This window comes from Canis aureus, chromosome 5, assembly GCF_053574225.1.
Source record: "Canis aureus isolate CA01 chromosome 5, VMU_Caureus_v.1.0, whole genome shotgun sequence".
Taxonomy (NCBI): domain Eukaryota; kingdom Metazoa; phylum Chordata; class Mammalia; order Carnivora; family Canidae; genus Canis; species Canis aureus.
Window position 1 is genome coordinate 70,909,970 of NC_135615.1, and position 70,601 is coordinate 70,980,570.

General features: G+C 52.6%; 2 long non-coding RNA genes across 2 annotated transcripts; one reads left to right on the forward strand and one right to left on the reverse strand.

The window, feature by feature from the left end:
• Nucleotides 1-19,298: 19,298 nt before the first annotated feature.
• Nucleotides 19,299-35,430, reverse strand: LOC144314536 (uncharacterized). Its single transcript, XR_013380425.1, has 2 exons — nt 32,573-35,430; nt 19,299-20,496 (listed from the first exon to the last, which is right to left on the reverse strand). It is a non-coding gene; the product is annotated as an uncharacterized LOC144314536 (long non-coding RNA).
• Nucleotides 35,431-36,297: 867 nt separating this feature from the next.
• On the forward strand, nt 36,298-43,627 carry LOC144314537 (uncharacterized). Its single transcript, XR_013380426.1, has 4 exons — nt 36,298-36,826; nt 37,335-37,383; nt 41,015-41,404; nt 42,610-43,627. It is a non-coding gene; the product is annotated as an uncharacterized LOC144314537 (long non-coding RNA).
• The last annotated feature ends 26,974 nt before the right edge of the window (nt 43,628-70,601 follow it).

Here is a 70,601-nt window from a genome sequence, read left to right on the forward strand (position 1 = left end):
GACACGGGAACTAGAGGGACCCCATGGGAAAAAGCCATTTTTCCTCTTTGCTTCTTTTCCCACTTCCATTCCTGCTGGGACTTGCACCCCCTGCCTTACACATGCCTTGATGTATGTCCTGACCCTTGTGAAGGTCAAGGAGTTCATGGTTTCTGGAGGGTTTCTAGCACGTGAGACAATGCGCAGAGACAGAAAGGTTCTCCAAGACCACTGACTCCAAACGCCGTGATGCCAAGGTCCCTGGCTTCAGGGAGTGAGTGACTTGTGAAGGACATCTGGGCCCTGTCCTTGTTCTGACCAGTTCCAGGATGCCTGGGGGATACGTGCCCCAGACCACAATTGCCAATAAGAACCCCAGACCCCAAGCAAAGACAAGACTCCCTCCTGCCTTTCTGAGTCTCCTGGACGCATAGTCCGTCTAGATCTGCTGTCTCTCTATCTTCAGTAAACTCTGCTTTCACCTCCTTCTGGCTCACGTTTGATTTCCAACCTGTGTGAAGCCAAGGACCCTCTTGGCTGGTCCTGTAGGACCCCCTCTGGATCTCCAGACCCAGGCTGCCTGTATCACTTGAATATATACATACACAACTCTATACATGTACGTATACATGTGCCAATTTTCCAGACACTGGGAGGAGGACTCCAACTTCTTGCTTAAAAGAGAACAGTTGTTTATTTCCATGGCTAAAAATGTCTAAAAGCCACCATTCATCAGATTCTATTTAAAGTTGGGGAAACTGAGGCTCAGTAGGAAGGTGGTTGAGGACAGCAGGAGTGGGGATAAAGAGGCCCCACAGGGCCTTGTGCCTTGCATGGAGAATAGGCTGGTGGGGAGGGAGGCTCCCCCGCGGGCAGCCAGCAGCCCCAGGGCTCAGGCACAGGCTGGGAGAGTGTGGCCCAGATAGAGAGATGCACCAGGACTGGACGAGGTCCAAAGACCAGACATCAATGTGGTTGCAGTGTGCTGTGCATTGTGCTGTCCCAGCCACTGTGTTCTGGTCCCTGGTCTGGGGGTGGGGATGCACTGGTGAGCAAGGCAGGCAGGTCCCTAAACGGCAGAGGGCTGAAAAGAGCTCAGACACAGGGAAAGTCCCCAGCACCTCTTCCCTAATGGAAATTGGTGGGAAGAGCCTTTGCCCTGCTGCGGCCTTGCTGTGTGGCCAGAAGCAAGCCTTTGCCCTCTCAGGGTCTCTAAACGGGTGTGGGAAGCTCTTCTCAGGGGCTCTTTTCACTCTGACACCCAGGGAATCTGGTGTAGCAGGAATGATACCATTTTTTGAATGTACCTGTGCGTTTCTTAACTGCTTTCATGTGACTCTCTTCCTTTTCAGCCAGAGGCGTCCAGGGTTTTAGGAATGGGATTGAGGATCAGGAGCACAAAAGGGGAGAATTGATGTTCGCTTTTGACTGAATAGGATCCTGCAGTCCTTAGCCAGATAATAGTCTTGAAAGCCAGGCTTTGTGGAGAGAGGGGAAGACTTTGTAAGTCCCCAAAGTCCTCTTTGCATATCAAGAGCCCAGCCTGGCTGTCTGGGAGATCACAGGAGGAGTGCGGGGAGGATGGAGAGGAAGAGGGAAATTCTCTCCAGACAGGAGGAGGGGAGGCTCTGGCGCCCCAGGAGAGGCAAGCAGGGACTCTGGTGAGGAGGGACCAGGGTGAGGACACAGCCTGGGGCCCAAGGAGACACCCTGGGGCCCACCAGCTTCTGATGCAGAGAAGATCACAAATCCTAGAAACCCTGCATAGGGTCGTAGGACATCAGTGCTGATGGTTCACTTTGCCACTTATCCCACATGGAGAAGGAGGTGGGATGGGATGTAGGAACAGGACATTGGCAGGAGAGGGTGTCTGACCTAGGACATTGCTAGGCCCAACCACCTGCATGGATCACCAGGAAGTCCAGAATTCCAACATGCCTCTAGGATCCAGAGACTAGCAGAGGGGCACGCCTTGTGGCCAGGGACAATGGAGAGCCCCCTGGGCCACCTTAACGAAGGATGACTCGTCCAGCTCTGCAGACCAGTTCCATCACCAGCAGCACCAGTGTGGACTGTGGTCAGTGCCAAGAGAAGCAGAAAGAAGTGCTTTGAGAGGGTGCCAGTGTGGACCAGGTGGGCAGCACATAGACGGAGACCTCACCCTGCTGCTTCCAGGAAGCTTGGTCAGATTTTTCCACCAACCTCTACCCTGACTGTCATATTGGAGGTGGAGTGGGACAGGGGTGAACCTTGAAATACTGAGTATTCACCCCAAGGCAACTGAATTTACCCCAGAGAGACCATATTCAACCAGAGGGAGACAGACTCATGTTTAACTGGTAGTGGATTTGCCACCTGAGAACCCCCTGCCCCGCCTCTACCATCAGCAGGTGGGTGTACGAGCATAAGAGGGGATCATTGTGAGACCTATAAGAAAGCTATATTTAGGGGCGCCTGGGTGGCTCAGTGGTTGAACGTCTGCCTTTGGCTCAGGGTGTGATCCCGGGGTCTTGGGATGGAATCCCACATGGAGCTCCCCAGAGGGAGCCTGCTTCTCCCTCTGCCTGTGTCTCTGCATCTCTGTGTCTCTTATGGATAAATAAATACAATGTTTTAAAAAAAGAAGAAAGCTGTATTTACTTCTCCTTTGTGCATCTGAACAATAGTGTGCAGTTTTGAGCTGCCGAACCCACGAGAAGGGCCTGTCCATCTTTCCATTTGTCCTTCCCTCTCTTTGGTCAAGGTTTTGCTTTGCTGGTTACGTAGATGGAGGTTGGCAGTGGGAGCAGGTGGCTCACAGGTGATAACCTGCTCAGTCTTTTAGGAATCATCGTCACATGTGTTGTCTTACTTGATAGCGTTAAGGATGATCATCCTATTTTGGGGGCAAATGAAGCTCAGAGAGGTCAAGCACTTTGTTCAAGGTCACAAGGCAAACTCGTAACAGAGCTGGAATTTGAACTTGGATCTTCAGATTCCTAAAGTCATGTGCTTCTCACTTGCATGGGTGCTGCAGAGAGCACCACAACCATGTGATTGATGATGGTGATTACAAGGCCATGATCTACTTGGGGACCCTCCCAGCATGTGACAGGAGACTTCCATGGTGATTAGTTGGGGGCCGCATGGGAGCTGCCTGCTGGCTTCCAGGCATGTCACGGCAGTGGATTCCCAGCCATCATTCTTCCTACAGTGCATGAGGAGGCCCAGATGAAAAGCCTCAAATACGCCTGGCAAAATGATGTGCAAGAAAGAATCATGCATCTTACTCCAATTAAGATGTTGGAAGAGAAGAGAGTCTAATTGTCCCACAATTACCTTTATTTATCAAACTCAGAATGAAGTGTGATTATAAAGTGTCTCAGGAGAGGAGTGCGGAGTTGGGGATGGTCCAGACTCTGCCTGGCATCCCAGCCACTGCCGGAGGGAAGGCCAACCACGTGGGCACCTGGGGAGGGCCTCCCTGTGGATGGAGCCATCCGCGTAGATGAGCAGGGTGAGCTCTGGTTCCCTTCTGCCACTGGCTTGCAGGGGACTTTGAGTCTGTCACTTCCCCCAGCATCTGGGACAGGCCTCCAGCAGATTCTCCATAAGTGTTTGTTGAATCAATGGATGACGGATAAGGAAACAGGCTCGTGGGGGTTCAGTAACTTGACGAAGGACGCGCAGTTACCAATTCTCAGAGCCGGGGTCAGTGTGTCTGACGGAGTTGAGTTCAAGTGTTTTGAAGAATGCACAGGACCAAGGATAAACCGACGTCGTTGGTGCGTCACGGCATGGTCACACGCCCACAATGGACAGAGGACCACTTGGTTGCATCGGAATAAACGTTCAGAAATAAAAGAATGAATGCACTGATTACATGCCAGACACCGTTTTAGACATCAGTGGTGCAGATGTCCATGAGACATCGTCTCTAATTTTAAGAAGCGCTCAGTCTAGTGGGGAGACAGACATATGCAGTAAATGCAGGGATTCAGGATTCTGTGAGTGGTTTGGCCAGGGTGGGGGCCAGGAAGGAGTTCTTGGAGTGTTTGACATGTGGGATATTAAAGAATGTATCCCAGTGGGTTGGGGCAGATAAAGCCTGTGCACAGGCACGGGAGCGAGAAGCCTGGCTCTGGGGGGATGACCTGTCTGTGTCCAGTGGGTGCCAGAAGCTGCAAGAGGGGAGGTTGCGACCTTGGGCTGACCCCACCCCAGCCTGCTGAGCCAGCTGTCCACTGCCAGCCCTGAACTTGCAAGCTCCTGAGGTTCCTGGCCGCCGCCACACCCTGCCAGCTCCCCTGGCACGAGAAAAGAGGAAGCAATCTTAGTTTGCTCAGTTTCCTGTGGTCCGTCCGTGATGCCTGTGCTGGCTCCCAGGAGCAGTGCCTCAAGACAGCTCTGCACAGCAGGATGGATGGCGGGCCACAGGCTGCCCTTCCGACCTGGGCCTCATCTGTATCCATGTGGTGGCTGCTGCCTGGCCACAGCCCATGCATGTCCTGCCATGGCCACGCTGACAAGAACCCAGGAGGGCCTGGCATTTGTTGAAGACTTACCAGGGGCTACACAGAGTATGGAGCATTTCCATAATGATCTCCTCGCTCACTCCTCATTGCAGCCTTGGGGTGGCACTGCTATCCCCATTTTGTAGATGGGAAGGCTGGTGCTCAGGTGGCTTAGGAAGCAGGGCCAACGTTTGGACCAGGATTGTCTGAGTCCGCCGTGCGGCTACCTTCCAAACTCACCTGAGCCTCTTAACACACCAACATCTCTCTGGCAGGGTAAGACCCTGTGCAAAAGGGTCAGAGGGGCACCAGTCCTTCCAGCCACTTGACTAAAGGCAAGCGTTGGCCCTGACAGGTAGGCTCAGGGTACACAAAATAGGAATTGGGTGTGAGAGCCTAGAGGAAAGTGTTGGAAAAGTTCAGTTCTCCTCAAGGAGTTCTGACCTTGAAGGCCTTGGAGTGTGAATGCCCTTCAGAGGAAGACAGTACTATTGATGGTATTTTATATTTTAATATGCATATATATCATATATTCACCCATCCAACCCTCCATCTCCCTGTCTGTCCATCCATTCACCCATTCACCCATTTTCCCATCCATCCATATATCTCTGCATCCATCTATCCATCCCATCCTCCTATCCATCTATCCATACCCACCCATTCACTTATCCTCCCATCCATCCATCCATCCATCCATCCATCCATCCATCCATCTATCCCATTTCCCTGAACATTTTCCATCCACCTACTGATCCATCAGCCAGTTCACCTATCCATCCATCCACCTGCCCACCCATCTCTGTTTGTCCATCCATCCATCCTTCCATCCATCCATCCATCCATCCTTCCAGCCACCCTCTCCCTCAATACACACACGTTAATTCAGTGGTTCAATGAGAAATAGTGAGAATCCAGGATCTATCTATATTTTTGCTCTGTGGTACTCAGACTGTCAGGCTTTTGTCTCCTATCTCTGTTCCTCATGGCTGCAGGATCTCTGAGCATCTCATCCTCACACATCTGGGTTCAGAAGCCAGAAGAGAGAACATCCCCTTTCTGTGTTCTGTTAATGAGGAAAACTTTGCTGAGGGATCCCCAGGAGACTTCCCCTTATGTCTCTTGGGTTAGAATTGCATCACATGGCTATTCCCAAACAACTCCCTGGCAAGGGGAAAGGTTTCATCGCGATGGCCTTCAACTAAACAAGATGTGTCGCCAGGGGCTTGGATCTCCTCCTAGGCTGCTAGAGACTTGAAGGGAATGAGGATTCGTTTAGCAAGGAAGAAGGAAGGGGAAGAGGGAGGTGGCTGATGAGTAGGCAAATGTGTCAGCCACTCCATCCATCTTCCCATTCGCTCACTACCGCACAGCAATTCATCCATCCACATATCCTCCCATTTATCCATCCATGCATCCATTCATCTATCAAACATTTATTGATGCCCACTGAGAGCCAGGCCCTATGCTCCCTGTCTGGTGGGAACTTACAAGAAAAAGATCTCGTTAGGGAGAAATATGGAGTTTCCCATAATACCTCTGATAACTGTTTTATTTAGTCACAGTAAGAATAATATCTGGAGATCGTGCTGTGCATTGCAGTTTGCAAAGATCTCCCAGGACCACTCCTTCATTCCACACACGTTTATGAAGCATCTGCCACATGCCAGGCACAGCTTTTTAGTCTTACAAAGTGCTTTTTCCTACATTTGTCAGAAAGAGCCCTCCAAAGTCAGAGAACAAATGTTTTTGGGAGGCAAGAATGAGGCATTTCTCAGACCTTCCTCAGAGCCGGAGGTAAGGAGTCTCCTGGGGTCAGTTTGTTGATGGTAAAGGAGAAGGTGCTTTCCCAGATACAGGGCAGGGCCTTTCTAGAACCACACGGACTGAGCATCTTTTAGAACTGGCGAGAGGTGTTCAGAGCCAGGGTGAGGTTTCCCAGTCTACAGGTAAGGTGTCTTCTGGGGCAGGTATGACGGAATTGTACTTTGCTCAGTACAAAGTGGGCGTCTCCACTAGACCCTAGGGTGCAGGTCTTTCCTCCAAGAAGCCAGGCAGTGTCTCCCAGCCCTGGTTGGTGGATGTAACTTGGTCTTTGACACAAATGCCTCCGTTTTGGTCAGGCCCACTTGCCTCCCCGCCCTTCACCCCCCAATACACACAGAGCCTGCTACTGGCCTGTGCAATATCTCAGGACCTCCAAATGTACCTGGTTCCTACCAACACTCATCATCCCATGTTCTGCCTCCTGGGGCCCTCTCTACCCAGACCAAGGGTGGAGGGCTGTGCCCCTGTCATAGCAACTATTTTTACTCATGTGTCAGCTAGCAAATGGGCCTCAACTCCCAGGTGATCAAATTCTAGGCCTTCCAGATGGGAGGAAGTACCTTGAATATGTATGTATTCTTAAGGTCAGTAGGATAATGGTAGGACATATTAGGATAGTAGCAATGTCAGTTTTTCAGAACATTCTTGCCTTTTATGTCCTCTCAAATATTTGAGTTGAAGTTATTGGTTTATTTTTTATTTTTAAAGATTTTATTTATTTATTTGAGAGACAGAGAGAGGGCATGAGCAAGGGGAGAGGCAAAGGGAAAGGGAGAAGCAGGCTCCCTGCTCAGCGGGTAGGGGCTTGATCCCAGGACCCCGGGATCATGACCTGAGCGGAAGGCACATGCTTAACTGACTGAGCCACGCAGGTGCCCCTGAGGTTATAGGTTTAGAGTACATACCATAAATCAAGGGACGGGGGTTAGCTACATGTGTGGCTTGGAGTCCTCCCCACCAGAGCTGTGATTACTCCAGACCCAGAGTCTGCCCCACTCGGTCTCAGGGTCTTCCACACTCAGGGACTCAGAGTCCACAGCTCTCAAAGGTTACAGTCCTCCACTCTTGGAGGCTCACGAGGCAGGATGATAGAGATCGCTTGTACTGGCGATTGTGTGAGGTGATTGCGTATGCATCTCCTTCAGTGATGCTTTCAAAATCTGCTTTCAGTGACGTTGCATTGGGAACTGGTAATCAGCCATGGTGGGAGTATTCCAACCACCCTGGAAACTGGCAAACACTACCAATCAGCAGCTCCCCTCCTCTATCAAAAGCTCGTGGCTAAACATTCACCAGCACCCCACTCAGAGAGCTCCAGACTTGAGAGTAGGAAGCCCTCCAGATTTAGCCAAAGGCAGTGAGTTTTCTAGATCTTGTGATGAAAAGATTTGCTAGATTTTTGGATATCATATTTTCAGGAGCCCTAGGCGGTACATCTCATAGTCACGGAGGAGGTGTTTCCTATGGCTTAGGATGGAGTGTTCCAGAGCTAGTAGTAGAGTGATTGCTAGGGACAGGACAAATGTTTTCCAGAGTGTGTGGTGAGGTGTTTTTCTGTCCTCAAGAAGGAGTGTTTCAGGGTGCCTGTGTGGCTCAGTAGGTATTGATTTTGGCTCAAGTCAGGACCCCGAGGGCTTGAGATCAAGCCCCGCGTCGGGCTCCATGCTCAGCTTGAGATTCTCTGTCTCCCTTTGCCCCTCCCTCCCTACTTGCACATGGGCTCTCTCTCTCTCTCTCTCTCTCTCAAATAAATACATAAATCTTAAAAAAAAAGAAGGAATATTTTCCAGATCCAAAGATGGAGGGGTTTCCAGAGCCATGGACAGAAGCTCTCCCACTCCTAGGTATAGAATCTTCAAAAGCTGGAGATTGAGAATTTTCTTGAGCCAGAAACAGTTTTTCCCCCCAGTTCATAGTCACAGAGTTTTCCAGAGGCAGGCACAGAAAAAAAAGAGGGAGGACCTTCCCTCCATTCAGGGGAGCGAACAGCATCTCCTCCAGAAGCAGAGGATGCTGGTGTCTGGGCTGCCGCTATTTCAGGGTCTCCACAATCACATGGAGACCCCATCAAACTGCACTGTCCTTGGTTGCAGCTCCCAGACAGAGGGGAGCACAGCTTGGCAGCATTTCAGCCACATAAATCAACTTGAAAATGATTCATACTTCCCAGATGATCCAGCTCTAGGCCTCAAGGTCAGAGGGAAAGTTCATTGAGGTGTTTTACTATCGTGGAGAAAAAAAATCTCAAAGCAAGTTCTCTGGGTTGACCCTGCTGATGTAGAGGACCTTAGAGCCTCTTTTGTCAACTGGAGTGGTGACCTCTTCTCCTTCCATCATGTTGGTCACTTTTTGCTAACTTGCCTGCATGCCCTAAATATACAGTGGTGAACACACCTGGATATTGGAACGAATAAGGACCTTGGCTTGGTCAGAACCACGGTAGCAAGCAGCTTACTGAGAGGCTGTGCCTCAGTTTACTCACTGGGGGAAAGGCAACAATACAGTCCGTCCCATGTGTGAGGGACCCCACGTGGTACCTGGGAGTAGAGCCTTCCAAGAAGTAAGATATAATGCAGGCAGTGAGGAGAAATGAGTACTGGCCTGTCCAGAGGCTGACACTCCTTTGTGGGGTGCCCTGGGAGACCTCTTTCCTCCTCTGACCCTTGTTTCCACACCATAAAATCAAGGATGAAAAGAGATGATGACAGCTAATATCCACACCAGCTCTGACACGAGTTAACACTCTAGGAACTGAACCTTGACCTCAGAAAGCTGCCCCAAAGCTCGTCCTTTGAGCAGAGAGAGTGGAATAATTTCTCAGCGTCTGTATGGACATCCATCAACATCTCACTGGAGGGTTAGGAGAGCTTCCGCTGGTGCTGATATGATGACTCGGCCAAGGACCCAGGAACTGAGGACCCTCATGGCTAATCAGTCCTCCTCCCCTGAGATTTCTCAGGTACCTACACGCGCAAAGATGAGCAGCAAATGGAAAATTAAAATATTCCAGTGACAAGAGAGAAGGGAAATCTGCCTTCTGTCCCCAAAAAGGGCTCTCTGCCCAGAAGGGAAGGACAGCCGTTCTCATCACGTGAACGGAATCTGTTCCTGAAGATGTGCTGCAAAGCAAGACTTTGGAGACTCTATGGCTTTCCTGGCCCCTCCAGGCTCCCAACCAATTAACAGATATCTCAGAAACCCTGCTGGACACGGATAGGACAACCTTCCAAGGATTTCTGCCTAAAAGAAAGCATTTTAAATTGAGATCAATAAAAAAACTTATGTTTTAAATCATTTTAAAATCATCCAGTTATTTAACCCTGTATGAACGACCAGTGGATAGCTTGGCATGCATTGATACATGCCGTGGAGGATGTGAGAGGGGTTTTCCTTTTACACCACAATGAACACGTGCTGCAGTGTAAGTAACAGTAGGTGGGTAGGTTAAAGATGCTAGAGTCCATCTGAATTGGATCCGGGCTGGGAGTGCCCCCAGGTGTCTGGCAGAGGCAAGGAAAGTGTGTGGGAAAAAAATCAAGCAAAAATCCTGATTCAAGAAAAAAAAAAAAAAAATCCTGATCCTTAGGGGAGAAGAGTCAAGACTTGCTTGCAGCACCTGCTCCTTTCTCCCACCTGTACCTGGGTGCAGTGCAAATTTTTCTGGCAGTGAAGAACACATGCGTATTAATTATTTGTTTAGTATGTTAGGGGCACCATTCTTTTTTTCAGTAAGCCATTCAGATGTGAGAATCTAGCTAATAAGGGATAAAATTACAATTATTTAATTTCAATCAATATTTAATTTATTAAAGCTATAGATCTTAGAACCTAACTTTAGATTAAAAAAAGGATTTTATTTATTTATTCATGAGAGACAAAGAGAGAGAGAGAGAGAGAGGCAGAGACACAGGCAGAAGGAGAAGCAGGCTCCATGCAGGGAGCCTGACATGGGACTCGATCCCAGGGTCTCCAGGATCACACCCTGGGCTGAAGGCGGCGCTGAACCACTGAGCCACCCGGGGCTGCCATAATTTTAGATTTTACTTCCAACTTAGGAGTCTTGATATTTTATTTATGAACTTAGTAATTTTTATATAAAAGCAAATCACATTTACTTGTTTATTGATTCGTATTCAATTAACTCATACATTTGATAGATTAAATTCCCATAAACTTTTAACACCATTTACACATTTAATTAAATAAATTCCTTTAGATATGTCAGACTACAATTACAAATTCAATTTATCTGCTTCTAACACTTCAAACACCTGACAAGGGAGATTTATAAATATGATGAACAAATTATTCCTGTGCATTTCGATAACTACTGTAAATCAAATCAGACACAGAATTAGCTGCCTAGATTTTGTTTCAAACATAAAGAACAAGGAGAACATGCATAAAACAAAACAATGATTATAAAATTTCTTACCACAAATGTAAACAAAACTTATACAAAATTATGATTTCTTTATTGTCTTGTTTTATTAAAAGAAACATGTGTGAGTCAACCTATACATTCCCCTCTGCCCATCAAGGGGAACTATCTTACTATCTTGCATTAAAAACTCAGGTTACTTGGTAGAAGACTGAGAGTCATGACATGGGTGGAGTGGCTTTGATTGAGTCCTGAAGACTGAGCCATGGGAACACCAAAGCTGCTCAAGACCAACAGAAGCCCAATCATGAGGGGACTTGCCAGACATCTGATGGGTTGGCCTCTGTCTTAGGTAAGAATCTGTCACCTAGGTCATCAACACAGTCTAAACTTTTGCCTTTTGTGGGAGCCTGGCTGGCTCAGTCTGGGGAGCATGTGACTCTTGAGCTCAGGGTTGTGAGTTAGAGCCCCGTGTAGGGTGTGGAGATTATTTAACTTTAAACTCTTGCCCTTTGGCTGGAACTTCTTTAAGAGATTTTATTCATTTTTATTTGAGAGAGGGAGAGAGAGTGTGAGCAGGGGAGGAGCAGAGGGAGAGGGAGAAGGAGATAATCTTCAGCTCTGTGCTGAGGGCAGAGCCCGATAGGGGGTGCAGTCCCAGGACCCTGAGATCATGATCTGAGTTGAAACCAAGAGTTGGTTGCTCAACCAACTGAGCCACCCAGGCGCCTCTGGTAGGAACTTAACCAATAGTATATGTCTCAATTTTTTGCCTCTTAGATTTTTTTCTGGAAATGACCAGTCTCTTAAATCAATGAGGGGAATTCTTCATTCCCCTTAAATGACCCCGTTGTGTAATTTCTTCTGTCAAAATCTAGCATGCTCAAGTCCCTTGCCCATTTGTTCTACAAGGTTGTCTTTTCCTTATTCATTTGTAAGAGTTCTTTAGATATTCTGGATGTGAGGTCTTTGTCAGACATGTCTGTTGTAAATACATCTTCTTCCACTCAGGTAAGATCTAGAATCTGGATCTCTTCACTGAAACCCTATCCTCGATTGCATACTCAAGATCTCTTGAATGTCCAATGGACATGTCAAACTTTACACGGCAAAATGGATTTCTTAGTTTTGGACTCTAACTTCTCACTTTACTTCCTGTCCTGAAACTATCTCCAAATCAGAAGTGGGCACCATCATTCGTCCAGTTGCCTGGCCCCATTCGTTTGAACTCTTTTTGACATCATGAAAGAGAAATAGATACAGAAAGTTCATAAAAACTCAATGCACAATTTAACAAATAAACCCTCATGTAACTACCACATGAACCAGGAAAGAACACTGCCAACATTCAAAAATTTCTTGTAAATCTCTCTCTCTCTTTTTAAAGATTTTATTTATTTATTCATGAGAGACACAGAGAGAGGGAGAGGCACAGACCCAGGCAGAGGGAGAAGCAGGCTCCATGCAGGGAGCCCAACGTGGGACTCGATCCTAGGTCTCCAGGATCACACCCTGGGCTGAAGGCGGCGCTAAACCACTGAGCCACCCGAGGCTGCCCTCTTATAAATCTCTAAAAAAATGCATATTACAATATATATTAGAAAATTTTTAGAATATTATTACATATAATAATTGATATCTAAATATCTATGAAAATGTATTTTTTAAAATGTTGCCTATTTTTGAAACTTTTATTGATGGATTCACACTGTTTTTTGTTTGGTTTCTTCATGTTTCCTTTCAACATATGTGTGTAACACAGTGTTGTTGCTTGTAGCTGTAGCTCAAGCATTTTCATGGTTGTGTATTATTCCACTGTAATGTGCACACCATATTCTACCCCGAATATCCCGGTTGCTTCCAATTTTTAGCTGGTATGAACAATACTTCTAAAAGTATTCTTGTGAATTTTTATGATGCACAAATGCATGAATTTGTTTAAAGTATATAGCTAGAAATATAATTGCTGGTCACAGGGTAGATCTATTTTCAACTTTCCCAGAAAAAGTCAAACTCTTTCTCCAAAGTGGCTGCCACATTTTTTTTTTCTTGAGTCAGAATTGGTAAGCCATATTTTTCTAGGGTTTTGTCCATTACACTTAAAATTTCAAATTTATCGGGCATGAGATTTTTCATCACGTCTGCTTCTTTTTTGATGTCTGTAGTGTCCTCAGTGAGAGACCCCTCTTTCCTTTTATTTTTGATATTGTTTATTTGTGTCTGCTCTGTGTTATTCTCTGCCAATGGCCTCAGGACAAAAGTGGTTTCCGGGATCACTTTCCTCTCTGGGTTCTTATATTTCCTCCCAACCTGCCCTGGTCATTTCTTACAAACTTGTCCGTTCTTTATTGCTTTGAAGAAGCTTTTAAAATTTTATCTAGCATCTTTATTTATTTTTGATGGAATAGCTGGTCTTGAAAACCTAGCCTTCTGTTTCTGGAAGTCCATGGTCATTCAACATTCCTCTCTTTCCCTCCAGTCCAACACGCAGGCATCCAGCCATAGATCCCTTCAGCTCCACTTCTAAAACAGACCCCAGCCCCTGGCTGTCATCTTCTAACAGGGTATTTCTTGAGTGCTGTCTTGACCCAGTTTTGAGATCCTGGCTAAAAACGCTCAATTCCCCTCTGCCAGCACTTTGCTAAAATTACATCCCAACGTCTTCCCTTCTCAGACTCTGATGCCCCTGGGTTACAACACCCCCAAGCCAAACAGCTAGAGATCACCTCTCCTGCAGGCCCTGGAGTCATTCATAATCCCCCATCCACAGGAGGCCCGAAACCTCCTAACCCCCTAACCTCCCCTTTCTGGGAGTCATTATGCAGTGTCTTGCCATCATCACGATCTAGCAAATGTTGAAATTACTCCACCCCCTCACTGGCTTCAAGTCTCCGCGGTCTGTAGCCTGGGTCTCTCACGCGCCCAGCTCTCTCCCTGTTCTTCTGTGGGCCTGCTGGAGCCTGCTGGAGTCCAGCCGTCCAAGCTGTCCAGGCCGTGAATCCGATTCCTCCCTTCTACCACATAGGATGCTCTTGGCATTGAAGTCAGATTGAAGGGGCACCTGGGGGTGGTTGAGCATCTGCTTTTTTTTTTTTTTAAGATTTTATTTATTTATTCATGATGGACACACAGAGAGAGAGAGAGAGAGAGAGAGGCAGAGATACAGGCAGAGGGAGAAGCAGGCTCCCTGCAGGAAGCGCAATGCGGGACTCGATCCCAGGACCCCGGGATCATGACCTGAGCCAAAGGCAGATGTTCAACCACTGAGCCACCCAGGCGCCTCTAAATAGAATCTTTAAAAAAAAAAAAAAAAAAGAAGAAGAAGAAGAAGTCAGATTGAAGCCCAAAATCTTACCCATGGCTTCACATGCCCCATGTGGCTTTGTTCCCACCCTCCTCTTTGACACCACCCCCCTCCCTGTACCAAGCTGTGGCCACACTGGTCTCCTCCTCTTCCTTGACTGGGCATGTCTTAGGGTCTTCATGTTTACAGAAGTTTTTGGAATACTCTCTCCAGACCTTCTCATCACTTCTTCCTTCTCAGGCAGGGCCCAATTCCAGTGTCCCCTCAGGAGGCCTCCTGCACCATCCTCGCTCAGGCTGTGGCCTCTGACCCCACCCCTTCCACCACACTCACCACACCCACTTACTCTCCGCCGCATCATAGTATTGATTTATTTTCAAAGCACGTACATGTTCCTGAAATAATCCTACACATTGATGCGTCTGTCATCTTGTCCCCTCCTCTGGAATGTGTGGGTCCTGTTCAGTGTCACATTCCTAGTTGTCAGAACGACATCTGGCACATAGTAGGGACTCAGAAATCCTTGGCAAGTGTGTCTTTCAGTGTCCAGCCAGGAAAACAGAAACCACTCTAGGTACTGCAAACAGAGGGCACTTTCATTCAGGAATTGGTTACAAATATGTCAGAAGGGCCTGTGGGGTAAGTGGGGGGTACAGTCACCATCAATGCTGCTGGACTGTCGTTATTGTCATCAGTCAGGAGACAGAGGCTTGCACTCCCACTGAGGTTTCTTCCAGAAGCAGAGTGGCTTCCACCTCCTTCCTGTCACCTAATCTCACACGGGTATCATCCATTGTCAGAGCGCAACCGGAACCCAGCTCTGAGGGTGTCTGGAAATGTAGTTTTTAAACTCCTGGCCCTGGTTATTCCAGGAAGAATACAGAAGGGCAGGGGTGGGTCATGGCTGTGTGGCACAGTAAGGAAGACCTTCAAATGGCCAAATGCAAACCTCGTGGGACTTCCGTCGTGTCCCTCTTTTTCTGCCCTCTTCTACTTGTCTGGGTCTGTTGTCCCTATAGAGGCCTGGCAAGGACCCATTACTACTTCTGCCAATCTTGGGATTGTTCCCCAAGACTGCTGTTTGTAAGTGTTCCCAGGTACCTCACCATCAGATTCCCAGAGTCTTTCTGGGCTCAAAAGCCATGGGGAGAACAGCCTCCTCTGTGACTCTGGGTCCCCTGCATTGGGTCCCCAAAGCAGTTCTGCTTGTTGTACCCAGACCTCACCAAGCTGCTCGTGAAATCTGCTCTGGGCCTCTACACTTTGGCCATGGGAGCTCAGACTCAGCCCGGGTTGCTGAGCAGAACGGACACCACAGTGGCCACTCCACTAGTCCTACCTTCCCATCCCCCAAACACACCCATCCCTCTCCTCCTATTCCAGAGACAAGAAATGGAGAGTTGTCCAAGTCCAGGGGCATAGACACCTCCAGACCATCATTCTTCCAGGCTAGTCTCACTGGTCTCCAGATCCCCTCCAGAGCCAGGGATGAACAGCTCTTTGGCTCCATAGTCGGACCATTTCTCAGACTTGGGATTGGACAATCTGATGGAGCCCAGAAGGCAGTGCAGCACAAAATCAGGGAGGAAGGGTCCTCCAGAAACAGGCTGGAAAATTCCAGGACCAGGAGCCGAAAATCTTCAGGAGCCCTGGAGCTTTTCCTAGAGTCAACAATGTTGTGGTGCTATAAATACCCCCAAAATATTTTCCAGAGGCAGGGAGGTATGTCCAGAGCCAGATATAGCATTTCTTTTTTCTGATTCACAGTTAAGGTGTTTTCTAGAGCTAGAAATAGAACCTCCTGAAGATGGAGAACCAGCCATTCCTTGTGAGTCAAGAATGGCATCCTTTTCAGACTGAGGGCCTCTGCCCTCCCACATGGAGGAGGCTGTAGGGCCCTGTGCTGTGACAACCTCCCAAGGCACGACGTTAACACAATCACATCTGCCCCTGCGACTATTCTGTGGGTGTCCTCCTGGCCCTGCCCCCCAGATTCCCTGAACGTATGACCACTTCAAGACCCACCAACTCATGCCAAGGTCTCAGTAAAACTTACTCTTCAGGGTTTATTCTGTGGGTCCTCTACTCAGAGAGTGTGGGGGGTGGTGTCTCACTCTGCAAATGTGCCCAAGCCTCAAAATCAGCCTCCCAGGTGCTCCCCCCAAAGACCTTCAGGGTGGGGTATAACTTTTTTAGTCATATTAGTATTCTGAGGGGGGCTTTACACAAAACAGGGTAAGCGTGCATAAAACGCAAATGTGCAAGAGCTCTAGGATCTCTTTTGTTTTTTGTCCAGTAGAGGATCTACCTCTTCTCCTTTCAGTGATTATGTTGGCAATTGTCCCTGATGGCCCCAAGCTCCAAGCAAACCCTACCGAGTGGTCCTAGGGTCAAACTGATGTCATGCCAAGAACACAGATTTTGGACTCTGGTAACCTGTGTTTAATCCCATAAGGCTTCGCAGCCTTGGGTGAGTCACCCTCCCTCTGAACCTTTCCAATGGGAATAATAACACCCATCTTGGTGTCGTGAATGTCTAAAGCAGTGATGTATGTGACGACCTCAAGGGTGCCTGGGCTGGAGGAGTTCTCAGCCACCGTTCAACAGTGAGGCCGACCATAGCTGGGAAATTGTGGTGAATTTGGAGGTTGAGACACTGAAGAAATCTCCTGGTTGTCACACACCTGGGCTGTATGATTTGGCAATCATTTCCCTTCTCAGGCCCTCAGTGTCCTCGTCTGTGAAACCGACGATTGGATGAAAGGATTCGGAGGGCACCACCAGCTCTGAATTTCTGAAGATTCCTTCATTATAACACCCAGATCGATTCTCTTGACATTTAAGGAGCTGCCAGGATGTCTCACCTTTGTTCCTTGAGAGGGGACATCTGTAACCACCGTATGAGGGATTTAGATGAGGTTTGGATGGTGTTAATGTGGCATTATGACAAAAATCTAGGATTCTTGTCTCACTGTCCTATTTCATCTTGTGATTTCCCCCAAGAGAGTGTATAACAAGCACAGGTGACAAATAAGAAGTCAAAACACCACTTTGTGATGAGCTAAGCAAACGGCCTCTATCTGGGTGCAGAGCTGGGTCCTACTGGAGTCCTGGCTGGCCCTGCCTGTCCCTCTAACACTGTAATACTAATGCCATCACTGTAGCTGATTGATTGGATAGTGACTGTGTGCCAGGTCACAAACTATTTAATTCTCAGTAACAACTCCTTGATTGTCCTATAATGCCCGCCCCCCCCCAACCAGAAAACAGGCCCCATCAGTCTTCCGACATCCCATCCAAAAGACAGGCAGCTTTTCCTCTCTACTGGGGGGCTAGAGGAGGGAGGGGTGTGATGGGGGAGGGGGCCAGCCCCAACCTTCAGGCGTGGCTGCCAGGTGATTATGAGAGAGGAGAGAGAAGTGCATGGAGGTGGGAAGGAGGGATGTGGGCTGGAGTTAGGGGCTGGTCATGGGGTGGGGGGCGAGCAGCTCTGTGGACCTGGACTTGGGAGACACTCTGTGCCCTCTGCTGGGAATGCAGAGATGAATAACTGTGTGTGTGTGTGTGTGTGTGTGTGTGTGTGTGTGTGCGCAGGTGTGGAAACAGATCGACATCTTTTCAGGGCAGCAGGACTCTGAACACAGAAGTGGCATACACAAGATGTTGATGTTGTAAGGCAGGGGGAGTGATAATTCCGTCTGGATGCCAGGAAGGCCCTGACAGCTTCCCAGGTGAGGTGGTGACATCTATTCCAGCATCTTTATGTCCCCTCCTAAATGTGGTTCTTCACATCTCCACTCTAGAGGGCTTGGTCGCCCCCACCACCACCTCTCCCCAGTCCCTGTGATAACTGGTCTCCCAGCTCCCCCCAGCCCATCCTCCACACAGCAGCAGGAGTGAAGAGCTTCTTAACATTGCAAGCCTAATCCCAGTCCCTCCCCTCAAATCTCTCCAGCCACTCGGGAATATGGTCCAAGATCCCTTGGCATGACTTCCAAGCCCTGGGGAATCTCGTTCCCGCTTCTCTTTCCAGCTTTACCCCCAATTCATTCTCCTTCTCACCCCCCACCCCATTGAGTTTCCTGCCAGAGTCCCCCAAATCCCGCAAGGGCACCTTGCTTTCTCTTGCCTCCTCTCTTTGCACAGGCTGTTCCGGGGCCGGAATTCCCTTCCCCACCCTTCCTCATCTGCTAACTGCTTCAGGTCCCGCTGCAGCATCTCTTTCTCCCGGAAGCCTTCGGGACCTGGCAGGTCGGCACCGGGGCCCTTCGCCTGTGCCCCCACGGGCCCTGCGCCGGGCCCTCGTCCGGGGCTTGTGATTTTCCGCGGGGCCGTGTGCTCGCTCAGCCTGGGGCTCGGGGAGGGGTGGAGGCGCGCTCCTCTGGGGCTGCGGGATGGTGCTCCCGTCTGTCTGCAGGACCATGCACGGCTGTTCGTTCTGGCGCTGGAGGGCCGGGCTGTGGCACGGGGGTGAACGGGCGCCTCGGAGGAGTTGGGGTGCGTGGGGCTGAGCGGCGCGGGGTGGGGTCCCTGGGCCCCGCCGCAAGCTGGAAGGAGCTGGGACCCGGCGCTCCCCGCCGAGCCCAGAGCCTGCCCGCGCCCTCCTAGCAACAGCCGGTCCCGGCGGCCGGCCCAGCCAATGGCGGCCGCAGCTGGTGAGGTAATCCCCGGCTCTCGCAGCTGATTGGCCGGCCGGGCCGCGGTGGGCGCGGCGGCGGGGGCGCGGGGCCTGGCGGCCGCGTGGATGCTGAGCTGAGCCCCCGCCGCGGTGCCCCGCGCCCCGCATCCCTCCGCGCCCCGCATCCCGCCTGCGCTCGCTCTGTCTCTGCGCGTCCGTCCTGTCTCCGTTCGTCTCGGTCCTTCTGTCTGTGTCTGCCTCCTTAGTGGCTCGGCGACTCCTCCTCGACCCTCCGTCTCTGCGCCCCCGCCCCCGGGGGGGTCTCTGTCTCTCCGCATCTCTGCTGCCCGTCCGTGCCCCCCCCCCCCCCCCCCCCCCCCCCCCGCCAGCCTCGCCGGCCGGTGCTTCTCCAAACAAGGGCGCAGCGAGAGCTCCTTGACTTGCAGCCAGAAGGTGACTCACTGCTTCAAAGCGCAAGGCCGGCCTCCGAGGCACCTTCTTCTCGAGCCTGCTGGAAGGCTCTGGCTCCCGGGCCGGGGCCTGAGACCTTGGGGAGGCCGGCCGGGCCTTTCTCTGATGTGTCTCGCCAGACGTGTTTCTGGTGACTTGTCACCCAATTAAGGGAAGGCCGGACGTCCTGTGCTTTGGGGCAAGGACGTCGTGGATGACAGACTTACAGAGGGAACAGGCATCAACTTCAGTGATTACAGCAGACAGGTTTAGGGTAGACAACGGGAGGAGCTTCCAGAAAAGAGCAAATGGACTGGAGTGAGTGACTGCAAAGGGTAGTTGGATTTCTGCTCTTCCCTTCCATCTCTAGGTCCATCCAGCAGTACCTCTAAGTAGCAAGCAGGCTCTGCGCTGGCGTTGGCTCAGTCCCTTGGCCCCTAGGAGTCACAGCCCAGGCAGGGAGGCAGACGTACAAATCCTATCTTTTTGGGGATTCCAGAGGAGGGCAAAATTCTCTGTGCTTGCAGGCAGCTTGCTTCATGGAGGAGGTGACCTTTGAGCTAATGTGCTTGGAAGAATGGCCACTAGCTTGTTTGGCTCAGCCTAGGTGAGGCGGGATGTTAGGAGACGGATCTGAATGACCTGTAGGGTCGTTAGAGGGTCCAGGAAGGTGAAGACCTGGGTGGGGGGTTTGCCCTCCATCCCAGGGCAATGGGGAGCCCACCAGGGATCTGAAGTGGGGAGGCACGGGCAGATGGGGGTCTCATGCAGTCTCACTGGTTCTTGTTTGTCTTGCGGAGCCCTGGGTCCCAGCTCAGCGGCAGCCCACAGGAGGTGCTCTGGCATTCCTTGGAGTGGGTGGGGTGGGGGTGGGGTTTCTGAGAGTGAAATGGTGAGGCTGGCTTCCATGTGGGGTGGGGGGGGATGGGAAAGATGGATGAGTTGAAGAGATGAGAAGGACAGGGATGGGCCTGGCTGGTTCACTAAGGCTGTGGGGGGAGGGAGAAGGAGGTGCCTGGGATAAAGCCTGTGTTTTTGGCTTGAGCAGCTGAAGATGGGGGGAGATGGGGCAGGTTTCAAGGGGAAAGTGGCTAAATCAGAGGTGGATCTGCTGAACCTGAGGTGGTGGTGGGATATTGGGGTCGGGGGGCTATCGGTGGGGAAGGTCTGGGCTGGGGTGACCAGCATAAAGGTGGCTACTGAGGCCACTTAAGGATTAGAATGTTTAAGAGCAATTTTGTCAGGTAAGGAGATCCTTTAGAGCCCTAGGGACACTTGGTTAGGGGTCAGGGACCCTGGGTCGTGATCCAGACTCTGACACCGGCTTGTTGTGTGACTTTGGGTAAGTCACTTTTCCTTGCTGGGCTGCTGTCTTCTGATCTGTCAGCAGAGTGTCTCAGAGGTGCTGAGAGGCTTGGGCCACTTCTCTTTTCAAGGCTTCTGGCTATGGTTAAAAAAAAAAAAAATTAAGATGTGCCCAAAATGGGGTAACAGAAATGGTGGTTATTTGCTTGGTTCACATTTACCAATTATCATGATGAACAAAGGTACAAGGATTGGATGTCTGATCTCATTTGTGTATAAAAGTCTAGATCTGAGTCCTGTTGGGAGGTTAGAACCCCTACTTATGGTCTTGCAGGTTGCCTGGAGTCATTGCACTTTTTGGTGGGAAAGTTGCCTGGCTGGGGGGCGGGGGGCAGAGAGGGGCTGAGCCAAGGCCTAGTCTGAGCAGCCCCCTCTTGCCCTAAGCCTGGGCCTCCATGCCCCTCCCCCAGTTCCTGCCGGGCCCCCAGTTCTGTCTTTTCCTCCAGGGAGCTGTTCGAGGCCATGCGGATCCCTGGCCTGTGGGCTTGCAGGGTTGCTGTTCCAGCACTGCCACTTCCTCTCCTTGTTCATCTCTCAGTTCCTCAAAGATGAGAGCATTCGACTGAGAGGGGCCCTGGCTCTGCCTTGAACTTGCCCTTGGGCAGGTTACTTCCTTGCGGAGACCTCAGAGTCTCAGCCTCTCTTTGTCCTCAGGCGGTAGCCTGGCGACTGGCCCAAGGTATGCACTTAATAAATGTTGGCTTAATTGAATTAAATTGCAAAGTAGTTCATTTGGCTGGAGCATGGCTTGGGGGAAGGGTGGCGAGAGAGCACATGCCTTTGGGGCCTTCTACATAAGACAGAGCCTGCACATGTGCTCTGGAAAAGGTACCTCAGCAGATATTTACAAGTCTGCATCCTATAGCATTTGGCCCAAGGCCCCCGCATCCAGAACAAAAAAGTAAGTGGACACAGAACAGGATTCCTTCCCCCACGCACTACAGAGTCTTTTTTGGCAAGAATTAATCACGAGTACATTCTGCTTAGCCCAGTGGTCAAGGGCAAGAATGTTGAGGTGGGCAACCTGGTTCAAATCCGGCTCCATCCCTTTCTGTTTGTCCCTCAAGGAGTGGAGCTGTGTATCACTCCAGCGAAAACTGGAAGTGATACTGTGACGCACCTTGGGGGTTACTTAGTGAATCACTAGATTTATAGTATTTCGGATGGTGCCTGGCACATGTGTGTGCCCAGGAACGTTAGCTGTCATTGTTAGCCACCATCTAGTTCTTGACCCCCTCCCTGAACTGATGATGGCTCTTAGCCGTTGGGGCGAGTGGCAGGCATTTAGTGTTCCTCCCTGAGCTCTCGGGCAGCGGTTCTCAATTTTGGTTCCATATTTGAATCACCTGTCGGGGCGGGGGGTGCCTTCAAACTCCCAGGGCTGAGCTACACCTTTGAGCAATGACGTCGGGACCCCTGGGGGTGCGGTGCCAGCCTTGGCTCCTTCTCAGATCAATGCTGATGGGCAGCCAGGGTTGAGAAGGAGAACGGGGGTCCTCAGGGCCTGGACCCCGGGCCAGCAGCATCAAACATCACCTTGGGAACTTGTTAGAATGCACCTTCTCAGGCCCCACCCCAGTGCCACTGGGGAATCAGAAACTCTGGGGGTGGACCCAACAGTCTGTGTTTTAATACGCCCTCCTGGGGATTCAGGGGCAGCTCAGGTTTGAGAACCACTGATCTGGAGGCTGAAAAGTAAAATCAGTTGGTTTTGAAAGTCACTGTAGTAAGTTGCGTCCTATCCCCAGTTGGGCCGGAATAGGGACCCATCCCTACCCGCTAGTAACCACACGCCCCTTGTTATGGACACCCTGCTGCTTTATAGGGGTTCTTGTATTCTTGTATTTAGAACTTGTTACCCGTTACTTCACTTCCATTTTCCGGATGAGGAACGTGAGGCTCACAGTGAAGGGGCTGCCCAGAGGCCCCCAGAGCCAGGTTCTTCCCAGCTTCGGCCTTGTGTGAACAGGGTTTGAGGTCCCTTTCAAAACCTTGAGCCCTGGCTCTTGTCAGCTGAGGGCCCAACGGCTCCTCTGTAGTCTAGGAGTTGTGAGATCATTGGCCCTCAAATTATCCCTGGAAATATCTGAGCATTGCAGATTCCAAGGTGGGAATGTGAGGGGGATGTTGCCCGTAGAGCACTTGGCACAAGCCAAGCACATAGCACTCACATACACGGCCGCCCTCATTAGGAGTCACACGTGCTCACTGATAAATAGAGATGACAGGGTCCTATTTTATATTTCTTCTTCGTTGTCATTTTTTATTTCTATTTTTTAATTTTGGTAAAATGCACATGCCTTAATTTTTTAAAAGATTTTATTTATTCTAGAGAGAGAGAGAAAGCGTGAGGGCGGGGCAGAGGGAGAGGGAGAGGCAGACTCCCCGCTGAGCGTGGAGCCTGACGCGGAGCTCAGTCTCAAGACCCTGACATCATGACCTGAGCCGAAATCAAGAGTTGGATGCTTAATCATTGGAGCCACCCAGGGGCCCCACATGCCTTATTTTCAATACTTCAAGGTGTTCCATCTTGTCAGCTTCCACATCAAGACAGAGCTGCAGGCTCAGCTGAAATGCTAGCCCTGCTGGGTGACTAGCTAGGGCACATGGAAGGGCAGGGGAGGGCGTGGAGTGGGGCCGCCCTGGGTCCGGCTCTCAGTAATCCTCACATGTCTGAGGCCACCGGCAAAGCCTTCCTCCCCCTGGGCCTCAGTTTTCCCCTCCTTAAAATGGAAAGCACGGTACAGAATGTACATTTCTCTTCAGACCTGAGGGGTTATTATTCCTTTCAAAGGGAGCCAGTAGCTGTGCTAACATTAATAATTCAAGCCTGCACATGCCCAGCCTGAGACAGGCTCCCCAACACTGGATGCCTGGGCCAGACTCATTTCTTCCCTTTTTATCACCAAGCTGAGTGGCGGGGAGGAGAGGCGCAGAAGGGCAGCCACCTGTGTGACTCCCGGTCTGTCCCCACCTCTCCCTGACTCCTGTGAGCTGGTGGGGGAGTCTGGGGGAAGGCCTGAGCATGCTCTGCTCTCTCTGGGCCTCACTGTGTCTGCCTGCAGAGGGGCTGTGTTCTGGTTGGTTCTTTGATGCTAGGTGGCCTCAGTGGGCTGGCTCTGCCTGTCGGGGTGGCCTGTGGTTGCCCAGTGCTACGGGGGGCAGGAGGTTAAGTCTGTCTACTTCAGGGGCTGGGTTCTAGCAAACCCATCTGGCTGTAGGTTTAAAGCCCCTCCTCCAGGCTGCCTTATCTGTCCCTGGCTTTCTATCTCATGAGAGCCTAAGCCAGATTCCTCTCCCTGGGTCACCTGGGTGACCCACAGGTGGCATAGCATCCAGGCCCAGGGTCCCTAGGGCCTCACCCAACTTAAACCTTTAAGAAATTATTTTTTTTCAAAGATTTTATTTTTATTTATTCATGAGAGACATAGAGAGAGAGAGGCAGAGACACAGGCAGAGGGAGAAGCAGGCTTCATGCAGGGAGCCCGACGTGGGACTCAATCCTGGGACTCCAGGATCATGCCCTGGGCTGCAGGCGGTGCTAAACCCCTGTGCCACCAGGGCTGCCCCTAAAAAAAAATTATTGATGTATAGTTGACACACAGTGTTTTATTAGTTTCAGGGGTATAACATGGTGATTCTACAATCCTCTACATTTCACAGTGTTCCCCGGTCAGTGTGCTCGCCATGTACCACGCGACGTTATTACAGTGTGATTGACTATATTCCCTATGCTGTACTTTTTCATTTCTGCGACTTATTTATTTTGTAACTGAAAGTTCATACCTCTTAATCCCCTTCACCTGTTTTTTCCACTCCTGCCACCCCTCTCCCCACGCAACCACCAGTCTGTTCTCCGATTTATGAGTCTATTTCTGTTTTATTTGTTTGCTTATTTGTGTTTTGGATTCCACATATAAATGAAATCATATGGTATTAGTCTTTCTCTTTCTGATTTCTCTCTCTTTTTTTAAGATTTTATTTATTTATTCATGAGAGACACACAGAGAGTCAGAGACACAGGCAGAGGGAGAAGTAGGCTCCCTGCGGGGAGCCCAATATGGGACTCGATCCCTGCACCTGGGATCACGACCTGAGCCAAAGGCAGATGCTCAACCACTGAGCCACCCAGGTGTCCCTCTGTCTGATTTATTTCGCTTAGCGGGATCCCTGGGTGGCGCAGCGGTTTGGCGCCTGCCTTTGGCCCAGGGCGCGATCCTGGAGACCTGGGATCGAATCCCACGTCGGGCTCCCGGTGCATGGAGCCGGCTTCTCCCGCTGCCTGTGTCTCTGCCTCTCTCTCTCTCTCCCTGTGTGACTATCATAAATAAATAAAAATTAAAAAAAAAGAAATATTTCGCTTAGCATAAATCCCCTATCTGTGTTGCAAATGGCAGGATCTCATTCCTTTTTATGGCTGAGTAGTATTCCATTGTGTACGTTCACTGCGTCTTTATCCATTCGTCTGTTAGTGGCCTCATCCAACTTTTTTCCTTCCTCTCCCTTCACTCTGACACTGGCCATGCTGCTTCCAGACTACACAACCACACTCCTGTTGCAGGGCCCTTGCACATTCTGTTCCTCAACCCTAGTTGTTCTTCCCTCAGATGAAGGCATGACCTCACTTACTCACTTCAGGTCTTAACTCAAGTATCACCTTCTTGGCTTTTTAAAATCGAAATGCCTCCAACAGCCCTCAGCACTTCATATTCTCCCTCCCCTGCATTATTTTTCTCCTTAGCACTTACCGCCAGCACACGATTTATTTCGGTCACCTTGTTTATTATGTCTCTCCCACTACAACAACCACTCTGTGTGACCAAGGATATTTGTTTGTTCTTTATGCTGCAATATCCCCAATACATGGTGCAGGGCTTGCACATAGTAGGTGCTCAGTAAATATTGGTTGAATGAATGGAGGGAGCCAACATACCTGCAGGAATCTCACAGTAGGTTCCAAACTCACCAGGGGAACTGTGGTGTCACTTTTTGAGCCCCCTCACATCCCAACCATGCTCAGCTCTGTGACTGAGTAGACATAATATAGTGAATACTCAAGAGTTTGGGCTCTTTCAGTGCCTAATTTAAATTCTGATTGGGGTACCCTTTAAGCTGGGTTTCATAGCCTATCTATGCCTCAGTCTCCCCATCTCTAAAGTGGGGATTATAAGGTTGACTCCCTTATAGAGATATTATGAAGATCAAGGGATAATACAGTGCTGAGCACAGTGCCTGGCATGAAATAAGTGCTCCATCAGTGTTAGCTGATGTTTATTAGCTTTGTGACTTGGGGACGTGACCACTTGCCCTGCCTGCTTCTCAGGATGGGTATGGAGGGACATCAGGGAGCCAGGGGACATGGCCTTGTCTTGTGAGCTCTGATGCCCGGGACAGAACAAAGGGGCTGGGGGCTGGAGATCTCAGCCTTGGCCAGAGAACTCAAAGGGCAGTGGCAGCAGGATGGGGGGTGCAGGGGGACAGTTCCTAGCCAGGCCTGCTTCAGCAGGGATGCTGCTGCATGATCCCAGATGATGGGGTGTTTCTAAAGGCAGAGACCCGTGTTCAGGTAGACAATTGTCTGGCTGGTGACCTGGCTTTTTAACTTCCAAAGACTGAATCACTGGTTAATGAGACCAGAAAGGATCACTGCTTCACTTCTCTCCTGCTCTGTAAACTGCAGAGGGCCTCTGGTTGGGATCCACCGGGAGCAGGCTGGGGAGGAATGGGGCCCTGGGGTGGTCCCTGAGACCCTGACTAGAGGGACGAGGGATGTCCTTGCACCTTCCTCCACCAGGTTTGTGTATGGTGTACGTGTGAAAGAATTTGTGAGAACGTGGGTACATGTGTGTCTGTGTGTGAATGTGTGTTAGAACGTTTGCTGCCAGCCACTGTCCATCTCCCTCCCTCCCTCCCTCCCTCTCTCTCTCTCCCTCTCCCATCTCCCTCCCTCTCTCTTTCTCACACACACACACACACACACACACACACACGCATGCATGCGTGTGAATGTGTGCGAGGGGCCGTTGCGTGCAGTCCAGAGGCCAGCCCAGCTGTCAGCAGGCTCAAGGGGCATCTATTCTCCTTCACAATGCTTGCTCTCAGGCTTCATGCTGGAAATGTCAGTGCTGCGCTGTGCACCAGGCCTGCTCTGGGCAGGGAAAGCTTCCTGTCTCAGAAGACCCTGCTCTGAAAGGCGTGGACAATGCCAGGCCAGGAGTCCTGGCAGAAGACCGAGGGCTCCGTACAGGGTCTGGGGTATGAGCCCAGGGAAGATCCAGGCCTGGTGGGCTGGAGGTTCATTCCCAAGGGGACAGAGAGGCGGCGCTCATACAAATGAGAACAACCACTGGCATTTATTACATGCTGACTGTGCCCCAGACATCTCACGGGCACCACTTCATTTTTCAGATGAAACGTACCCAAGATCACACGGCAGGAAATGGCAGACGAGGCTGGGAGAGGATGCTTGGCTTACCGTGCATCATCCGACACGCTAATGGCAGAGCTAGCATCGAACCCGGGTCTCTCTGATCCCAGAACCTATGCTCTTCACCACCACTACCCTCCCCAGGCTCTTGAGTGAGCCAGACATCCTGGGGCTGTGTGAGAGGGGAGGATTTTGGGTGGCCCGGGGAGGGAGGGGCTGAGTCAGCCTGGAAAGGTCAGCGAGTAAAGAGTGAGGCTCCGATGGCAGCTGGGAGCACTCCAGGGAGACAGGGCATGGGGGAGGGCATCCCACAGGAGAAAAGAGTGCGAGCAAAGGCACGGAGGCGTGAAATGCGGTGCCACGTTCTGGTGGTTTATGGCCGGCCCACTGAGCAGGAAGACAAGCTCCAGTCCTCCCTGCCCCCATCCCATCCTGGCTCAGAAAGCCTGATTGTCCCCACTTCCCTCCACCCCCTCCTGTTAGGCTCCTGGGATATGGACAAGAAAGGAGCTGGTCTTTCCTGGCTCTGCTGGAGTCCTGCCCCGGAGGTTTGGTTACCATGGCGACGGGCTCCATGGAAACTCACAGCCGGTCCAAGATGGACCTGGACCCCAGCCCACCTGCTGATGCACCGCCTCCCCGGGCCTCAGCATCCTGAGGTGTCCAGGGGGCCTCTGCCACTCTGCTGCCTGAGGCCCCACCCTTCCACCCTGGCAGGGGCAGGAGAGTCCCCAGGGTCACACAGGCGGTATTCCCAGCACGCAGGGTCAGTCGGGTGGCTCCCAGGATCCCACATTAAGTGCAGGACATGGAGACCCCAAATTCTCTTATATTTAGGGGCAAGTCTTTACGTGGTCACTGCTCGATGTCCTGCCCGTTCTGACCCTGCATCCGGGTCTGTCCCGCTCGCAGGGTCGCCCTCTCCTCCTTATGTTCCTCTCCTGGCCCCACTGGTCTGAGTTCTCTCTATTTAACCTCCCGTCTGCACACCATGCCCCATGGACACCCCGGTTTGGAAAATCAACACACTATTGATGCACCTGCCGTTGGACAGACCTGGTAGGGGACCCGAACTCCACACTCCTTAACTATGCGACTGTGAACAAGTCACTCTTTCTGAGCCTTGAATTCCACGTCTCTAAATACATGCTTTTCAGGGCGGCTCATTCATCTGACCAATGTGTGGGGAAATATCTGCATCTGTCGAGCACTTATTTATTTATTTGTTGTGATTTAATGCATTTACTGTGCTGAGAACTGCACTTCCATCATCCCATTTACCCTTTACAATGCTGAGATGGGATTCTTATTTCCGATGGAAACGCCGAGGAGCAGAAGGCGCAGGCCCCTGGTGGAGGCCAGGCCGCAAGAACTCTCCCGTGGTAGAGCCAGGAGGAGGACCCAGATTCATCTCACCCTGACGTTGCACTCTTAGCCACTTTATTATTTGGTCAGTTAATTTTTATTGAGCACCTGCTATATGATGACCTGGTTTCTGCTCCTTGGAGCATCTCTTGGGGGAGGTGGAAGAAAGGGGGAGATAAAGATAGATTGTTAGACGTAGTATGTTGATATAAAGCATAACGAGGGATGTTCTTTAGAGAGGCTGAGAGGTCAGGGATGATTTCTCGGAGGAAGTGACATGTAAGGAACAGAGATCTGAATAGTGAGTAGAGCCATGAGAGGGGAGAGAGACCCAGGCAGGGCATGGTGTGAACAAAGGCCTGGAGGTCAGAATGAGTCTGTGCGTCCTTGAGGCTGGAAGGTGGCAGAGGAGGCTAGAGGTGGTGAGGCTCGAGAGGGAGGCCTACGATGAGGGGGAGAGGCAGGCAGGGGGCAGATGCCACAAAGCCTTGTGGGTGGGGATGTGCAGTGTGGTGTATTCTAAGGGCAGTGGAAACCACTGGAAGGTTCTACGCAGGAACCCTGTGAATGGACCTGATTTGTATAAGGAGCAGCTCTCAGTGGTGGCTGCCTAATGGGGAGGCAGTAGGAGAGGGGCAGGAAAGGAGGCCAGGAGGACCACACAGGTGTCCAGGTTAGAGACAGTGGAGCTGGCAATGGCAATGGACTGGGAGGGGCTGCTGAGTTTGACAGTTTGGATGTAAATGGACTGTAGGTAGGTAGGGATGATGGATGCTTCTTAATTGTTGCACCCAGCGACTGGGTGGACCATGACGTTGCTTCCTGAGATACGGACCCAGGGCAGTGCTAGGGGTATGATGCTGGAAAACGGCTTTTGGGGGAGAAAACCCAGAGCTTGTGTTGGGATGTGTCATGCTTGAGATACGCAGGTGTGAAGGTCTGGGCAGAGGTCTGGCCTGCAGGTATAAATGTGGGCCTTGAGAGGGTAGACGTGGTGTGTAAAGCCTTGGGGCTTGATTAGACCAAAGAAGGAGAAAGTGTAGACAGAGAGGGGCAGGAGACAACAGAGGAGAGGCAGGAGGAGGGGAATCCAGAGGGATGTGAGGAAGGAGGAGGGAGGAAAAGATAAGTAGGGGGTGGAGGACTGCCAGAGCCCAGAGCACACCTGGGCATCCGCTCCACACACCTGGGCGGACGGTGTGTGTGGTGTGTCAGGCTCTGGAGAGCAGGTGGTGGGTGTCACATGTGCCAGAGTCCAGGAGCACTCTGCTGGGGTCAGGGCAGCGGACCCTGGGCTCTGCACCGCCCTGGGTCTGCATCTCAGGAAGCAACGTTATGGTCCACCCAGTCGCTGGGTGCAAGAATTAGGAGGCACTGGGGAGGCTTGGTGACCTGGTGGCCTGGGGAGGAGGGAGCAGAGGGGAGGAGGGTGGCAGGGAAGAGGTGCACCCTGAGGAGCAGGACTGCAGAGTGCTGAAAGAGGCAGATTGGTGCAGAGGGAGGCCAAGGGGAGAGGCAGCTGCGTCCTTTCTAGCTTCTTCCTGGGCAGGGGCCCTGGGCATCCTGGGGACAGCCGGGCGGGCTATGTGTTAGTGTAGCTGCCTGACCCTGCAGCCACACATCCCCGAGGGGGATAGCACAGGCAGGTGCGTGTGTGTTGGTGGCACATGTGTGGTCTCACAGAGTGGCCGGGACAGCGGGGAGCCTTGACGGCCAGCTCCTGAGCTGTGGGCCTTGGGCAAGGAACGAGGGGCGCTCTGAACCTCAGGGGCTCACCTGGAAGAGGCGATAATAACATGTGAAAATGCTTTGCCAGCTCCCGGTCCTGCCTAGGCACCGGGAATGAATAGTGTCGCCTGGGGTTATAAGTCTGAGCGAGGTGAGCCCCCAGGTCTGTTCAGAGAGGCAGAGACAGAGAGACAATGAGACAGACACAGAACAAAGAGATACACAGGAGACAGAGAGCAAGAAAAGGAGAGAGAGACCCAGAGGGAGAGACAGAGAGACAGGAGAGAGGGAGGGAGGGAAGGAGAGATTTGGGAGGGAAAGAGACAGAGACAGAGGGCTAGACAGGGACCCAGGAGAGACAGAGACAGAGTCAGAGAGAGAGACAAATAAGAGACAAGAGCTAGAAAGAGGGAGTGAGACAGCAAGGTGGTGGATCTGTAACTGGTAACAGAGACTGTCCGGGTGGTAAGACCATGCACGGTTTTGCCTTTCATAACTTTGCTCATATTATCTTCTGACTTCTCTCTCTGTATAGTTAAATAATTAACTTTTTAAAAACATGGTTTCTAGGTGTAAATTGGATTTTTAAAACTTTCTGCAATTTGGAAATACCTACGAAAAGCTTTACAATTTGCATACAAATTGACTCAGAAATTACCCTTCTTAGAATTTACTCAAAGGAAATAATCATGGATGTGCCAGTGATTTAATTGCAAGGATGATTTTGAAGTATTGTTTATATTAGTAAAAAAAATATCCCCAAGTCCTCCCCAAATTCCAACCTAAAACGAAACCCCCAAAACAAACCAAAAATTCCTCTACCTCAAATGTGCAAAAATAGACAAATAAATAAAATATATTTCACTCATAGAATGGATTTCTATGAAGCCTTTAAAATCACGCTGTAAAAAAAAAATAAAATAAAATAAAATAAAATAAAATCACGCTGTAGAGATGCCTGGGTGGCTCAGCAGTTTGGTGCCTGTCTTCAGCCCAGGGCGTGCTCCTGGAGACCCAGGATCCGGCTCCCTGCATGGAGCCTGCTTCTCCCTCTGCCTGTGTCTCTGCTTCTCTCTCTGTGTCTCTCATGAATAAATAAATAAAATCTTAAAAAAAAATGACGCTGTAGAGGGAACTCCTTGGTAACAGATAATCATGACATAATTATGTAAATAAAAGGCAAGTTTCAAAAAGTACAGTGCAACTCAATTTTGTTAGGAAAAAAATGTACGTTGCATAGAGAAATATCTGTAATTTTTAAAACACTAAGGCAATACCTGTGATATGCACTAAGAGAAACAGGTTATTTGAAATCTTTCCTATGCATTAAGAAGTCTTACGCCTAGGAGGCTGCCCTCCTGTTTTCCTTGGTCCTCAGCTGTGCACGGTCTACCGTGTGATAGTCCAGCAAGATTTTGATTAAATCACATCTCACCCATGTCAGTTCAGACAGATTTATCCTAGTTATTATTATTATTTTTGTTAACCTTCCCACAGAGGCTACAGCCAGACATCACCCATTCAAAAAAAAAATTCTCACATTTTTATGGGTTGTGACAGTTTCATTCCCTTGATCATTGCAAATAGAGGTCTATCATATCTTTTTTAAAAAATTTCCCATCTTTATTTTTAAAATTTATTTATTCATGGGAGACACAGAGAGAGAGGCAGAGACATAAGCAGAGGGAGAAGCAGGCTCCCTGTAGAGACCCTGATGCAGGACTCGATCCCAGCACCCCAAGGTCGTGCCCTGAGCCGAAGGCAGATGCTCAACCACTGAGCCACCCAGGCATCCCAAGGTCTATCATATATTTTTAGATATTAACACTGGAGTTTTGTTCATTGTAAACAGGTAAACATGATACAAGGTGTATCAGAAAGGTCTTCTCCAGGTAGGGAAAACTCAGAGGTGGACTATAAATCTTGATTCAGTTTCTTTGGTTTTTCTATTAAAAACATCCATGTTATCATCACAACACCTCAAAGAAATCAGATTTTGTTTATGTTTACTCATCTCATTCCAAAAAAGGATTTGAGGGGGCTTGCCAAATTATATAATATGCATATAATAGGGTAAAACCAGTTGAGGAACTCAAGGGGGCAGGGAAACAAACTAAGGATATGTGAATAAGACAAAAAGAAGAAAGTTAGTGAATAACACATGTGACTCAAGGTATTGACCATTTGCTTGACTGGGATGTCAGTTTTGCCTTGTTCCATCCAGTGGCTTATTTTTAGCGTTTAACACCATCCAATGTGTTAAACGCCAAGTAAAAACTATAAACCTTAGGCATCAACCTTACCTCTCTCCTAAGCACAACTGTTACCAACTTCTCTACAAATAAACCTTGGCGCTTTTTTTTTTTTTTAAAGATTTTATTTATTTGAGAGAGAGAGAGAGAGAATGGGGGTGGGGAGGGCAGAGGGAGAAGCAGACTCCCTGCTGAGCAAGGAGCCTGACGTGGGGCTTGATCCCATGGACCCTGAGATCATGACCTAAGCCCAAGGCAGACGCTTCACTGACTGAGCCACCCAGGCGCCCCAAACCTCGGCTTTTCTTTTAAATCTCAGGAAAATAGTGCCTTTTCCTCCCTCCCGTTATTTCCAATGGAAAGTTGATGACATGCCCACTCACCAGACAGAGAGAGAGAGAGAGAGACGCCCCGAAATTTCTCCTGTATCTTGTGAACGAGATCCAGCGAGCAGGGAGGCTTCTGTTCGAAGCATCAAGTGCAGCCCTTCATGGTAGGAAGGCATTAACCTTGGTCAAAGGGAAGACTCTAAGCTCCTCTTCTCCAGGACTCTCCAATCTCTTAATGTTTCATATTCTTGGTCCCCAAACAGAAAACATTCTGCAACCCCTCTGGTCCTTACCCAGAGATACAGTTTGCACTCTCCGTGGTGATGATTTTATTCCAGGCGAGATGTTACCGTAGCAACCAACTTACCAACTCACTCAATTAACCCGTTTCCTCTCTGTAATCAATACTCATTAGCACCGAAATTACTTCTTCGCTTTGCCTCGCATTTTTAACCACTCATTCAGGTCCATCTGTCTCGTAAAGGTAACAGTTTTTTCTCCCCATGAACATAGAAACTCACCTGAACCCAAGAGAGCCCCACTCCCTGGGGTCTCTGAGGCTATCATCCTAACACAGCTCGGCCAAGAAGTACTGGCTGGTGATCTCAGCGGCGTTGGCAGCAGGGACCCCATGGTAGCTTCTGGAGTTCCACTGGGTCACTGGGGCCTCGCCCACAGGAAAACTGGCAAGAAGGAAGATGGCCTCTGCCATTTAAAATCAGAGAGACAGCTCCTGCCCACACACGAAGCTCCTGGGAGGCTCCAAGGGAGAAATACTATTAGGTGATGATTATTGTAGATACGGTTGGAGGACAGAGAGCAAAAAATTACTAAAACTCAAAACAGTCTCTACTACTTCCCACTCTGGTTCTATGGTAGGGCGTGGGATTGTGGTGGTTTGTCCATATCCTGGGGAGATAAAATACTAGATCATGCCCTTGGCTGTGCAGAGCCCAGTGGGAGAAGGGGACAGTGGTCATTGGGATGCCTCTGCCAGCTTTCTTGTCCTGCTCTGCACAAGGTACCTGGGGCAGATGATTCTTCTGGGAGCAAGGATGCTAGAAGGTCTCCAGAGGCAGGTCAGAGAGGAGAGTGAACTTGATCTAACATAGTAGGGCAATGGAATTTTGAGGTGCAGTCCTAAGGAAGGGGGAGCCCTGACACCTGGGCAGCAGAGTCACAGCAGGAGAGATGCTGAACAACATGGCAGGTAGAGACTTCGGGAAAGGCTGCAGGCACACAGGGTCGCGTGTGAGTGGTGTTGGGGGCATGGGGAAGGGATGCCAGAAAAGGGGCCAGCTTGCATCCGCGCATCTGTGCACTGGGATGCCGACAGGAGCAGCCCTGCTTGGCAGCAAGATGACCCACAAGTGGAAGCAATTAATCCATTAAAAGCATTGTTCTAGGAGGGGGATACGGGCACCAGATGAAGAAGCCCAAGCCCTGTTCCCAAGGGGCTCACATTCTAGAGGCAGAGGCAGAGGCAGATAACGGTCCCAGAAATAAATGAATAAGCATTTCAGGTATGCTGAGGGCTGTGAAGAAAATAAATCAGAGACACGGGGAGGGTGGCACCTATAATGGTGGGAGGTGGAGAGGGATCTCTCAGAGGAGCTGATGCTGGAGCTGAGAGCTGAAGGATCAGCTGCTGAGGAGTCAGGAAAGAATGTTCCAGAAAGAAGAAAGAACAATTGCCGCAAGCTGCCCCCGGGCTCCAGAAACCGCTGCCCGCCCTGGCCCTGGCCGTGCATTCCTTTTCTCAACCATTTAGCCAGAAATGAACATTTCTGCCTACCCACCTGACTCCAGTCCCTCCCAAGGCCTGCGACTTCTGACACACATCCTGTTAAATTTCCAGGCCTTAAAAACTTCATCGGCAATACTACTACTACTACTCCTCCTCCTCATGCCAACACCACGATGTGATACCATTTTTCATCTTGGACACTTGGGAGATTAAAAAAAAAAAAAAACTGGTGGGGATCCAGCAAAAACATGTCTTATATGTTGCAAGTGGGACAGCAAAACGGCAGCCCTTTTGAAAGCAACTTGAAAATATTTAGCAAAAGCCATAAAAACGTTTGTACCTCTAGAACCAATAACCTTCTCTGAGGATAGTCTCAGGAAATAACGTAAAGCGTGGCAGAGGTCTGTGCACAAAGATGCTCAGCTGAACGTTATTTGCAAGAATGTAAAGCTTCATGTGCAATATCGAGAGAAAGGTTATGGTGAAGGTCAATCCGTGGGATGTGGAGCAGCCGTCGGAGCCGATACAGTGAGACAGCGATGGTCTTTGTAGTCAGATGAATCTCAGTTCAGATCTTGCTGCTGCCAGTTACCGCTGTGTGACCTTGTGTCAGTCCTTTAACCTCGCTGGGCCTCTCAGTTTGCTCATCGATAGACTAGGAATATCATTTGTCTGCTTTTTTTTTGCTTTTTTTATGAGCTGAGAAGAGTCATTTCCAGGAGAAGCTGATGAGCCCTCCAGGCAGCCCATACCCTGCCAGCTGGTGCTCAGCAGGCACTGTGGCACCCGTCTGGGGACAGTTGTTCAAGCACTTGTACTTGCAGGATCTCACTCAATCCTGACAACTTTAGGACTATCATTCCCATTTTGCAGATGAAGAAATGGAGATTGGGAGAGCCGAACAGACTGAATTGACTTCCAGCAGTTAAGAGGGATGATCAGGGCGGGTCCTCAGGGATTCTGAGGCTGTTGGCTCTCTCCTTCCTCTTTTGTGAACTCCTACTCATCCTTCAAGACCCAGTACAGGGATCCCTGGGTGGCGCAGCGGTATGGCGCCTGCCTTTGGCCCAGGGCGCGATCCTGGAGACCAGGGATCGAATCCCACATTGGGCTCCCGGTGCATGGAGCCTGCTTCTCCCTCTGCCTGTGTTTCTGCCTCTCTCTCTCTCTCTCTCTCTCTCTCTGTGTGACTATCATTAGAAAAAAAAAAAAAAGACCCACAGATACCACTTATTCTAGGGGTGGGGGTGGGGGGCTCCTGATACCGCTGCTTGCGCTCCATGGTTCCCTCCACAGGTCTCAGCCCAGGGTGGCAAGAACCGGCCTTTGGTATCAAGTTTAGCTCCAGGTTCAAAGCCCACTTTTACCGAGAAAACTATTCCGGTCATATCCGGGTCGTCTCTACTTCTCGGATTTAATGGGCAAAAGATGGGAGAGCTCATTAACTTTCTTTGATGCTCAGGGAGGTGGCGAGGTTTAAAATGACAGCTGCTCTCCTTCTCCGGCGTGGAGGAAACTTCCAGAAAATGGATGCCCGCCATTTACTAGTGCATGACCTTGGGCCTCAGTTTCCTGGCCGTAGCTGATGGTCCTGCGGGGGCTGGGGGGGCGGGGGGGACTGTCCCAGTTAAAGCGCGGAGCCTGCTCGCTGCACGGGGAAGCGAGGCGCAAACGTGGGCTGCCACCTCCGTCCATCTCCAGATCTCATGACCCGCCGGTGCCCCGGGAGGGGCTGCAGCCGAGCTCACGGCGCACGGGCCCCGCGGTGGGGGCGCGTCACCGTCACCGGGAGGGGAGGTGACCTCGGAGCGCAGGAGCGGGGACGCGCCGAGGCCGGCGGGGAGGCCAGGGCTCCCGGTCCCCCACCCCGCGCGCAGCCGGCCCTGCCACTAAGGCATCGCGCTCCCTGGGAGCCCGGGGACCCCTCGGGGACCCATCGGGCGACAGCTTCTCCTCGGCGGGGCGGCCCCCGGGCGCGAGCGGGGTGGGAGGCGCGTCCCCCTGCCCCGCCCACCTCCGAGTCCCCGGATCGAGGGGCGCGCGCAGGAGGGGGCGGGGAGGCGCCCAGCTCGGATGGCGGGGTCCGCGCGCTCCAGGACCCGGTCCGACTGGAGGCCCGCCTCGCTCCCGCCTGCCCTGGGGCTGAGGTCGGCCAGCCCGGGTTCTTTTTTTTTTCCCCACAAAGATTTTATTTATTTATTCATGAGAAACAGAGAGAGAGAGACACAGGCAGAGGGAGGAGCAGGCTCCATGCGGGGAGCGGGACGTGGGACTCGATCCTGGGTCTCCAGGACCACGCCGTGGGCTGCAGGCAGGTGCAGCTAAACCGCTGAGCCACCCAGGCTGCCCCCAGCCCAGGTTCTCATCCCGGCCCAGCCTCTTACTAGCAGTGCGTCCTTGAGGAGGGCGTCTAAACGACTCGTGCCTTAGTTTCCCCCTGGGTTAATCGTAGCACCCTCGTTAGTACAAGTGCAGCTCAGGACATGTGCACAGTGAGTGCTCAGTGAGTGCTGGCTATTGTCACTTGGAGTGGCACCTTGGTGCATTCGGTGACCTCAAGGGTAAGCGCTATTTGGGCAGCGTTTTGGGGGAAGGTGCTAGGTTTCCTGCAGAAAACACTAACTTGAGCCTCTGCTCTGTCATTTACTCACATCGGAGCCTGGGCAGGCATTTCAGCTTCTGCAGCCTCAGCTTCCTCATCTGTAAAGGGGCGGGGGGGGGGGGGGGTCCATCTAGATGATGATTATGCAGATTATCACTTAAACATCAGGTCCCATTGGGGAGCCAAGTGTGCAGTCAGCTGCTGTGACCTGGGTGGGTGATCCTCACGGTGCCCCCAGGCCAGCGCAGGAAATGGGCAGCTTGCTGCAGCTCAAGTCTCTGTGGTTCCCTGTGGCTTCTGCCAGCCAAGGACGCCTTATCTCAGTGTGCTCTGTGGGCTGCAGTGGTGGGCGGGGTCTGGGGAGGTGTCCAGAGGTGGGGGGAGGGGGAGAGGGGGCTGTGGTTAGGAACTGGGCAGAGGGCAGTGGGACCTGGATTGTCATCTGTGCTCTGCCCCCTCTTGCCTAGGTGGCCTTGGACGGTCCCTGCATTGAATCTGGACTTCCTCATCTGTAAGGTGGGTGCCACCAGGCAGTTGTGAGGACCCAATAGGGTGGCGGGTGCAGAGCATCTGGCACAGAGGTGCTTACTAACCAGCGCTTCTGTAGGGTCCTGTTAGTGTTTACACGCTCACTCAGTTGCCCACTACCAGCTGATGCCGCAGATATGTTGTGCTCTGGAATGTGGACTCATCGGTCATGTAAGGGAGTGCACAAGCGCACATGTAAACCACGAATGGCAAGTGTTAGGCCAGAGCTCCGAGAGCACAGTTAGAGGAGGTGGCCACCCCGAATGGTCAGGGATGGAGGGGCACGAAGGATGCCCCAAATTAGAGGACAGGATGTCTTTGTTTTTTGTTTTTAGATTTATTTATTTATTTATTTATTTATTTGAGAGAGAGAGAGAGAGAGAGAGAGAGAGAGAAGGGGTAGATGGAGAGAAAGAATCCCAAGCTGACTTCTTGCTGAGCACAGAGGTGGGTGCAGCCCTGGGATCACAACCTGAGCTGAAACCCGAGTCGGATGCCTAACCACCTGAGCCACCCAGGGTTCCCTGGAGGACAGGGTTTCTTAGCTGAGGCCCCCTGTAGAAACCACGAAGAGCTAATGACGGACAAGGGGACTAGATGAGGGTAGGAGGACAGGCTCGGGCAAAGGTGTGGGGGGTGAACCATCATAAGCTGTAGGAAGCATTGCTGGGAGTTCAGAATGGTAGGAGCAGGGGCAGGCTGGTGGGGGGTGGGGGGGGACCGGGCTCATGGTGAACGGCCTGATGCCAAGCATGGATTTTGCCTCCGGGAGCCTTGGAAAGCTGAGGGCTGAGACAGGATCCGTGGCCCTGTCAGCACAGACAGTACCACTCAGTCCTTGCCAAGACAGCGACATGCCCGGCATCTGACGGGTTTTATTTAATAACCCCCAAGACGACCCTCTGTCCTAGGTAGGCCCTATGATGATCCCCATTTGAGGCACAGAGAGGTTAAGGAAGTGGCCCCAGGTCACATAGCCATTAAAGGCTAAGCTAGGACACGAAGCTGGCTGGCCAGCTCCAGCATCCAAGCACCACCCCCCTCCCTGTGGATCAGCTCTGAGCACCAGCCTGTCCAGGGCCGACTCTGACAATTCCAGGGTCATGCTTCTCTCTCCTCTGCGCCTGCCCATTCCTGCTCTGGGCTCTTGCTCCGAGGCTGATGGACAGTGCGGCTTTAATGCAGGGCCCTTGGCTGCCCAGCTGTGGAGAAGGAGAGCAATTTGTCTGCAATCCCATAAGCCAGTGAGTGACTCAGTATGCTGGCAGCCCCCTCCCCCCCCAGCCTCAACTCTGGTCCCGGCTGACAGGAGTCATGGTCACCCCAGTCCCTTGCCCTGTCTCAGTCTCTCCTTCCTGTAAGGGGTCTTGGGGCCTGAGAGTGTGAACACTGCTCCTCCATCACCTAGAGCCTCCCCTCCCCTTCCTTCCCTCCATCTCAGCTCAGGTGTGGCCCCTCAGGCTTTGCCCCCCATCCTGTCCATGCACCATCCTCCCAGACCCTGCGGCCACCTGGATCCTTCTTCTCAAAGACCAGTTGGATCTAGTCTCTCCCTGCCCCCTGCTGCCCCAGGAGAGGGTCCCAGTTCCCCAGACAGGCCAACACGGCTCTTTACCAGCACCTCCCACCCCTCTTTCCAGCTCCGTGTCCCCAAACTTCCCCAGACACAACCAACTTTTCAGTAAACGTCTCCTTGTGCCTCCAAGAGCCTCTGAGCCTCTGAAACTGCTGTTCTCTCTGCCAGGAATGCCCTTCCTCTTTTATCCTCCTGGTGAAATCCTACTTATCCCTCAAATGGCACCTCCTCTGGGCAGCCTTCCCTGACTTCCCCAGGCAGGACTAGTTGCTCCTTTTCCAGTGTGCCCCCATCACCTTGTGTGGCCGGGAATTCCCAGTGATCCTATTGTTTGAAGATTAGTTGATTAGCAGCCCCTTCTCTCCCAGACTTTGAACATTGCCCAATAATATCCGAACAGCTGCCACCACTAAGCTCTTACTATGTGCCAGGTATGGTGCTAAGACTTTGCCTGCATGATTTCCACTTCTCTTGACCACCCTGGAGGCAGGGGCCACATTCATCCCCATTTTATAGATGGTGAGTGGAAACACACGGGTGAGGTGACTTGCTCAAGGTCATATGCCCTTAAGTCATATGCCCTCTGCCAGTCTCTCTGCAGAGTTAGAGTCTTAACCAGCCCTCTCTGCGGCCTCGTTCTTCCCAGCACAGAGCCCAGCATGGATCAGCTATGCACAGAGGCTTGCTGAATGAGGGAGTGAATGAATAAATAGGAGGTTTCCCATGGCTAGCTAGGTCTCTAGATTGGCCTTAGGAGGTTCAAGGGAAGGGAGCTAGCACAGATACACACCTGAGTGTGCCAGGGAATACCCTTGGCCGCCCTGGGATCCTGATACTATTCACATCATTTCACAGATGGAAAAAACAGAGCTCTTCAAAGGCCTTCCCAAGCCCAGAGGGGATGGTGGCAGAGAGTCAGGATCTCCGTGATTCAGAGAGTGTTTAGGACAAGGATCTGGGGACCCCTCTGCTTCTGGAGAGGGGGAAGGTGCTCCTTTCGGCTTCATCAGAGCTCCCATCCTTGGAGGAGAATCCTAGAAAATCAAAGTGAAGCCAGGGCTTGGGGTCGTGGCCTTGATTCTCGTTGTGAGGGGTGTGAGCAGGGTCGTCACATTTTCTGGATGACAAATGAGCTGAGGCATGGCCAGAGAGGCCACGGGGAGGACGGGAGAAAGTGAGTTTAAGTAACAGTTAAGAGCTGGGGTGTGCAAACAGACAGCCCTGGGCTGGAATTCCACCCCCTGTGCTATATCTTTGCTGTGTGTCCTCGGGCATCATTTAACCTTCCTGAATCTCTTTCCTCTTCTGTAAAATGGGGATGACATCTTCATGTTGGGTTTTGGTGAGGATCACAAATGTTGCGTCCAAAGTGCTGGGCAGCCCGGGTGGCTCAGTGGTTTAGCGCCGCCTTCAGCCTGGGGCTCCACCCTGGAGACCCCAGATGGAGTCCCATGTCGGGCTCCCTGCATGGAGCCTGCTTCTCCCTCTGCCTGTGTCTCTGCTTCTCTCTCTGTGTGTCTCTCATGAATAAATAAATAAAATATTAAAAAGAAAAACAACAAAGTGCTCAGCATGTGATAAGCACTTTGTAAATTTAGCTGTTATTAGTGGGGATCAGAATTAGGTTCTCCAGAATTTGGGTTAGGTTGAGAGTCAGGATAGGGTTATGCAAAACTAGGACCTGGGCTGCCACCTGCTCAGGAGGGGTGGGGCTGCATGCATTTGTCTGCTCCTAGGGCCCACACAGAGGACCCTGCTGGGGGGTCAGGAGGAGGGTGAGCTCAGAGTTGAGATGTTTGAGTAACAGTACGATGAAAAGTAAACGGATTTGAGTTCAAATCCTGCTTCTTCCACTGATGTGCTTGGGTGACTTGGGCAATGTACTTGGCTGTCTTGAAACTTCAGTGTACCCCTCTGTAAAATGGGGGCATTAGTACCTGCCCCAAAGGGGTTTGGTAAGTTTAATAAGATCATCACACCGGGTACAAGTGTCTACCCAAGTGTCAATAAGTGTTTTAGTTTTTAAAATGCTTTCCTCCCCAGAGGTTTTCCTTGCCGTGTTACTTGCTTTTGGAGAACGGCGGCTGGGCTGCTTGGAGCAGCTCTCCCCATCCATCTACCAACGCGTTGCGGTACCTGTTCGGGGCCAGGCCTGTAACTGGCACCGTGGAGCCATTGAAGCATCTGGGAGAGGCGGTTGTCCAGGGGAGAGAGGACCGCGCTGCATCTGTGCAGCGCTCCAGGAAAACTAAGTGGGGAGGGGGACTAGTCAGCTCTGCTTCCAGGATCCTTCGGCGCCCACCTCCTCCCGCTCCCGGAGCCCACCTCCTGTCTACGAGGCTTGCGCGTCCCCTGCTGGCCTTCCCGCTGGCACTGCACCTGCGGCTCTGGAGACTCCGGCCACTGGGGCTGGCGACCAAATGTCCATAAAAGGTGGAGTATCCAAACTGGGAGGACCCTCAGAGATCATCCACCCATGCCTTACCGATGAGACAGGAGGCCCTGTGTGGGGCAGGGAGCTGGCACAGTGCAGGAATTCGGGGCCCTGGATCAGAGACGGGGCCCTGTCAATGCCTGGGGCTGGGAGGTGAGCTGCTCTCCAGGGAGGGTCCTCCCAGCCCAGCTCTGGCTTGTAGGTGGGGACTGGGGGTGATCATTGGTGGAGAGCAGGGGGGTTTCATATTTTCAGCCCCTCGCCCCATCCGGCTGACTCAGTCTTTGGGTTTCTTGTTTTGTTTTGGAGCAGCAGAGTCACTGCAACCTGATAGCTAGGAAATGGGAACTCAGGGGTGTGTGTGTGTGTGTGTGTGTGTGTGTGTGTGTGTGTGTGTGAGAGAGAGAGAGAGAGAGAGAGAGAGAGAGTGACGTTGGTGTCCATCAGCAGGTGCCTTGTGCTGGTGACATCACCATATTTTAAACTGGTTTCCCCACCCCCAAGTCCCCAGGAGCTGCTGCCACTGTCTTGCCCTTGATTCTCTAGCATAAAGTGGGGGTGTTGGGGGGGGAGGGGACATGAAAGCAGGAAAGATTCTTGCCTTTAGAGCTAGGTTTACCGGTAGCTCCTGACTGCCCCTTACACCCTCCCCAGGGCTTCTTCCTGGCTGGGCTGCTGTGTATGCATGTATGTGCACATGTGTGCACATGTGTGTATATGGCGTGTGTGTGTGTGTGTATGTGTGCTGTGCATGTCCGTGCCCATGGTGTTACCAGGGACGGGGCCATTAGAGCCTTATTGTCCCAGGAAGAGGTTTGCGTGGGCTGGAGAATGGTCCCTTTCCTGTTCTGATCACATGAAGACTGGGGGTCCGAGGTGTGTCCCCTGGTAGAGGGAACCGGGTGACAGTCTGGCTTAGCCTAGTTTAGGGGTCAGATGGGAGTTCCAGGCCTCCACCCATCTCCCCCAGTAGGATGGCTTCAGGCAAGTCCCTGCCTCACTTGGGACCTCAGTGTTGACCCCTGACAGATAGGGTCAGTGAGCTGTAGCTCACAGCTGTAGCTGTAGGTGCCTGGGGAGGATGACATGAGGTATCGCGGTAGAGGTCTGGGTGCACGCCCTAGGGAAGAGTGGAGGGTACTATTATTATTTTCTCTTTCTTTCTTTCTTTCTTTCTTTCTTTCTTTCTTTCTTTCTTTCAGAGAGAGAGAGAGAGCGAGGCAGAGACACAGGCAGAGGGAGAAGCAGGCTCCATGCAGGGAGCCCGACGCGGGACTTGATCCCGGGACTCCAGGATCAGGCCCTGGGCTGAAGGCAGGTGCTAAACCGCTGAGCCACCCGGGCTGCCCCGAGAGAGAACCTCAAGCAGACTCCCCGCTGAGCATGGAGCCTGACAGGGGGCTCGACCCTATGACCCTGATCCTATGATCATGACCTGAGCCGAAAACCAAGAGTCAGATGCTTAACTGACTGAGCCACCCAGGCGGCATGGGTACTACTATTTTTAATTGGGTGCTCTGCTGCTCGGTAATGGGACCCTCACCCAGCTTTCTGACTTCACTTCCTCTTCACCTTTCTCCTCACTCTGCGGCGGCCGCGCTGGCCTTCCTCCTGTGTCTGGAAGTCACCAGCCTTAGTCCAACTGGGAGCCTTTGCGGCGACTCTGCCTCCTGTTCAGTTGCCACATGGCTGGGTCCTTCCCAGCTTCAGGTTCCCATGTAATGTCACCTCCCTGGGGGCAGGGTGCCCCCTGTGTCCCCTCGACACACTCAACAACGCTCTCCTGGCTTTCCCCCGGCACCTACTGCTGCCAGGGCCTGAGTGCCGCTTCATTGTTGCCCCTCTCCTGCCTCTCAGGCTAAGCTGGGCACCTGTCCGTTTGGTGCCGTAGGCCCGGTGTCTGCCGCAGTGCAGTGCCCAGGGCACAGGAGGTCCTCAGTCATTGTCTGGTGCATGGAGACCACTGGTATTTGGAGCCAGACAGTCCTACCTTGAGCTTGAGTTAGAATTCCAAATCCTGGGGTCACCTGGGTGGCTCAGTTGGTGAAGTGTCTGCCTTTGGCTCAGGTCATGATCTCAGGGTCCTGAGATTAAACCCCCTCATCAGGGTCCCCGCTCAGCAGGGAGTCTGCTTCTCCCTCTCCCCATGCCCCGCCCCCACCGCTTGTGTACTCTTTCTCTTTCAAATAAATCAATAAAATCTTAAAAAAAAGAACTCCAAATCCTGGCTCCATCACTGGCTATGTGAATCTCATCAGCCCTCTGTCAGGTGGGGCTAAGAACAGTCGTGTTGGCTGCCACTGGTCAAGCAGTTGCTGTGTGCCGGGTGCTGCCCTGTGATCCCTGCTTCTTTATTTTGTCCTCACTATCACCCTATTATTATCCCATTTTACAGATGAAGAAACTGAGGCTCAGAGGAGTAAGTCATGGGCCTGATGATGATCTTGGCTCTCAGGTAAGGGCTGTAGGTGCAGGAACTTTCGGAACACAGCCAGTTTCTCCCCTTGGCATCTCATCGGTGCTCCGGGAGGACCTAAGATCTGGCACCTGAGTTCTCCTTCCAGCTCTGCCACTGACTTGCTGGGTGACTCCAGGTGGGTCCCCTCCCTAGAGCCCTGAGCCACGAAGTGCCATCTCTGGTGCCACAGGGCTGGGTGGAGCGGGGCAGGCAGTTGGAACTGGCTCTGGCTGGTAGTCACCAGGTGGGGATGCAGACCGGGGTTGCCAAATATTTGAACTCTTCAAGAGAAGCAGAAAATGTGGATTTTGATATGATATTTTATTTTGAGACATCAATAACAATTTTAAAAGGAAAAAGAAACGCACTGATTGGGCCGGACTCCACGTATGGGCTGCATCTGGGCTCATGGGCTGTCACTTTACAATCCGTGGGACACTCATTATCTAGTGGCTTCGTCCTGCCCTTGATAAAAGGGTCTCAAGCTGTTGAGTACTTTCTGTGTTCAGGGGCACGTGTGATGTTAATTGACACCCCCCCAACCCGTATCCCCCTGGCATTCCCACCGTGTAATGTTATCCCACTAGGTAGTATTATTATCTCAATCTGATAGAGGAGCACACTGAGGTCCAGAGAGGCTAAGTAACCTGTCCAGGGTCACACAGCTAATAAACGGCAGAGCCAGGGGGCAAAGCAGAGCTCTCTTGTTCCCAAACTTCTTGCGTAACCACTGCACCGTCCTGCCACAATGACCGCCCCTCCTCTCGCCTCATACTCCCTGTCCAGCCTCCTGCCCCCCAGGACTCCCCCTCTCCCATCCTTGCTTCTTGGGGACTCACACACTTGCTGACTGACTCCAGGGTTGGGCTGGCACAGTCTTGGCCTGGAAGGAGGGTAGAGCCAGACAAGAGCCTTCTCCTCCTCCCGGGACCTTGGCTTCCCCTTTCTGCAGACCCCCTGGTGCTGCAGGCTGTGTAGACACCTGCTGATTTGATGAGACTCCTGCCGAAGCAGCACCAAGGCTGTGGATGCCTCCAACAGCCCAGCCACAGACACGAGGAGGTGTCCTCTCCGTGTTGGAAATCGTGGTGGGGAGCTGGCTACTCCCTGTGTCAGTGGAGCTGTTGATGACTTTCCATATTTTTCCAGCAACTCTTGCTACAGATCCCCTGGTGTGCAGCGGCTGTGTGTCCATCTGTGCAAGTGTACCTGCCCAGGTGGGCATGTGGCTCTACATGGGTCTGGGCACGAGGAGAACTGCCTGTATGGTGGACTGCGGTGACCGCTGTGGGGGTGCCCATCTGCGTGCATGTCGTCTGGGCAGGGACTGCCTGAGAGTGCACAGGTGTGCACATGTGTTCCTAGACCTTTGTGGAAAACTTGAGGGTTTTTAAAAATCGAGGTGTAAGTTACATACAGTAAGGGGCACAAATCTTAGGCGTGCAGCTCAATGGGTCTTTACATATGTACAGTCAAGTGACCATAACCTAGGTCCGGGGGCTCCCTCAAGCCCCTCCCAGTTGATACTTCCCCTGGTGACTGACCACCCTTCTAGCCTCTACCCTATCACATGCATCGGGACTCGAGTTCTTTTTGAATTTTCATGCTGATCCTGTTCCAGCTGCTCAGCAAGTCTGTGAATTCAAGCAGCAGCAGCAATAGCAGAACAGACGTGGCCTTAATATTTGGAAGGTGAACTTCCCTGAAATCCGGGGACTCAGGCCCTCGGGGAGGCCGTGTGAATGTTGCTTCCAGGGGTGGAGGTGGGAGACAGCAGTTGAAAGAGCTGTCATTTAGTGAGTGTTTACAGGTGCTTCAGAGAAATGATTTTTCAAAAAAGATTTTATTTATTTATTCATGAGAGATATGGAGAGAGAGAGAAGCAGAGACACAGGCAGAGGGAGAAGCAGGCTCCATGCAGGGAGCCTGATGTGGGGCTCGATCCCGATCCCAGGACTCCGGGATCACACCCTGGACTGAAGGCAGGTGCCAAACCACTGAGCCACCCAGGGATCCCATAGAGAAATGATTTTATTTAAGTACCACGTAGCCTTATAAAGTTGGTATGATTGTCTCTATCTTGTGGATAAAGACCCTAAGGCTCAGAGCCAGGCAAGAAGATGGCCAGGCTCACAGAGCTAGTGAATAGCAGAGTGGAATTTGAATCCTGGTGTCTTGTCTCCAAAGCTGTTTTTTCCCTTCCCAAGGCGATCTGTTTGGATGATCAGTGACCCCTTGCTGGGGCCAGGCCCTTGCTCCAGTGTACTCTCCTTGGGACACCCCCCTTTGTACTTTCTAAGGCCCCAACCCACCTGGAGTTAAGTCATCACCTACATCCCAGGCATCACTGTTGCTTTGGAAACTAAGATGGTCTGAGCTGGACAGGCGATTGTAGGTCATCTTGTCCGATGCCCTCAGCTTGTGGCTGGACGTGGGGCTCTCAGTTGGTGGGGACCTGCCCGGGGTCACACACTGGCCCTATGGCAGTTTTGAGTACGGATCCTGATGATCTGTTGTTTGGACATTGGTGGAAGGAGCAGGGCCGGTCACCCTCAGGGATGTGAGGGAGCTGGGGAGTCTACCCTTCCTTGCTGGCTCTCTTCTCTGTGCTGTCCTGGTTTTCAAAGGGACAGAACCCAGGGTCCTGAAGGGGACTCCTGTCTGACCTCACCTATGCCAGTCTGGCCAGGCCTTGGCTTCCTTCAGCTCTAATTGGAACCGGCAGACATCGGGTGGGTGGGTCGGGGTATTGATTGTACCTCCCCATCTTACAGGCCTTGCTGCACCTGCCACTACCTGAGCAGGTGACAGTGTGGCACACGGGAGCCAAAGTTGGCTTGGAGCCGCAGAGGGGACTTTCTATGTCTTTTTTAAAAAATTTATTTTTATTTTTTTATTATTTTATTTTATTTTATTTTATTTTATTTTTTGGGGAGGGACTTTCTATGTCATCTGGGGCAGATCACTTTGCCTCTCTGAGCCTTCGTGTCTTTATCTGTGAAATAGGGATAATAATAGGACCTACTTCATAAGGGTATTGTAGAGATTACTCGTAATAGGGTACCAGTGGCGGCTGCCAGACTTTGAGTGTTTTCTGCATGCTAGATGCCATTTAATCTTCCCTGCGGCTTTATGAGGTAGTTACTGTCAGTATCCCCTTTCTGGTTTTTTTTTTTTTTTTAAGATTTTATTTATTTATTTATAAGAGACAGAGAGAGAGGAGAGAGAGAGAGAGAGAGAGAGAGGCAGAGACACAGGCAGAGACACAGGCAGAGGGAGAAGCAGGCTCCATGCAGGGAGCCTAATGTGGGACTCGATCCCGGGTCTCCAGGATCACACCCTGGGCCGAAGGCGGCACTAAACCACTGAGCTACCCGTGCTGTCCAGTATCCCCTTTTTGTCCTGGGGGAGGAAACTGAGGCTCAGGGGCTGTTGAATGGTTTGCTCCACTAGTAAGCAGTGGTGCCTGGATTCCAGCCCGGATCTCTCCGACTCCAAAGCCCTGGATACTTAACCCAGGAGGGTTATTCCAGATATTCAACAATTGGCCTGGCCTGGCCCCAAGCCATCAGGATAGATGCCTGCTATAAATAAACAAGCTGTATGTTCTTCTCCCGGTCCCGTCTTATCCATTACACACTCGACTGTGTTAAATAGGATTACTCCAGGAAATGAGATTACAGATGTCAAGCGGCTCGGGGAACCTCGAGGCTCTCCATGGCATGGGCTTCTATTTCTTCTTACACTGTGGGGAAGAAGCCCGTGAATCAGGACACCGGGGCTGAACCTGGGGCTTGGCCGAGTGACCTTTGGTGAGTCCTGGAAGACCGCTTCCAGAATCGGAGATGAACTAGGTTGAAACCTGCCAAGTTTGGCAGGTGCTCAGTGAGCATCGTCCATGCACCAATTACACAGGATTTGTCAAGACAGACCAGGAGGCCCTCAGCGTGGCCCCAGGGTATTATATCACCCCATCAAGGGATTAGCATAGTTGGTTTTTTTTTTTAAGATTTATTTATTTATTTGAGAGAGAGAGTGTGTATGAGCAAGCAGGGGGAAAGACAGAGGGAGAGTTAGGGGGAGAGAGAAGGAGACTCTATGCTGAGCGGGGAGCCTGTCGTGGGGTTTGATCTCATGACCTTGAGATTGTGACCTGAGCAGAAATCAAGAATCGATGGCTTAGGGGATCCCTGGGTGGCCCAGCGGTTTAGTGCCTGCCTTTGGCCCAGGGTGCGATCCTGGAGTCCCGGGATCAAGTCCCACATCGGGCTCCCGGCATGGAGCCTGCTTCTCCCTCCGCCGGTGTCTCTGCCTCTCTCTCTCTCTATGTCTATCATAAATAAATAAATCTTTAAAAAAAATAAAAATAAAAATAACAAAGAATCGATGGCTTAACCAACTGAGCCACCCAGGCGCCCCTCACAAGTCAGTTTTTAAAGAACGACTTAAAACACGTCCCAATTATTTTTTCATTGTCCCAACTTGATGTGTGCACCTTGATCATATTTAAAGTATTCGATCTGGTTTCGACAGGTGTAGACACTGGTGAGAATACCACCACGGTCACCACGCCTGACATCTCTGGCCTCCTCCAAGTGCTCTCGTTGCCTGTAGCCACCTGCCTCCCTCCGGGCCCATTCTCTGGCACACAGTGAGGTGTTTTCTGTCAGTATAGATCGCTTTGCCTTTTCCAGACGTTCATATAAATGAAATCGTACCACGTGTAGGCTTCTGTGTCTGGCTTCCTTCATCGGCGTAGTCTTTTCGAGATTCATCCCTACAGTCACGTCCCTTTGTATTGCTGGGTACGATTCTATGGTATGGATGCACCACAGCTTGTCTTTCTGTTCACCTTTGGTTGATGGATGTTGTTTTCTGCCCCCCACAGCTTTGGCTGTTATAAATAAAGCTCTTAGGAGCATTTAGGTACCAGTCTTTGTGTGGACGTATATTTTCGTTTCTCTCGGTGAATACACAGTGATGGAAGGGCTGGGTCGTGTGGACCATTTCCAAGAAGGCCGTACCATTTTCCATCCTCACCCGCAGTGTATGGGGGTCCCCGTCACTCCACATCCTCATCAGCACTTGGTCTGGTCCGTCTTTCCAATTTTAGCCACTCTCACGGGTGTGTAGTGTAGACATACGAGGTCATCCGTCGGAAGATGGATTTTGTCTCAAGTTTCAGAAGGAACTCTCCATGTGTCAGAGTGGTCCAGTTGTGGAATGAACCTCCTGGTGGAGTGGTGAGCCTCCCATTCCTGGGAGTGTTCAAGACTTTGAGGGTCTGGTTGGGAAGTGTGGACAAAGGATTCCAACCTCAGGTGGGTCTGGACTAGATTTCCTGAGCTATCTCCAACCTTGTGGTTGTAAGAATCTTAAATGGTGAAAGCCTCACTGGTGGCCTTATTATTAATATCTAGACCTTGCCGACTCCCTCCATCATGAAGCCCCTACTCTGACGTCTGGCTTGTCCCGTGACTTTCTTATGAAGGGTTTCTCCTTTAGGTTCCTGACAGTCCTTCCTGGCTTCCATTAGGTGCCTGCCTCTCGTCTGCCGGGCACGTCTCATGTGCATCTGGACCCAAAGCGATCGTGGTCCTGCCACCATCTTGTGACCTAGTGGTTGCAGGTGGATGACTGGGTGCTGAGCCCCCAACCCCACGTGTGTCCAGTCCCAGTTCTGGCTCAGTCAGGCCCTCTATGACCCTGTAGAAGAAATCAAAGGCAAGCCATTTTTATAAAAAGGCTTTCTTTTGGATGAGGTTCACCTCAATTGATTTGCATATTAAAAATGGGCGAGCACATACACCTTTGAAACCATTGTTACAGGTGAGTTTTTCTATGATCCATCCTGCTGGTGGTGTTCATGCCCTTGTGCAGTGCTCTCCCTCCACATTGTACCAGGGCTGGTCTTTTTTTTTTTTTTTAAAGATTTTATTTATTTATTCATGAAAGGCACAGAGAGAGAGGCAGAGGAAGACGCAGGCTCCATGCAGGGAGCCTGATGTGGGACTCGATCTCGGGTCCCCAGGATCACACGCTGGGCCAAAGGCAGGCAGCAAACCGCTGCGCCACCCAGGGATCCCCCCAGGGCTGGTCTTGGTGACCAATAAGATATGGACGGAAGTGCTGGAGCCTCACTTCTGAGATTAGGTCCGCAGAGACAGGGCTGCTTCAGTCCGGGTCACCTCCCTGTCTTAGATCATTTGCTCTGGGGAAGGCCAGCTGTGCTGCCATGGACAGCCCGATGGAAGGCCCGTGAAGGCAGGAGCTGCAGTCTCCAGCCAACGGCCGATGGCCGCAGGGTGAGCTTGCAAGTGGGTCCTCCAGCCCCATCAAGCCTGCAGAAGATAGAGCCCAGGCTGACATCTGACTTCAACCTCACCAGGGACCAGAGTCAGGACCACCCAGCGAAGCCACTTCTCCATTCCTCACCCTCAGACACAGAGCTAATAAATGCTGCTCTGAACCACTAATGTTAGGGCGTAATATGCTCCGCAGCAGTAGAGCACTACTTCATCCTCTGACCCGGTCCCCCTGCCTGACCCCACCCGAACCCTGGAATGGAATCCTGATGGAGTGTGGGCCGTGCTCCTGGTCCAGCACAGCTGACTGACGCAGCTTGACTCCTTCCAGAAATTCTTCCTTTCCCTCTTTCCCTCTTTCCCTCTTTCTTTCTTCCTTTTTCCTTCCTTCCTTCCTTCCTTCCTTCCTTCCTTCCTTCCTTCCTTCCTTCCTTCCTTCCTTCCCTCCTTTCTCCTTCTTCTCTCCCTCTCTCCCTTTCTCTTCTTCTTTCTGCAGGAGTTGAAGATCAGATCAGAGACTCAGCTGGAATAGAAGGGAAGCTCTGGGGTGGCGCTGCCAAGCCAGTCTATAGAGAGACAGCACTGAAGTCAGAGAGCAGCGAGGCGGGGGAGAGCCCTGGTGGCCCCGGGGGACACACGCTGCCCTGGGACCTGGCAGGTTTTGCGTCTCCCGGCTATGCTGTTGGCGGCCGAACGGTGGGGAATTCCTCTGGCCATTAAAATAGTCTGTGTGATTTGAGCTCCCGTAAGTTTCTGCTTTCCCGATCATATCATCTTTTGCCAATAATCTTTGTTGGCAACATTTTTGGACAGACATAAAATGTTCCACTGAGCGGGCCGGTCTTGGTTTGCTCTACCACTGACCTCCGGTTGGACATCTAGGTGATTTCCAGTTTCTTTCTATTATAAATAATGCCATGACGAACATCTCCGGCACTAAAGCCTGTCTCCCGTCTTCAGTGATATCTTCAAGAGGTGTTCCCAGAAGCGGGGACGAGCGGGCCAGAGGATACAAACCTCTTGAAGCAACCCAAACATCCTTCCTTCCAGAAAAAACGGCACTGAGTCCCGCCAGCGGGACACTGTTCATCTCACCTCCCCCGACCCCAGCGCCAGGTTTCTCTCTGGGTGCAGCGGGCCTGGCTCCGGGCACCTGCTGGGGGACGAGCCCGCGCATCCCCCTGTGGAGGCGGCTGCTGTGTTGTGCCAGTGCCTCTAGGGTCTACACAAGTCAGGGAAGATCTATGTCGTTTTCTTTGATTTCAAATGAAGTAGATTCTAAACACCACTTAAAAATACATTAATAATGGTGTTGGTGCATCATTCATCTTGGAGAAGTGACAGATGTTTCCCTCAGCAAAATGCTGAAGTGGGAAAGTGGGTTAGGGAGTTAGGAGATTGATTAGTTTCTGTCAAGGGGCTCATTACCTCTAGCCTAGACGACCTCCTAACTGGCCCCCTGCCGCCAGCTCCCACAGCCTGTAACCCTGGCCCAATCTGTCCCCTACACTCGGGTCTAGTTAATCTTGCTGACACAGTTCTGGAAAGTGGGGTGTGTGAGTGGTCGGGAGTCAGGTGCCCGGGGTCCTCGTTTCGGCTCTGTCCCTGAGTTCCTGGGCGTGGTGGACGCACATCTGCTTCTGTTTCCCCCTCTTCTTGGGTCAGTACTCTGATGTTCCTTTGAGGTCCTACCCTGCCCCTTTCTCAGTCCTGGGGTGTCGGGCTAGGCTGACACTTCTCCCCTCCTCATCCCACCCCACCTCAGAGGTAGGCATATCATACCCAGGTTTGGCCATCGAGAGTTCTGCAGACCTCTGGCCCGATAATTGGTTCAAGGGACAGCCTGTGTCTGAAGTTGAGCCAACTGTTTTCTGAGGCCTGGATCCAACTGTACCTGAAGTTCACTCTTCAGTATCCTGGTTATGTGACCCAAATCTCTCTCCCTCCTGCCTCTGCCTCCTCCTCCTCCTCCTCCTCCAAGTCCATCAAGGTTGGGGGCTTGTTACTTACAAACCAAAGAGCTGAGACTGGTACAGCGTGACCTTGAGTACGTCCTCTTTCTTTGGTGGTCTCAGTTGCTCCGTCTGGGAAATGAAAGATTTCTGGATTCTTTGAGGTTCTTCCCTAGCCTGGAAGGTTCAAGTTCCCCATCTGGGCTGTGGCGACCCTCACCTTGGGAGGGTCACAGGTGGAGGGGCTGGCTCGTGTGGAGATTCATCTGTGGGGCAACATCACCAGGAGAAACCTCAGTGGGCACGGTGTCCCCAGACCTCCGAAGGGCTGCCCTGGAGCCGAGGCAGAAGCAGAGCAGGCTCCCTGGGGAGCAGGGGGGGAAGACCTAGGGGCCTACTGGGGTTTCCTGGAACATTGCGAACAGTAACAAGATGTGCTGCCCATGCTCTGTGTCTGTCAATGGTTCCCAAGTACCCTCAGGATGAAGTCCCATCCCCTTAGAGGGGCAGAAGGCCAGGCTCCACGTGGGGCTTAATAAATATTAAAAGAACAATTAAATGAACAAATGCCTTTCATGACCAGGCTCTTGCCTAACTCCCCAGCACTAAACTCAGACACTCCACTGTCGACCCTGCACACCTCCTCACTGGCCTCCTTGAACACACCTCAATCTCTCGTACATGCTGCTCCCTCCCCCTGGCCTCTCTTCCCACCACCCAGCTGGCAAACACACTTTTCCTTCAACCCTCTGCTCAGCTCATTTGCTGACTCAGCAAATATTTGTGGAGACCCTTTACCAGAAAGTGTGGGCACTCTTGTAGGTGCTAGCATTGACCAGGTGAAGTCTGTTCTCATGGAGCCTCTTCCTGGGGATGGTGGGGTAGGGCGTGCAGCAAATACGGAGGGTGTCAGTAGGTGATAAATTCGTTGGAGGAGATTATTCAGCCATGGGGGTGATGGGGAGCGTGCCTGGGGGACGTGGTTGTTTTTGTTTTTTAAAGATTTTATTTATTCATGAGAGACACACAGAGACACAGGCAGAGGGAGAAGCAGGCTCCATGCAGGGAGCCCGATGTGAGACTCGATCCCAGGACCCCGGGATCACGCCCTGAGCCAAAGGCAGACGCTCAACCGCTGAGCCCCTGGGCGTCCCAGTTGTTTTTGTTTTTAATAAAGGGCAGTCAGGGAAGCTACTCTGATCCAGTGACACTTGGAAATGAGGGAGTTTGCTGTGATCTGAGGGAAGGGTGGTGCAGGTGGAGGGAACAGCAGATGCCAAGGTCTTGAGTGAGGAGGAAGCTCAGAATGTTTGTGAAATGGTGAGGCGAGCCCTGTGCTGGAGTGAGGGGGCGAGGGGTGTGGGCAGAGGTCAGAGGGTGACAGCAGAGGGCAGCTGTGCAGGGTGGTGTAGGCCAGAGCGGGAGGGGGGCAGGGAGTAGGGAGACGGGCGGGACCTCCGGCAGAATTCCAGGGTGCCGGCAATGGGAGCGGTAGCAGTGGCCGGATTCTGGGTCTGCTTTGAGGGTGGAGGGGCGGATCGGCCTGCAGGGGGGCAGGAGACAGGTGTGGGGGTGGTGAGGAGCCCCGGGCCTGGGGAGGGGTGTTGTACACAGGCTGGGAGGCTACGGAGGACCCCAGGTGGAGGGCAGGGCTGCCTGGTGGCTTCACCCGGGCATTGGCCACTGGACTCGTGCTGGAGATGGGGACCGACACAGGAATTTGGGGCCATGGGGAGAGGTTGGGGCCAGAGGCATGAGTTTCAGCAGGAAGCAGGTGGTTAGACCAGAGACTGCAGGGGGCGAGGCGGGGAGCCAGCGAGTCCTGACTTGGAGGAGCCTCTGGAGGAGCCGCCAGGAAGCAGGAGGAAGACTGGGGAGAGAGAGGCTGTCCCAGCAGTCAAGAGGAGAGAGACGTGTCCCCTGCTGAGGCCGGGCACAGGACCTGAGGGCTGGAGCCTGGCAGGTGGCCTCAGCAGCAGGTGGGTGCATGGTGACCTTGCGAGAGAGCGAGAGGGCGAGAGGGCGGCGGGGACAGTGGATGAAAGTGTAGATGAAAGTTCTGCAGGGAGGCCCCCAGGGGCCGCGCTTCGTGGGGCTGGGGACGTGTGGTCTGGAGGGTGGCGGAAGCTTCTGGAGGACTTTGAGGGCTTTATTTAGTTTAGAAATCGCTCTCTGGCTCTCCAATGGGGAACTTCAGGAGCCTTTGATCCTGAGCAGGCCCTGCCAAGCCCCTTCCTGCCGCCCCTGACCCAGGGCCCCCTGCCCGCGGGTGCTGGCCTCTGTCCCCGCTGCCTTGGATCCTGGCCAGGCTGCGGCATGTGTGCGTGGGCCCGGCTCAGCCCCACCAGCCCCGGGGCCGCGGAAGTTGGGACGCAGCGGGAGCGTCCGGACAGAGCCGTGGGAGGGCCTTTTGTCCCAGGCCGGCCCTGCAGTTTGGTCAGGCCCTCGAGGGGCCGGAACTGGCCTCTGATGCCCCAGACAAAGGGTCTCCTTGAGAGGCCAGGCAGTGGGGACCTGGGGCTTATCCCCAGTTTTGTGAGACCATCAGAGGGTCGAAGAGCAGGGAACACGGCTCTTACGTCACCAATACTGTTGGGGAGGCTGCCTTGCCCTCACTGCTCGGCTCTTCCTGGCCACCTCCTGCCCTGCTTCTGTCCTCACCCCTCCAGGGCACCTGTCAGGGCCTCAGGGCGCCCATGAGAGTAACTGGTGTGGGTCAGAGTAAGGGCGGCACTGCCCGAGGGCCAGGCCCGCGCCCCTGGGTGCTGATCCTCACGACAGCCTGCAGCCTGCAAGACCGCTATCCCCCTCCCAGGCCCCCCCTTCACAGATGAGCACCCGAGGCACGCAGGGTTCAGGGTGTGCAAGGGGCGGGGCTGGGGTTTAGCCCCAGGCAGCCTCTGGCTTCCTGAGATCCGAGATGATGCCACCGGGAGAGGGAGGTGGCCTGCTCCACGGAGCCGTGCCCGGGGCCGGGGCTGTGCCTTGCAGTGCAGAGGCTCCTTGGGGTGGCTCGTGGGACCTTGGGCAAGTCCCTTACCTCTTCGGAGGCTGCTGGCTCCCCTTCCCGGCGTTGCTGTGCTAACAGAGGCCAGGCCGCGTGTGCTCTCTGGTCTGTGGTGCTGCGCACGGCTGCAAGGTGTGAGTGGCTTCTCTTCCCTTCCCTGCTCCCAGGTGCCATTGGTCACCACGGCTGAGAAGGTGACATGTTTTGGGCACCTGGGTGGCTCAGTCGTTGAACGTCTGCCTTTGGCTCAGGGTATGACCCCGGGGTCCTGGGATCGGGTTCCACATCCGGCTGCCTGAAGGGGAGCTCCCTGCTCCTCTGCCTGTGTCTGTCTTTCTCTTTCTGTGTGTCTTTCATGGATAAATAAACAAAATATTAAAAAAAAATAAGAAGAAAGTGACACGTTTCCAGGCATTTACCTCAGTAGTGGTCTCTGGAACATCCCCTAAAATCGTGGCTTCTTATCAGGGTGCCAGCCTGGCTTACCTGGGGAACTGTACACAAAGACCCGTGTCCTGAGTCCTGCCCTGGAGATTCTGAACCGAGCTCCTACAAGCTGTTATACCCAAAGCAGTGAATCTCTAACAGTGGAATGAATGCCTGACTGGGAGAGGTGGTAAAGGAGAGACTTGGAAGGCTGAAGTTGGGTGGGGGTGGGAGGGTCCTTTCCACATCCCTGGTGTACTCAGCAACCCCCTGACAGAGAAGCGGCCCCTTTGCCTGGTGGGTCAGCGAATTGAGTCTGCTAAGCTTTGCACTTAATTAAAAGGGAAGGGAGTCAACGGTCTGGGGCTCAGGGAGCTCCTGATCTGTCAGGAGGTGCCGCTCAATTGTCCTCAGTGAAACCTCACTTCCGAGCATCCTTCCCGGAGGGGAGGGCATCTGGTCTCTGCCTCTTCTCATGTGCTTCCCTCTGTCTCTGATGACAGCTGCCCTGTACGTGTACACGCGGCCCTGGGCTGAAGGCAGTCCCTGCGGTAGGACACTGGGTGAGCTCCTTTAGTGGATGAGGGCCCGAGCTTCTGACCCACAAAACCACTTACTCAAGGTCCCACAGCTGCTAATCTGTAGGTTAAGAGTGTAAGAGTACAGTCTTAACCCCTACTCAGCGCTGCTCCCTATCAGCCGGGAATGCAAACCGGGGTAGGCTGAGACCAACAGGAAGCTTCCTTAGCACTGTTGAAAGAACTTGGGGCTTCTCATTCTCAGGGATTAGAATTCTAGGGCTGGCGCAGTAGCCCAGCAGCATGCGCAGAGAAGGGGCTCTCTCCAGTCTATCGTCCCTGACTTGTGGTTTTTGCCCTCTTAGTCCCAATGTGGCTGCCATACCTCCAGCCCTCTAATATGCATTCCAGGCAGCAGGGTGGTAGAAAGGTCAAAGGTCTCCAATTTGGGAGGCTTTGTCTTTTTTATTTGGGAAGGGAAGCCCTCCTAGCAGGCTCCCACCTAGATCTCCTGGTCCAGAAATGCCCTTGGCTGGAAGGTAGTTAGGAAAACGAGAAATTAGCCTTCCAGTCTCTAGAGTTTCAGATGTAATGGAGGGGGGGCTGGGTAAGGCGTTGGGGGCCAACCTGTGTTCCCGCGTGGCCTTTGGCTGTGGTCTTTCCATGCAGGTCCCTTCACCTGCTCAGCGGGCCCCGCAGAGGCCCGCTTCTCACCTGGGTCATGGAGGGACCGCCTAGGTGCTCTGCCATCCGAGGTCTGGGCAATGGCCGAGAGCACAACATGGGGACAGTTTTCTGGTCCTCGTGTTCCTCATCCGTGTGACGGGGCCTTCAGCGGCCTGCCTGGCAGGGCACTGCGGAGGACGATAGGGGCAGCGTGTGCCAATGCCTGGGCCGTGGAGGCCGAGGTGTGGAGGCTGCCTGCGGCCTTCTTGGGGTGCCTCTGAGCAGTTCCCCATCTTCGTGCAGGCATCGGGGGCTTGGCAGGAAGACGGGGATGAACTAGAAAGGAGAGGGCCTTTGGGGCTTCTCGTTCCATGGGGAGCAGGTGCTGTTTTCAGCAGACATTTGAGGAGGGAGGTGGGACCAGGAGCTGGCCGAGGGGAGGGAGGCCCTGCACAGGCCGGTGGGACTCTGGACACCTCCTGTCCGGGGCCCCTTCAGATGGTCTGTCCTCCACGGGCCCGTGGTGGGCTGACCCCAGCGCCCTCCCCACCGCAGCTCCGATCGATGGCTCTCCGCTGGGCTCTGGGCCGGCGTCCACAGGGGCCTGGTCTGCCCGGCCAGGCACAGCACTGTCCCCTAATATGCCCCATGGAGGAGCGGAGGAGGCTCCTTGGCACCCACCCTGGGGCCCTGACTTGCTCAGGAGTGATGCAGACAATCTCTCTCTGTGCCTCAGTCTCCCTGTGGCCCAGCATCCTGGGGCTGGTGGGGATGCTACAGCCCCCTCCCCACAATTCCTTGTCTTGATCCCTGGTCTGTCTGGGCCAAGCTCTCCAGGGGCCTGGAGAGGAGCAGGTGTGAGTGTCCTGGGGATGCAAGTGGCGGTCCTATTCTTCCCTGAACTGCGTGTGACCAGGGCTCCTCACCTCTGTAAAAACGTCCCCATTCTAAGTCCCTTCCAACTCTGTGGCCCCTGCTCTCGCCACCCAGGGGCACCTCTCAACAGACCATGGAGCCCCCTGCCTGAGAAGGGGCCCCAGGACAGTCATCCTCTTGGGTCCCTGTCCAGAGCTGGAGCTGAGCTGGGTTTGCGGGTGCAGGGCGCCCCCTGGTGGCGTCTTAGAACCCTGCTCGTCCAGGCCCCAGTCTCCAGGTCCTCTGCAGGGCGAGGTGGGGTGGGGGTGGAACGGGGTCCAGCGCAGGGGGATGCAGCTTTCTTTCCTTTGGGGAGGATGAGTGGAGGTGGGGTTGTTATAGTTCCTGGGAAGCTTTTGGCCCCAGAATGTAACCCTGCCACCCACATCCCCACTTCAGAGAAACCAAGGTCCTGGTTGGGGCTTTCTCTCCCCTTGTTTCTGGGGACCTGACGGGGTACCTTGTCTCTGGGAGGAGGATGCATCATGGCCATATTTTGGCCGAGGAGGTTGAGACGCAGGGGTCTCGGTGATCAGTTTCCCTCCCAGGCCCTGGGATGCCCTGGGAACTCTGGCCTCTCAGGCTGGACTCCCCGTTCCCTCTGCTTGGATGCTCTCCCCTTCTTTGGAAGAATGAATGCCCGTCCTTTGGGTCTCGGTTCAAGTGCTCTTTTATCTATTTATTCTTTATGGTAAAATATACACAACACTGTTTACCATTTTAAGCATTTGTAAGTGTACAGCTCAGTGGCATTATATACACTCACACTGTTGTGCGACCATCCCCACCATCCATCTCCAGAACTTTTTCATCTTCCCAGACTCCAACTCCATACCCATCAAACACGAACTCCCCGTTTCCCCCTCTCCCAGCCCCCGAGAACTCCCATTCTACCTTCTGTCTCTATGACCTATTTGAGGTGCCTCATATCAAGTGGAATCCTACAATACTTGTCCACTTGTCCCTGGCTTATTTCGCTTTGCAACATGTCCCCAAGGTTTATCCGCGTTGTAGCAGGCGTCAGAATTCCCTTCCTTTCTAAGGCTGAATGACCTTCCACCGTGCGTGTGAACCACATGTGGTTTACTTATCCTTCCACGCGTGGATGGACACTTGGGCCGCGCCTCCCTCTTGGCCATCGTGAATAATGCTGCTCTGAACACGGGGGTGTGTGCAGGTATCTGAGACCCTGCCTTCAGTTCTTTTGGGTGTACGCCTCGAGGTGAAATTGCTGATTGCATGGCATTTTTTTTTTCTTCAAGATTTTATGTATTTATTCATGAGACACAGAAAGAGAGGCAGAGACACAGGCAGAGGAGAAGCAGGGTCCTCGTAGGGAGTCCAATGTGGGACTCGATCCCTGGACGGGGATCATGCCCTGAGCTGAAGGCAGACACTCAACCGCTGAGCCACCCAGGCATTCCTCGCATGGCAATTCTATGCTTGATTTAAGAATTGCCAACCCTTTTCCACAGTGGCCACCCCATTTTTGTTTCCATCAGCAGTGCCAAGCTCTCTTCTTAGTCTCACCAGTGCTTGTTCATTTCCTGTTTTGTTTCTTACACTAGCCTGTCTTCATGGGTATGAAGTGGTATTTGTAGTTTTGATTTGCATTTCTCTAATGATTAATGCTGTCGAGCATCTTTTTCATGGGCTTATCTGTCTTTTTTTTATTTTTTAAAGATTTATTTACTTATTTGAGAGAGAGAGAGAGAGAGAAAGTGCGTGCGAGTAGGGGATGTGGAGGGGCAGAGGGAGAGAGAATCCTCCAGTGGACTCCCCGCTGAGCAGGGAGCCTAAGGTGGGGCTCGATCTCATGACCCTGCGACCATGACCTGAGCCAAAATCATGAAATCATGAGCCAAATGCTTAACTGACTGAGCCACCCAGGCGCCCAGTCTTATTTATTTATTTATTTATTTATTTATTTATTTATTTATTTATCTATTTATTTATTTAAGATTTTATTTATTCATGAGACACACACACACAGAGAGAGAGAGAGAGAGAGAGAGAGAGACAGGCAGAGGGAGGAGCAGGCTCCATGCAGGGAGCCCGACGTGGGTCTTGATCCCGGGTCTCCAGGGTCACTCCCTGGGCCCGAAGGCAGGTGCTAAACTGCTGAGCCACCCAGGGATCCCCTATTTTAATGAACACTGTTTCCCCCGGACCAGCAGCTTGTGCACCATCCGAAGACCTGTTAGAAGTGCAAGTTCTCAGTCCCCATCAGGGATCGGCTGAATGGGAAACTCCCAGCGAGCTGGGTTTTAACCAACATTCTGGGTAATTCTGAGGCGCACTCAGGTTTGAGAACCCCCGATCTGGGCATGGTGCCAGGCACTTTATCTCATTTATTACACTGTTATTATCTCCACTTGGCGGAGGAGAAACCAGGGCTGGGAGAGGTGGGGTAGCTCATGGAAGTCACGCAGAGCCTGAGGTCAAGCTCCTGGCCTGTCCACCGACCAGGTGCCTTCCCTGGGGTTTCCAGGAGCCCGGGACACATTCCCTTCGTGACCAGCATGGGGAGCCCTCGACCCAGGACCCAGAGTCTAGGCTTGAAGGGAGTGGGGAGAGCAGAGCTTGGAAGCTTCTGGAAGCTGGACAGAACCCTTAGGGCTTACCCTCTCAAGTCCCACACCACCTGCCAGACCCTCATCTCTCTCCATGGGCTCTCAGCTCTGACCCTAAAGAACCCTGAGGCAGGGACTTGGGGCTACTTGGTCAAAGTTTGAGAGATCTCATTAACAAACTGTGTGACCTTGGGTCTGCTGCCCAACCATTCTGAGCCTCAGTCTCCCCATCTCTAAAATGGGGGTTACCATCCCTGCCCTGAGGATCTTTTGAGAACCTGAAAGTTCCTTCACGTCTGAGGCGCTTCAGTTTCTTGGAGGGTTGAGGCAATCTGTGCTCTGTCAAGGAGAGTGGAAAAGGGGACATTGGCAGGGTGCCAAGTGGGTGGTGGGTGCCGTCAATGTGACAGCCTATTTCGTGCCAACAGAGTGGAGGAAGGACTATTATTCCCTGTTTGCCGATGAGGAAACCCGGTTCAGGGAAGAGAAGTGGGCTTTGAGAAAATGGCAGAGCTGGAGCTCAGACCCAGGCTCTCTCTCTTCTTCCCCAGCCATCCATCAGAGGGCCAATGTGTCGTCCTAGGAGGGACAGGGGAGACGACAGGTGCGCGGGGTTCCTCCTAGGACCCTGGGACTAGGTCGAGGCTTTTGGCCCTATCACTTAGCAGCTCTGCCCCCCAGGACACTCCACCCTCTAGGCCAAATGTCGGTGCTCCTCCCTCATTTCTATGTTGAAACCTGCCCCCAAGGTGATGGTGTGAGGGGATGCTTAGGTCTGGAGTGCAGGGCCCTCAGGAATGAGATCCCATTCTTTGCAGAAAGGACCCTGAGAACCCCCTGGTCCTCTACCAGGTGAGCACCCTCCATGCAGGGGCCTTGACCTTGGACTTCACTGAATGCTCAGTACGAGGACCCCATTTTACAGGCAAAGGAACTGAGGCAGGGAGACACACAGCTGGTGAGCGGCGCGGCGGGGATTTGAACCGAGTCTGGTTCCAGGGCTCACGTTCTCAGTTCACCTAGAACAGCTCTAAAGGTTCCTGAGTTATCAGAGGCAGAGGGAAGGGCTGTTTGGCAGACGAAAGCTGTTCATGCCCGTCTGTCACCCATGGGGTCCTTTCACGACACAGGAGGCACCCAGCCCTGGGCTTGGCACACTGTGGGCCTTCTGGAATGGAAGACACTCCTCCTTTTTCTTGGAAAATCAGTGTGGACATGCTTCATCATGAAGGAATGGGGTTGGTGTGCCCAGCTGTAAGGGCTCTGTGGATGTAGCCCTGGCCTGCTCCCCGGCTGGACAAACTGGGGGAGGCCATTGGTTCCCTCCCCCTGCAGACCCCACTACCCGGGACAGAGGTCTCTCCCGGTGTGTCTGGAGCCCTGAGTGAGGGTCTGGAGTCTGCAGACACCATGTTCCTTGGGGGCATCGTGCCCCCTTCCTGGGCATCATGCTCTTTCCCTTTGTGTTATCCTTGGAGCCTGTGGGCCATGGGCTCACCAGGGGCTGGGGTGGGCCTCTGCTGGGTACACAAACACCAGTCCGCCATCCAGTGGCCTCTGAACAAGGGGAGCCCTCAGCAGAACTCCATAACGTTTCCAAAAACAGGACTGGGCCCCCCTGGAATGCAGCATTCCTCCCTCTTGCTGGCAGCTGCTAATTTATGCTAATCAGATGTATGCAAACCCCAAGTCCCCAGTGGGTCCAGGGGGACAGGGAGGGTCCAGCTGGCTGAGAAGGGGATGAAATGGGCCTGTGTTCCCCTGGTTACCCAGTCCCTGCCCCTGCCAGGGCCCCTGGAGCGGCCCCAGTTCACTTGAATCCCTGCAGGCCAGAGGGGCCAGGCCTGGTCTTTGGTGCTGGGGACCCTGGGGAAGGTCAAGGGGATGGGGGCTTTGGGGCATGTAGGGTCTCTGGTGGAGAAAGGGCCAGGTCCCCAATGAGCAGACCTTTTGGACTGGTCCCTAATACTGGGCGACCTTGAGGAAGTCACTTATCTTCTGTGCCCCAGTCTCCTCATCTGTAAAGTGGGGATGATAATACCAGTGCTTCCTTCTGAGTGTTGAGGGATTGAGCTGCTGCACCTGGCAGGGGGGGACTCGGCGGCGTTGGCCATGGCGTTGGCCATGACCGTCAGCAAGCCGCGAGCGCAGCTGGGAGCGGCTCCATCTCTGACTCCGAGGCCTCAGGCTGTCTCCTCCCTCAGGAGTGTGGGGAATGAGGAAATTCCTGAGGCCAGACCCTTTCCATCTGAGGTCCAAGGGCAGATACTGGAGGCCGGTGCTGGGGTCCCCGGGGTCCGTTCTTGGCTCCTCTAGCCCCGGGTCTGGAAAGGGCACGCCGCTCAGGACCAGGGATGCGGGTCCAGCCCTGACTCTGCCCCCGTCCCACTGTGTGACCCGAGGGTGGCCTTCTGCTGTGAAAGGAGATCTGTGCCTGGAGCGCCCTGTGGTCTGCCGGGTGGCACGCGGGGTTGCTCTGTGGGGTGTGAATTTGTGCTTAGCGCAGGGCCCGGCACCTCCAAGGCCTGGACAAACCTCCCTTCTGCTCTTAGGGTTTTTGTTTGCCTTCTCTGGGCTCAGTTTCCCCTTCTGAACAATGCTGGAAGTGTTGGCAGCTGGGTTGTCCTCCTGTGGGCACGTCATGACCTCTGGCTACGTGACGGAGCCCAGAGCCCCAGGGACTGGCTTCCTTGGGCTTCTGGAACCAGCAGAGCCACAGCAATCAGGTGATTCCCTGTGGCCCACCAGGAGGCCCGGACCTGCAGCCAAGAAGAATTAATTTAAATTTTCCAAGGAGGGACTGGCTCCCTGCCCTGGCCACGTGAGTTATTTTGGGACACCTGGCCAGTGCTCTCTGCCCTCATCCAAAGAAACCGCCCCAACCGGCGAGGCCTGAGGTCGGTCCCCCGCCCACCCTCGTTTACCACTGCCGGGCTCCGGGGCTGGTCCGTGGCTGGAATCCGGCATAGGCCTTGGATTCCCTAAGCCCGGTCTGGGTGGAGTGGGCCCAGGATCCTGAAGTGTCGTGATCTATTAATGGCAATGTGGTCTCTGGGCAGGGCCGGGGCATCCTGAACCGAAGTAAATTAAATAATAAAAATAAAATAACATAAACAATCCCGGTGTCACCTGGCTGCGAGGCCTCCACGGTGTGTGACGGGGCATTCGATAGGCCTCAAGATCCGGGAAGAAAACCGTGTTCTTGTCGGCTGATGACAAACACAGACACAGCCCATGGGACGGGGCAAAACAACTGTGCAATTTTCTTGCCCTTATGAAGTTGGCTACAGTTGAGTGCCCAGGTGTCCGGGGGGGGCGGGGGGGCTCTCCCTCTTGGCTTTGCTGCCCCGACCATCAGGGGCTCGTTACCCTGCTGCTACCTCTCTCTGGGTCCTGCCCAGAGACTGGTGCTTCCAGCTGGCCTGGGAGGGCCTCCCCTGTGCCCCTGCATACTTGCGAATCTTCCAGTGCAGCATCCTCAAGAAAAGACTTTCTCAGGGGGTCCCTCACATAGGACGGCTTTGATCATCCCCCCCCCCCCCCCGCAACAGCCCTCCTCCAGCAGTGAGACAGGGGAGGGACAAGGCTCGGGGCTGGGGCCAGGCCTCCCTGTGTTAGGGCAACAGCCCCGACAGCAGCCACCACTTACAAAACATCTGCTGCGTGCCAGGCCGGGTGCAGAGCACTCCGCATAATTTTACTTGATGCCCGTGACCACCCTGGGTGGGGGGAGATCCTATCCAAGGATGTGCTGGTAAACAGGATCTCTCTGAAAGACAAAGCCAACTGCAGCAATTATCACTGACTGCTGGTGTTTGCCAGTTTCCATGGGGAAACACCTCCGCTGTGGCTGAGAAGGTTGCTGAGCACAGTTAGGGACGCTGGGGCCCCGCCGGCCTCACCAGCCGGGGCAGGGGGAGGCGGGGAGGCTGCTCCAAGCACACCGCTGGGCTGTTCGCTTTCCCATCCATCTGTGTGCTGGGAGGTGGTTGTGATTTGCAAGCAGAGACATGTGAGGAAGGCAGCTTTCTATTTTCTGAAGTGACCCTAATTCCTATTTGATGTCTTCACCCCCCTGAAGTCATGAAAACATCATCATCCATCTGGTCATTCTTGGTCCCCTAGCCCGAGGGTTGTGGAAGGCCTGGGGTTTAGGTGGCGCTGAGACGCTGGCCGAGAGGGGCCCATTAGACCCCGACGTCGTCATCTCCTGGCTTCCTCTGGGTGTGGTCCCTGCTCTTGTCTCCTCCTTGCAGGGTCCTGCTGGGTCCTCCCTCATTCCTGATCACAATGTCACGTTCAGAGCCACCAGCTCCCTGGTCAGTGCTGCGTCTATGCCGCCAGGGGTGCCGGGGAGGCACTGCACTGCACCTGCCCCTCTGAGGGGAGAGCTCTCTGGGCACCGGCCAGGGGCCGGGGGTCTGGCTGAGGATCTGCTCCCAAGAAGGGCCATGTCCCTGGCTCCTGCGCCAGGCGGCACCTCTGTTCTCATTACATCCTGAGCCTCTGTCTTGGGTCTCCAGAGCCATTTGGACAACTCTGACTGCAGCGGGGGCTCGGGACCCCCAGCCCCCCAGCTCTCTCCGCTGCTCCTTGCCTGCCTCTTCCATAGCTTGGAAGTCCACCCGGTCTCAAGGGCAGGGGGGTTTCTCTGGCTCATCGCACGGGCTTCCACATTTTCTGCACTACGGCAGGGTCTGGATTTTGGAAACTCAGAAGCCAGGGAACTGGACTCCTGTGTTGTCTGCATTCTTCTGTGTTATTCCTTACGTCAGCAGCATGCTCCACGGCGTGGGGACTGAGCGGGGGTGGTCAGGGCCTCGCGGGGATGCGGTGTAGGGGGGCCCAGGAAATTCTGGGGAGAGGCACTGGTGGGTGTTTCAACATGTTATCCTACCACGTGCTGACAAGGAAGCACGCACAGAGAGGTTAAGTGACCTGGCCCAGGTTGTCCAGCAGGTCAGAGGCCCGAGTGGCCGAACTCAAGTCCCCAGGTCCCAGCTGTAGAAAGCCACTAGCAAGAGCATCAGAGAGGCTGAGCTTGTACCTTGGACCACGTGGGGAGTGGAGGCCTAGAGAAGGGACCAAGCTGACCTAGCAGGTGTGCAAGTCAAGGCGGAGGGAGGGCTGACACTCCCGTCTCTGTCTGCTGTCAGCCCCGTGGGACCTGCTGCTGCCCAAGATCCCTGGGGAGGCATGAGAAAGCCTGAGTGTGGAGCGAGAAATGCAAAAAGAAAGTAGCTGCTGGTGCCCGGGTGCCCACCCTGGCTGTGTGGCCTCAGGCAGGGCTGTGCCCTCTCTGGACATCGGTTTCTTCTCTTCTCTGCTGGAGGTGCTTTGAACGCAGAGGGAGGTGAGGGGCCAGGAGGAGGCGGCCTCTTTCAAGGCGGTTTGTTTCTCTTCCTGGCCTCTTCTGAGTGTCCCGGCTGGAAACCGAGTCATGATCTGCCCCCTCCACCCCTGCCCGCCCTCTTCTTTCCTAACAACCTCAACATGTGTAGGAGACTTGCAAGCACAGCATGAAAAGCTATGTCCCTCCCGAGCATTTGAGGGCAAGTTGCTACCGTGGCCACCTACGCCCTTGAATATTGCAGCATCTCTTTCCTACTCTCGGGGACATTGTCCCCACAAACAACGCTGTGATGCCGATGGATCCACAGTCACTGGATCCACTGACTGGGGTCCGCCTGCACCCCCCGTTACTCCTTCCCCCTCCACAAGGAGAAAGCATCTTGCAGGGAGGGACTTTGAGACCATGTACATTGCTCTTTCCGCATCAGACTATTTTTTAAAATATTTTATTTATTTATTCATGAGAGACACAGAGAGAGAGAGACACAGGCAGAGGGAGAAGCAGGCTCCATTCAGGGAGCCTGACGTGGGACTCGATCTTGGGTCTCCAGAATCATGCCCTGGGTCAAAGGCAGGCGCTAAACCGCGAGCCACCTGGGCTGCCCCCTCATCAGACTTTTAATTCATGTGCTTGTTTATTCACATCAATGTGAACTTCATGGTTTCTGGTTTTGTTCAGGGCATCATCGTGTGTTACTAACATTTTTTTATTTTGCTGCTGCAAAGGGACTGGGGAGGCCCTCATGCTGCCTGCCTCCTGCGTCCCTGCCATTCTTCAACACTTCCTAACTTTCTGGCACCAAAAGACATCCTGTTATCTTGTCCTGTCCCCGGACCCTGCTCTGCAACCAGCTTTTCTCCAAGGAAGGGGCTAAATTTTAAGTTTTCCATGTGATTCCCAAACGAGGTAGGACACACAGTGACTGCATTACGGGGGCACGGAGGCACGTGTGTTGGATGTGTGCTCAGAGTGTTCATTTATGAAACACAACGTCAAAAAAACCCAGATGTTTTATAACGATGTTTGGGCAGTTCTTATTTATTTATTTTTTTAAACACACTAGAAGCTTTCAAAGCTGGGACTGGGGGGGTGGGTCATGGGATTGGGCCCTGGACCTCTCACGGACTCTGCTTGGCCTCCCGGCCTGTGGGGCACGCTTCCTCCGACTGGCCCCTCCCGCCTTGGCTGGCACAGCTGAAGCCCAGAGGGGCGCAGGCCTGGCTGGGGGTCCCGCCAGAGCAAACACAGTCCCCGCACAAGGCCAAAGGCAACAGCCCTCGGTCAATATTAGCTTGAGTGGAATAGGCCCGAGGAACGTGCCGTTTGTCCTCTGTGGTCTCTGGGCCGGAGAAGGAGAGGTGGACTGAGTTGTTCCCAGGAGCCCCCTCTGTCATTGGTCCAACCTCCTTGCATGTGGATAGGGAAACTGAGTCCTGGGGGGGCAGGGACTTGGCTTGGGTCGCTGGGTGAGTTGCAGGACCAGCCATCAGAAGAACATTGATTTCTCCCTTTTTTCCTTTGGGGTTTTCTGCTTCTCCCCCTGCCCCAGGGCATCTGGGAAGCAGAGAAGGTAGGTGAGTGAGCACAGGAGTGGGAGTTGGGGATCCTGAGTTCTAGTCCGTTCCACCGTGGGGCTCTGGGACTCTTGCCAGTTTCCTTCAAATGTCCCCTCTCCCAGCCCACTGTACACTCTGACCCTCAGTGTCTCCACCCTGCTGGGTCAGAGGGTCACACTCACGGAGTCAGGGGGCAGGTGTGGGGGTGAGGGTGTGATGTGAGCAGCTGCGAAGGGCGGGCCGAGGAGGTGGGGGGCTGCGGGATGGGAGGGCGCAGGAGGCCCCGGTGAAGGCAGTCCCGGGCCGCAGCCACAGGAAGCATGGGGCGCAGGCCCCGCCGATCGTTTTCCGAGTAGCTGGCTTGAGACGGAGGGACAGACCCCGGCCTTCTCTCCCTGTCACATGGCCCCAGTGGAGCCGGTGGAGGCCTGGCGGGGGCTGCGGCATCCAGGCCCAGGGAAACCCCGCCGTGGGCCCCGCCAGCCCGGGAGTGACATGTCCCTGTTCCAGCCTCCGTGTGGGGCCAGCTGTGGGGCTGTGCACATCGCCCGCCCACCTCCTGCCCTTGGCTTCCTGTCTCCCGGCTCCGGCTGTTCCCCCACCTACCCTCCTGCCCTGAAGAGGAGCCACGGATTGCCAACCACTGTCCACACCCTGGCCCAGGGCCCCCAGAGAAGCCAAGAAAAAGCTTCTGCTCATCCTAAGCCAGCATTTGAACTGCAGCTCTACCACGTACTGGCTGGAGGATCCTGGGCAGACTGCTCAGCCTCTCAAAGCCTCGGTTTTCTCATCTGTAAAATGGGAATCCAGTCTTTCTGAATCGCTGGGATGTTGTGAGGGTAGGCCAATAAGGTAAGCCTGCGTGCTACAAAGCAGGGGCTCGGCACACAGCCTCCCTCTCAAGTTTGGCTCCCGGGCTGCATCCAAGACTCAGGTCTCAGCACATCAGAGCCTGGCTGGAGGCCTGCCTCCTCCTGGAGGTCTTCCCTGATCGCCACAGCCCAGGCTGCACAGCAGCCTCCAGACTCAAAGAATAAATAGCTCAGCAGTGGGACAGCAGCAGGAGGGGAGCTTGGTGAGAGCATCTAGGACAGCCTTCTCATCCTGACGCCCAAAGAAGAGGAGGGGTTTGGGTCAGGTAGCACAGTGACCTAGGAGCAGAGCTGGTTTGGAGATTCCCTACTGTTCTTCCTTCTGCAGTCTCTCTGCCTTTTCTGTTTAATGGCCTTCCACGTGCAACTACTGAATATCCATGAGGGAAGAATGTCTGATTTCACGAATGAATAAACTGAGGCATAGAAGAGCAAGTCAGGACACAAGGGGAGGAAGGCAGGAGTGGTTTCTGGTATAGGGCTCTTCCCTGCACAACACATGGCCTCCCGTACTCCTTCCCTTCCAGGAACACAGGCAGCCTGGGGACAAACATTAAGGACACCCACTCTGTGCCTAGCCTCTCCCTTGCCTGGTTCAGCCTCCACTCCAGACTAACACACAAACAGGAAGAAGATACAACATGATCACGGCCTGAAAAATGGTACAAACCAGTAATACACAAGTAATTCAAAAGAGGAAATGACACAGAAACACAGCATAAAAGCACTAGAAAAAAAAACAGGAATATTTTTATAATCTGACATCTTAACAGATACTATAACAAAATATCAATACATTCAAGGATCCTTTAAAAATGGTGAAAAAAACTTGCTGGTATATCAAAAGATAAACTGTGTAAAAATATTTGCGACTTATATTGCTGACAAAAGATGAACTTCCTTAATATGTAAAGAGTACCTTCAAATCAATAAGAAACAGATCACCACCACCCCCTCAAATCGGCAAAGGATCCAGACAGTTTTTAGAAAAAGAAACACAAATGGCTCCTAAACCCATGAAGATATTCTTAACTTATAAAATGAATTGACTGCAATGCAAGCCATTTTTTCATCTCTGATACTGGTAAAGATGAAAAGTTTGATAACTCACTGTGTTGATGAGGATGTGGGAAACAGGCACTCTTACATTGCTGGTGGGAGTATGTGTTGGTACAACCTCTGTGAAGTGTAATTTGCCCATAATGATCAAAGTTGGCACACTCGTACCCTTTAAGTGAGTAATTCAATTTTTAGGGGTTTGTTTTGCACATGTCCTTGAACAGTGTGAAATCGGTGCATATACAATGGTATCTATTGCTGTGGATTTGTAACTGAAAAAGAATGGAGAGCAATCTAATATCTACTGGATATCCATGAAGGGTTATCTAGGGGGTGCCTAGGTGGTTCAGTGGTTGAGCACCTGCCTTCAGCCCAGGGCGTGATCCTGGAGTCCCAGGATCGAGTCCCACATTGGCCTCCCTGCGTGGAGACTGCTTCTCCCTCAGTCTGTGTCTCTGCTTCTCTCTCTCTGTGTCTCTCATGAATAAATAAACAAATAAATAAGATCTTTAAAAAAGAAAGAAAGAAAGAAAGGTTTTTTAGTTATGAGACAGTCAGTCGAGGGGAAGCCCTTATACAGACCGGGAACGCTTTTCATGTACTTATACAGAGCAAGCTCCAAAAGTATTTTTTGGTGAAAAACACATGGTGCACAACATGTGTAAATAAGGTATGGTATTATTTCTGGTAATGGTATATATATGGATGTGCTTATATATGCACAGTAATCTCTGGAAGGAAACACCCGAAACCTGGTAATAGTGTTACCCCGGGGGAGGCTGATGGAGTGGGTAGCTGTTGGACAGGGGTGAGTTGAACACTCATTTTTCACTTTATGTTCTTTTGTGTTCTTTAAATTTTATATCACATACATTTGTTATCTATTCAAAATCAATTTAAAAAGTGAATGGCGGAGCTCCTGGTTGGCTTAGTCGGTTGGGTGTTCGACTCTTGGTTTCGGTTCAGGTTGTGATCTCCTGGGTTGTACGATGGAGCCCTGTGTCAGGCTCACACTCAGTGCGGGGAATGTGCTTGGGGATTCTCTCCTTCTGGCCCTCCCCTGACTCTCACACACACACTCCTTCTCTAAAAAAAAAAAAAAAAAAAAATCAACCAATCAATCAACCTTTTCTTAAAAAACAAGTGTGGAGGGGGGGTGCCTGGGTGGCTTAGTTGGTGAAGTGTCTGACTTTAGCTCAGGTGGTGATCTCAGGGTCCTGGGATTGAGCCCCATGTCAGGCTCCACACTCAGCCAGGAGTCTGCTTGTCCCTTTACCTCTCCTTCTGCCCCCCCTTTGCTCATTCTCTCTCTCTCTCTCAAATGAATAAATAAAAAGATAAAAATAAAGTTAATGGCAAGGGTATTCCTTTACCCATAGGGAGAAGGGCTAACAGGATAGTCTCAGGCATCCTTTAGAGGGAAATGGAGAGGTAGAGAAGATGGAGAAGATCTGCACCCTGCACACCCTGCATGGATTTCAACATTTCCTTTTAGTCCTGAGCATCAGGGGATCCTGTGGTGTGGTGGAAAGTAGA